This window comes from Calypte anna, chromosome 3 (genome assembly GCF_003957555.1).
Source record: "Calypte anna isolate BGI_N300 chromosome 3, bCalAnn1_v1.p, whole genome shotgun sequence".
Taxonomy (NCBI): domain Eukaryota; kingdom Metazoa; phylum Chordata; class Aves; order Apodiformes; family Trochilidae; genus Calypte; species Calypte anna.
In genome coordinates, this window is record NC_044246.1 from 68,003,957 (window position 1) to 68,065,788 (window position 61,832).

The 61,832-nt window shown below is 39.2% G+C and overlaps 1 protein-coding gene and 1 long non-coding RNA gene across 2 annotated transcripts; one reads left to right on the forward strand and one right to left on the reverse strand.

The window, feature by feature from the left end:
* Positions 1-3,655: 3,655 nt before the first annotated feature.
* On the reverse strand, positions 3,656-5,081 carry LOC115598051. Its single transcript, XR_003987358.1, has 2 exons — positions 4,928-5,081; positions 3,656-4,546 (listed from the first exon to the last, which is right to left on the reverse strand). It is a non-coding gene; the product is annotated as an uncharacterized LOC115598051 (long non-coding RNA).
* A 282-nt stretch (positions 5,082-5,363) lies between these two features.
* Positions 5,364-29,972, forward strand: HDAC2 (histone deacetylase 2). The gene is made up of 14 exons (XM_030447440.1): positions 5,364-5,618; positions 13,672-13,784; positions 14,232-14,349; positions 15,292-15,366; positions 15,635-15,773; positions 17,811-17,952; positions 21,849-21,941; positions 22,044-22,152; positions 23,554-23,694; positions 26,023-26,131; positions 27,436-27,566; positions 28,445-28,600; positions 29,334-29,391; positions 29,594-29,972. The coding sequence occupies exons 1-14, from the start codon at positions 5,567-5,569 to the stop codon at positions 29,622-29,624; spliced, it is 1,467 nt and encodes a 488-aa protein (XP_030303300.1). The 5' UTR covers positions 5,364-5,566; the 3' UTR covers positions 29,625-29,972.
* Positions 29,973-61,832: the final 31,860 nt, after the last annotated feature.

Below are 61,832 nucleotides of genomic sequence, written 5' to 3' on the forward strand. Positions count from 1 at the left end.
TCCAGTTGTATGAGAAGTTTGCCCGTTTACCTTAAATGGTTTTCTAATAGATACAAATGACTACATGGATGCTGCTTTATATCGGATTAGTCTTTGCAAATTACAATCAATTTAAATTGAAGATAACCTGCTGCCGTCAAATGGAAATAGTACACATACAGTGCCTCACTGCAGTTTAAATTGGGTTTAAATTTGATTTAAATTAAATTGGTGCATTTTCCTTGTGCAGATACAGTTTTATTTTAATATGACTTCATGTGGTACACTTGAGGTGCAAAAACTAGCACTGGCATGATGTTTGTATAGAAGGCCAGTGGCTCACTGGTTTTTGTTTGCCTGAGATATCAAGGGTTAATCAAAGAATCAGAAGTGAGAGTGAATCATACATTGACCTGAATGTCTTACCAGCTGTGACCTGGTCAGCCCCTGAGACAGAGGAGAAATAAGGAAGTGATTTATAGTTTATCGGAGTTCAGGACTCACTCTTCAGGAGTCGCTGGAGGACAGTGGTGCTCTGCAAACTGCTCTCCCATGGCCTGATAAGCTCCTCATCTAAGGACTTTCTACCAGATGATTGTTTCCCACTACAAGGGCAAAAGTTTCCCACTGTTTACTGAAAACAAGAAAATATTCGTTTGTTTATACCAATTTCTGTAAATTAGATTGTTGCTAAGAACAGGAACATTTTATGAGAGCAATCTGTAAGGCTTACAGAGCCACAAAAACATAATTTATTCACAAGTACTGTGCTTGATATGGAGGCCTGTGGCTCCGCAAAGTATACATAAAAAAGTAACCACCTATCAGAATATATTTTTTTAATGTCATCATTATCTGTCAGATTTTCTTTTAAAAAGATGTTGGTCTTTCTTCACACATCACCAGATACAGAGGATATAATCCAAAATCTCATCTCACTGAAAGCTAGCGTAATTTAAACTGATCTCTCTTCGCATAGAACATTGGAAGTCCACACATACTGGGCACTTTAGCAGTGACCAGAGAACAGTATTTTAACTGCAGAAGCAAGTGATAGCATTTAAGTTCTTATAGAGGTGAACAGATACTCTTTTCTTTAGGTCTGTCAAAGTTTTCAGTACAAATAGGAAAGATGAATTACATGACTCTCATTGTATTGTATGTAGTGTTGCAGATTTCTTCCGATTCATTCCTATTCCTAACAACTTTTTTAAACCAAAATATTAAAGATTATGTGCTTTAAAAACATATAGCCAGTTTTTAAAAGAGAAAGACAAGCATTAGAGCTATTGCACTTTATCATGCTGCTTTATGCAAACACTGCACCTGAGTTTATGTGCTGTAAAGACAGACTTCATGAACTACTGGACTGCCAGGCACACAACTGTATAGGGTAACATTTTCAGGCAATTTCAGAAGAGATTCAGTGTGTGAGTACAGCTGCCCTGGGCAGAATATACTACTGATATATTATGTTCACACACTTCACATATTGATTAAGAGACTACTCACAGAACTTCTAGACATGCAAGAGAATATAATGGCCTACCACTCAGACTGAAATCAGTGCCCTGTCTTACTGTTGGCATGAGCATTCAGGAGCAGGATAAGTTCCTTCAGCTACCAGACCTACATCAACAAGTATTGTATCCCACTAGTACAAAACCACCATGAGCCATAACACTCTACAGCAATTAAGGGAGAATATTGAGCAGTCTGCTCTCATGAAATTCAAAAGCAATTAGTAGATAGCAATACTGCCAGTGCACAGAAAAGCAAGGGAGCAAACATGAACCTCACAGTCAGTTTTCTATTTAGTTGTCTTTACCTGGTTGTTCTTTAATGACTGACATTCTGCATAAAGTGATTTCATTAGCAAGGTATCTGCAGAAGGAAACCTCTGTTTCCTTCTCAGGAAAGCAGCACCAAGACCCTATTTAGTCTTTGGCTTTCTAATACTCTTGTAAGGTCTATGAATATTGTGAGAAAACTATTTTTTCCATGTTAACTCTCTTCTGTGCTGTCAAGAGATCGTTTGCATTACTGGGCAATGGAACAAGTGAATAGAATTGTCTGTGATTTTTTCTTACATTTATGTACATGTGATTGTAAGTTTATGGCTGTGAATGCTGCTAATAGGTAGCACCTGAAAATACTTTATTTTCATGGACAAAAAAGGAGGGGTGTGTAGCAGACGACTAAGGCTGAAAAAGGATATAGAGGGTTGGACTGTACTGTATGGTATAAGTGGTAACTATGAGAAGGCAAATGAATTAAAAGGTTTTTTATATATATAGGGTTTTTTTTTTCTTCTGCGTGTGGTCTGAAATGAGGTAGTATAAAAGGCTCTCTGTAGGCCCTGATAATAAGCAGATTCATTACTTGTTAAGTGAAAAATTCATTTTGCTCTTTAAATGGTTTTTTTGTTTGGGTTTAGGTTTGGTGGTTTTGGTTAACTTGGAGTTGCTGAATTCTGCTACAGTGAATCAGTCGTGGTTGTATGTACCTGACTCTGCACAGGGCTGCACAGTTTGGGTAAGTAATGAGCTGGTCAATGTGAAGTTTTTTTAGCTGTATCTTTCTGCTTTGAGACTAAGCAAGGAGAGAGAAGGAAGGTGATCTGGTCATGATTTCTGTGGTATATGAGTAATGCCACTTACTGATAATATCTGCTAGCAGGAAAAATAGATCATTTAAGTCCTGTTTTACAGTAATTTAGTCTGCTTGGTTCTTACTAGCAGGTCTCGCTGGGTCTGAGAATGCTGTCTTGATCACTTTTTAATTAGAAAAATAAAGGTGTAAACTTTACATAAAGAGGTAAAAATGCTTAAGCATCCACTGACCTTTCAGCTTATGTGCTTTAGCAGCAATATGTAAGAAATGGTAACACTTTATTCTGCAATGCTGACTGCAAATGCTGAAAGTTATTCTTCTGTTTAAAAGCTCCTCTTTACTAATTTTTTCATGTCACCCACTAACCAAATACCATCTAATGTATTTACATGGCACAACACACTGTGTGAAAGAACAAACTAATACAAGTATAATGATCCAGAAAAAGGGAGAAAAAGGGTAAAAGTCAACCAGTTATATTAATGAGCAGTTAAGGAAGGTATAAAAATATTACCATTATGTTGTAAAATCATGTTTGTAGCTAGCTAAATATTAAAATGAAACTGTCACCTTTCCCACTAATGCTTTTCCAGCTCTGAACCTGCCTGGGCCTCACACAGCTGCTGTTCATATAAGGATCGAGTGTTCATATAAGGATCATATAAGTTGCTCTTCCATAAGGATCGAGTGCTCCAGTTTCTCCCATGTCACTATCTTTTGCGTAACATGGCTGCCATGTTGGTTCCTTAACAGGCTGGTTTGAATATATCTGCAAAACTTTCATTTCTAGAAGTGATGCTGGGTCAGGAAATCACCCCTGTAATTAATACCTTTGGAACTTGATACGTAAGCTTTACTTAAATCTAGTAACGTCTTTACTGTAATACTGGATTGTTGCAAATTTGATGAAAGAAATATGATCTCCTAATATAATTTTGTGGACTTGTTTGCATTTCCTTGATTCAGGTATAAGCTACTATTCTAGGAGCAAACCTAAATGAGAACTGCATTTCCAAATGGAACATGGCAAGTACTTAAATACGTTACACTTCACAAAGTAGTATCCTTTAGTTACATGAAGAGGGGAAAAAATCCAGAACTCATTTTTATTTCTGCATGTCCTAGGTTTATCTTTAGAGTGTCAGGTGCACGCATGATTGACAAACTTTCCAGTTGGTTCTAACACTATAAAGACTTTTTTTTTTTTAATCATCTACAAGAACCCAGCTTCCTCCTAGATATCTCTGGTACTGAAAATAGATCTTTGCTCCCAGAAGAAGGTTAACCTAAGTTTGGCCATGTACTGGTTTTGATGAGTGACATTGGTAACAAGTAGGCATTTATATCATCTAATATAAAAGGATGTGTGGCAACAATAAGTATTTCTATCAGACTTCCAGAGTCTCCAATAAATCAAGTAACTTTGGTCAAGACTTCTACAGTAAGTACAAGTCTCTAAATACTGGGATGTTCATATCAGCTGAAAAAAAAACTTTTGTAGCTGACAAACATCCCCAGACTCATATATCAGGCCTCAAGTTCTAACAAGTCCGAACCCTTACATAAATGCAAATACATGAAAGTTGTAGTTACTAGCTAAATATAAAATGTAGGTCAGTTTTATTTTTTTTTCTCCTTCAGCGCTTGTAGCTGAGCTGAGGCAGGCAGAGAAAACTGCTGGTAGATCTCAAACTAAAACTAGATTTGGTTGCCAAGCCCCATATATAAAACCGTAACTACTTTCATCCTGCAACAGCATGCCTTAATTTTGGGTGAAATAATTGCGATGTGAAGCATGCTTGTAACTTATAGAACAAAGATCCTGAGCAGCAAGTGTCCGTAAGCCCCACGGAAGCTCTTCAGGAGCTTCTCCGGCTCCGCAGCCGCTGGTGCCCGAGGAGGAGGCAGCCGATCAGCCGAGCTCTACTCAGGCTTCTCCGTAGACCTTCTGGACCTTATTAGTTAACAGGAGAGAAACAAAAATAAAATTAAAAAGCAAACTAAAGTTGTGCAAAACTCCAGTGAAAAAAAAAAATAATCTAACATCAAACAAAACCCAAAAGAACCCATTTGTGCTGCGGGAAAGACCCGACTAAGTGACTTGTGCCTCAGGGGAGGCCCACGACGACCCCCACAGCACAGGAGCATGCTCAGCATCTGCTTGCGCCCCGCACTCCGGTTCCGCGCAGACGGGCCGCAAGGACGGTACCGGCTCCCGTGAGGCGGGAAACCCTCCCCGCTCACAGGCGCCGGAGCGGCGCGGGCCCTGTCGGTGCCACAGGGGGCGGGGCTGAGGGGAGTCACCGCGACTGACTCCCGCGACGAGGGTACGAACCCGCCAGTTGTCGGATGCGGGGGTCGGCCGGTGCACTAGGGCTGCCTCTCGTTGCCGGCAGCACCATTACGGCCTCCCCCCTCCAGTCCCCAAGGCACCGTTCCCACCCCGCAGCCGCCATGGGGCCCCTCGCTCGATGCAAACCACGGAGTGGGGGGGGGCGGAGCGGGGAGCCGTCACTCAGCGCATGCGCCAGACGGCTCCGCTGAAGGGCGGGGACAGAGCACGACGCCCGCCGGAGGACCGTACCACTGCGCGGCGAGGAGGTGGGCAAATAAAAAAACTACATCAAAAAGTTTGCTTGTGAGGACTTCCCGCTGTTTATTTTTCTGAATGTGCGTGATACTCGGTGGTAAAGTAAAGGAAGGGCATTCAAGAGCCCTTACTCATTTGCACGCATGTTCTTTGCCTCCGTCTCCTCGTCGCCTCCCCCGGCGGCAGCAGATTGGGCGCGCCCCGCTTGCTCCCCCTACCCTCTGCCGGTGGTCGGGCCCGCTCGCGCTGCCCGTGGCCCGGCGTCGTGAGTTCCCGCTCTCCCGCGTCCGGCTCTTCCCGCCCCCCTTCCTTCCTCCTCCCGTGCCGGCTCAGCGCTCGCATCGGCCTCCTGCTCCCTCCCCCTGGCCCCGGTGCGGCGGCCCTATGGCGTACAGTCAGGGTGGCGGCAAGAAGAAAGTCTGCTACTATTATGACGGTGAGCGGGGCCGGCGCGGGAGCATGTGTATGAGTGGGGGGGAGCCCCCTTAAGGGCCGCCTGGGGCGGGCTGCCCTCGTTCCCTGCCATTATAGGTGCCCCCTCCCCTGCGGAGCGAGCCCCCATCCTTGCTCCGCGGAGACTTCGGCTGGGGATCCCCGCCGCCTCCACCCACGCCGCCGTACCCCGTTCCCGCCATCGGCCCTGCCCGCGTGGGTGCATCGGCTGAGCCCGTGGGCGCCGCGGGGCGAAGGGGAATGGGCGGCGAGCGTGGATGGTGGTGGTGGGGTGTTGGAGCCAGGCGAGGTGTGGGTCAGGGAGCTGCCTGGCCTGCTGCGGAGCGGCTGCAGGGCTCGGCGGTCAATGTTGTGTCTATTGTTTCTTTCCCCCTTCCCTCTTCTCTCCCCACCGCAACGCCCCGAAAAAAAAAAAAGAAAGAAAAAAAAAAACCCAGAAAAGTTGGGACACTCCCCTCCATCCGCTAAGTACGGAGGCGGTGGAGTCGCTGCTATGTCTGGCTCCTCCCCTTCCCCCCCCCCCAAAAAAAAAAAAAAAAAAAAAAAAAAAAAAGGTCCAGGCCGTGTGTAGCTTCTGTACCTGGTGATTCTTGCGCTGAGGCCTTCGCCTTCCTCCGGCTCAAACATCGAGATCTGGGGAGCGTCTGTCTTGTCAGTGTGTGTGTCCGTCTGTGTGTGTGTCTGTGTGTGGGGGGATGGCACACACTCTGCCCTCCCCATACGAGCATGCATGGGAGCGGAGGTCCGGCAGGCTGGCACCAGCCTCTCTTCCAGCAGCACAGGAAAGTTGCGTGCGTAGCTGTTTAATAATAGCGATATTGGAGTTGCTTGCAGGTCCTACAAGTTCGCACGCTTGTGGGGGGAGGAGGCGGCGGCGACTGCGGTCGCGGCGGAAAAGGACGCGACAGAGCTCAGTCGTGCTTAGTTAGGATCCCGAATGCTTTCTGCAACTTGCTCGTGGCTCTCTCTGGCCACAGGGAGAACTTTTCATTTTCTTCTTCCAGTTTGCATTTGTTTTTCCTCTTTTGTACTGGGAGTGTGGACTCGTTGGTCAGATTAGTCGAGAGATGGATTGATAAATTGAATTATTTATTTTAAATATGTTGTAACAATCGTTTAAGTTGGCGTCAGAGATTAGTCTTGGCAGTAGCCGAGCAACGGAGGTTGAGGCTGTGTTGCCCAAGTGCTCTGTTTTTACCATTTTGGAAATGAAAATGAATGGCTAAACCCACTAAGATACCAAAGGCGTCTGCTGCTCTTAACAAATCTGCCATTCTGTAGAAATGGCAGACCTTGAGAGGCCTGTCTTGGCTTTTTTTTTTTTTTTTTTTTTTTTTCCTTACCACACTAAGGAAGGCAGAGTTGTGGTTGCCGCCCCCTTCTCTTTGTTGCTAGGTCTGGTTCTTTGTTCAGCCTGGAGGGGGAAGGAGGCCCCTGTTAGGGTAATTTTGGTGAGGCTGGGATCTTTTCCTTGGGCAGAGTAATCACTTTTTGCCTTGGTAAAAGGAAAACTGCATTGGTAGTTAAAAAGCTGCAAATGTTGGAGTTGGGTTTTTTCATTGTTTTTTAATTGTTTGGTTTTTTAATCAATATGCTCTTTGGGTTTGTTTTTTTTTTGTGTGTTTTGTTTTGTTTGTTTTTTGTTTTGTTTGTTGTTTTTTTTTTGTTAAATAAAATCAAGCAGATACAGTTAGTAGTTCCTGGTGTATGTGATCTTTGTTTTTCTGTCATCCCTGGTTTTTGGTACTCATTCCTAGTGTCAGGTTCCCTCAACAGCCAAAAAGCTGTACTAGTAAACGGGGGCGAAATTGGAGGAGGGATAAGTCTCGAGGTGGCAGTATAATGGCGACTTAAGTATGTTTGTAGCATATATCTTGCCTGAATATATAGACCAGGGTGAATGCAGTTAACAAAATGCAGATAAAGGAGCATCTGTTGTAAAACTGATTTTAAAAAAATGCTTTCTCCATAACAGAAATGGAACGGCTTTGGAATGTTTTGATGTTAACTGCTGGTTTTGGCAACAAAAATTTTTAAACTTATTTTGGAAACTGTTAATAGAAGAAATCTTAGAGTTAATATACCTGTAATAAATATTTCTACTACTAATTGGTGGCATCTGGCAATTCTGAGTATTGTGTAACTTTTGTACCAGCAGAATCTTGAATTAAAATGAGGGGACTCTTCAAGGCCATAAAAAATTAAAAACCAAAAAATACAGGTACCACAAGCACACAACTGAAGTAGTGGGATATTGCCAAGGATGTCATAACTGAAGTAGATGACAATTTTTTGTCATAACTGTACCTCTATATCTACTTTCATTCTTTCTTTGATAGTATACACTAAAAAGTGTTGAAAAATACTAGAAGCATGTATGAGCTTATCTGTTGAAAAGGAGTAAATTCCTAAATGCTTTTTGTGAAACTCAATGTGATTGTTATCTAAAGCTGAAATTGTCACTCATAAAGTTTTCTTGGAGTGTATTACTGTTAACGTTTTTGGACAATAAACAGTTTTACTAGCTTTCACACTGCCTGAAACCAATAAACTTTGGGTAGAAGAACCCTGATTAATTTTTCTGAAGTTTGTAGTAGACTTGTCGGCTGTATCTAGTTTGCAAAATCTGTTTTGCTTGTGGTCATGGTCAGGTGAGGAATTTAAGTTTGAGCTAGTATACTGTGTGAAGAACTAGCATTGTTCAAATTAAGGTACTTTTAGTTGTCTTACCTAAAATGCTTTTAATAGATGCTTCCAAAATTAATTTATATATAACCATAGCTTAGCGAAGTGTGTTGGTCACACTTGACTGCTTGGGACCATACTAGATAAGGGAAGGAACTGTAGCTTTTATTTCAGCTTCTGACCATGAGGCTGTTGTCAGGGTCTTGCAGCGCATGGCTCAGGTAATTCAGTGGCCTCTTCCCAGAGAGGTACATGTTGTACAGCTGCCCAAAGCAATGAGGACAGGACCTGGATGGTCTTTCCAACTCTGTGCTCCTATGCAGCAAAGAAAAGTTCTAGAGAATCACATAGCAGCCAATTTAATGCTAGCATGGCTGCAGTTAATAAGTCTGTTTATTCCATGCCAGTGCATCAGCAGTATTGTTTAGATTGTTTGTGTGTAATCTAACGTGGGTGTTAAAAAGGCTCTACCTTCATGAAAAAAACTCAGAGATCTGCATCAGAATGTGGTTGGTTCCACCCAAAAAGACGAGACTAAACCTGTTTTAATAGACCAATGTGCTGCTATATTCAGAAGTTGTTTAGTTGCATTAGCACTTAAAAGTTCGTCTTGGTTGCAGATGAACACTTTAAATAAAGTGTGTTTCATGGGAATTCATCTATGCTTTGCACAGTGGGTTCCAAACACAGCAGTGGTATACAGTGTCTGGTCAGGGCTCAAACATTAGAACTTTGCTAGTCTTCTGCTCAATTCCTAATTAAAAAAAAAAAACAACAAACAATGAAAAAACCCCCAAGCCTCTAACCCTTCATATTTCTGTGCAGTAATTTTAGACCAGTTGGAATAGCTGTTTGTTTGACCTCTCGGGTGTTTAGGATCTCTTTCCAAATTCATTTTTACATGTGGTCACTTGTTAGTGTTATGGAAGTTAATCTAAATGTGTGTATCACTTTTAAGACCTTTTTTTTTCCCCGCCCATATGGTTTCCATTGTAGTGGTTAGGCTTTTGCACTTAGTGCTGTTCTGAAATACCTCATGGTTTCCTGGTAACCCTGCTTAAAATAAGCAGAGGTCCAGTCAGTGTACACGGCAGTTTATCTGTAGCAATGTAACTTACAGGTTATAACTTATGAAAAGAAATAAAATCCCTGTTTTGCCTCTTCAGGTAGTTAACACTGTTTTGTAATGGGTTAATTTGAAGGTATTAATCTTTCTATATATCTTAGTAACCATAGAGACTGACTTGCTTGTTGAGGGACATTGCTTTTGCTAGTCCCTGGTGCATTTTTCAGACATAACTGAAGTTCCTTGATATCTGTAGACCTTGGAAGTTTTGGGTAGAGAAGTGAGTGTCAAGTACTTACCTTTATTGAAAGAATCATGTGGATTTATTTTTATTTAGGAATTCAGGCAAGTAGCTTGTATAAACTGAAAATTTATCAGTTTTGCGTTTTTTTTTTTTAATACATTTGAACCCAGAACATGACTGTGTGTAGCAACCTAATTTGCAGGTAGGTCTTCTGGTCATTTATTGGTATTACAGTTCACAACACATGGTGAACAGTGCAGAATGGTAGTCTTGCTAGCATTAAATTGGCACTTAATTTGTCTCGTTATACTTAAGAACTGAAGTTTTCAGAGATTATGTTGTTATTTCTCAATGGTAGACATTTAGATGATATTTTCACTCGTATAAAGCAGTAAACTTCAGTTTTTGAAGCTTTGCTATGACAGATAAAGATTTGTCAACTATCTGCATATACTACTTTGCATTTTTCCCTCCATTTCCTCTTTCAGTTGCATTCTTTTCTTTTGCACTTACCATGTGCATCTGCACTGGTGAGTGATGTAAAATATGCTCATAACACTTCCTGTATGATTTTTACCTTTGAATAGACAAGTTTGGGACCAGGTACTCATGCTGCCTGCAGTATGGATCTTGTGCGGTTGGCCTTGCTGTACCTGTTTCTCATATGTACCCATAGGCTCTAGTTAGAGTTAGTCTGGCACTAAGTGCAAAGCTTTTTGGCTCCATCAGTGGGGAGGTGTCCCATCCCTGCACACACTAGCTCTTGATACACCTTGCTTTTCTCCTTATAGCACTCCAGTCAGGCTGTGGTATATGAAGGAAATAAATCTAAGGGCTTCATGGTCAGTGGATGAAGTGTTTGTACTAGGAGGGGTACCTTTTCCTTCATTGGGTGAAGGAGGAGAAGGTTCAGATAACCACAGAATGATGTACCCAAGATAGGTCCCCTTTGTGATGTCATGTTATATTGGCTGGAAGTCAAGGTGGTAATGAAAAAAGAGGAACCTCTTCCAGGCCTTTCCCTTCCCCACCCCTACTAACATTGCAACAGTCCCTTGAAATGTATGTCAGCTTTTTGTCCCCATGTTTGAATGTTGTTGGGTTTTTTAAGAGGTTTTGTTCCAAAACCCTTTTTTGTTAGTGATGCTAACACCTGAAACATGTAAACGGTATTGCCTGTTGCTGAAGTGTATTGTATTGATACCTATTGTTAGTCATTACTACAGTTACTCCAATACAGAAAGAATGACATATTTCTTCCAGACATGCACCCGTACATTTTTTATTGGGTTAAATAAGCTACCATTAAATTTACCAACTTACCATTTCTTTCTAGTAAAAATAAAATGAAGGTTAAATCATAGAATGATTTGGAAGGGACCTTAAAGATCATGTAGTTCCAAACCCCCTGCCATGGGCAGGGATACCTCTCACTAGGCCAGGTTGCTCCCCATCCAGCCTGGCCTTGAACACTTTCAGGGAGGGGGCAGCCACAGCCTCCCTGGCCAATCTGTGCCGGTGTCTAACCACCCTCACAGTAAAGAATTTTTTCTAATACCCAGTCTAAATCTACCCTCCTCCAGGCTTAAAACCATTACCCCTTGCAACATTAGTACATGCAAAAAATCCCTCCACAGCTTTTCTGCAGTCCCTCTCAGGTATAGGTAGGTTGCTGTAGGGTCTTCCCAGGGCCTTCTGTTCTCCAGATTGAACTGTGCCAACTCACTCAACCTGCCTTCACTGGGGAGGTGCTCCAGCCCTCTGATCATCTTCATGGCCCTCCTCTGGACTTGCTTCAACAGTTCCATACCCTTCTTGTGTTGTCTGTGTCAGAACTGGACACACTACTCCTAGTGGGGTGTCAGAAGACTGGAATAGAGGGGGAGAATCACCTCTCTCAACCTGCTTGCCACACTGTTTGCATACTTTATATATTTAGTTAGTTTTAAGGATGCATACACTGCAATGTATGCTATGTAGAATATGCTTAATTTTTAATCTGATTAGTTGATAGTTGCAACATATAAAAAGTTACGTTGAAAGTATATTTGGGAAGCTTTTTAATTTTTTTCCTCCTTTTACATAAGGGAAAAATAACAGATCTTGCATTTTACATGACAGAAAATAATTCTTAATTGTCTGCTACCTTGTCCATCAGCATTCTGAGCAGAACGTCAGTGATAGTGGCTATACCAGCTGAAGTAGTTAAAATTGAAATAACCTTTTTTTTAAAAAAAAGGAATCCCTACACATTCTTTTAAGCCTCAAATGCATTTGAAATTGTTTCCTCAAAAGCAGCATGTTACTTAAAGTTACTGTTGGTTTGTTTCAGAATTTTAAGCTCTTACTACCTTGAAGATTCATAAATCTGGGATTTGGCAGTATCTTCATAAAACAGGATAGGGCTAGTAAATGGTCAATTGCCATCATCCAGTCATTAGTTTCAGGGAGCCATGATACATCTTTTTAAGGCAATATTTTGTAAAATGCTTTTGCTTTTTGCTGGCAGGAAGGAACGTGGGTATACTCTTTTAATACCTTTTGCTCTTGACATGCCTATGACCAAAAATGAAGGCTTAAAATAAGCATCTACAAGACTCCAGATCTTAGTAACTGAAAAGAAGTGCTGATCTTCTGCTTACATACTCAAGTTAGGAGTAGGTCCAGGTTCTTCAAAGTTCTTAACTGAGTGCTGAAACTTGATATTTCCATTGTTGTGGGATGGCCAAGAGCTAGGTGTTGAACAATTATTTTTCTAGATAACTTCATCATATATTGTGTGAAGATATATCTCTTTTCCTAAGTGTTCTTTCTCTCCTTATTATTTTAAAAGCTGAAAGCTGGGTTTTAGAATGTTTTGAGACTTACAATCTTGTTGTAATTGATTTTCTTGGTAGTTGGTGATACTACTGCAAGCTGACATTTTCCTTTCCTCCTGTGCTGAAGCTTATGCTGAAGAGGTGAAACTGCAGCTGCTTTGTAATGGTGCTTTTCCTTGCCTCTGACCAAAATTTGTAGAATAGTGTGACATTGTGAAAATAGTAGAAAATAGTATTTACTGTGTTCCCTGGGGACAAGGCAAAGCACATTAGAGAATGTGAAAGACAAGTGAAAAATTCATGAACATGAAGTTAATGAATCCTACCAGGAAACTTGGTCAAAGAGAAAAGAGGTGCTACTGCAAAGAGTAGTTAGGGTAGTCTCCAGCTGAGAGCCATTGACAACTGGACATGCCTTGTAGACTTGTGTTTCCAGAAATGCATGGACCACTAGTTCTATCTAGAATGGTTTGTGTCTTGGTTTGTGTCAGTGTTCAAAGTGGAGATGTGTTTTCTAACCACCCAAGCTGGGGAGAAAACTTAACTATCCCATGGTAGCACCCATTCTTTTCTTGGGAGTGTCAAATTTCTTACCTTAATTGTGGGTCTAGTTCTCCAGTTTGACAGATCCAGGATAATCTGGATTACAAAATTCTGTTAAACTCTGTGGAACCGTACCAGCAGGTGTCTGGGAAAGGTTTGTGTAGGTGGGTGCAGCAATGGATCTGAAACTAACTCTTGGAGTATAGCCCTTAAGGTTAGTAGTTAAGGGCAGGCTGAGGATGGTATCTTGAAATCAGCTCCTGCAAAAAGGCATGTTTTCCTGTAGCCTCTGTTATTGTATAATGTGGTAATATCATCAGTAGTTTCTGCTCCCCTCTTAGTTGGCATTTGGCTTCGTATTACTTTACTCTTCAGTTCCTGCCCATTTTTTTCCTCACTCTTGATTTGTTTCCTTACTACTGTCTGCTGAGTGAAGGTGTTAGATTTGTCCTCTTTTTTTCCCCCCTGCTTCTAACATACAACCTTTTATTGATGATTAGTTTTCATCATGGCCTTCTAAAAAATACAGTTGTCCCTTCGTAGGTGTGTGTGGGGGGTCAGTTGTTTGTTTTGGTTGTTTAATCATTGTACCTGCTTTCTTCTGGGAATCATTCTTTTAAACAGCAATGAAAAGTTGCTTTGTAATATAAATGTTTATTCATTTGTGTGATACTGACAGGTGATATCGGAAACTATTACTATGGACAGGGGCATCCGATGAAACCTCACAGGATCCGAATGACCCACAACTTGCTGCTAAATTATGGCTTGTACAGAAAAATGGAAATTTATGTGAGTATAAGCAGTAGGATTTACACTGAAGCATTTTAAGTTATTTTTAAATGAGTTCATGTTTTCTATCAAAACTAAATGGAGAGAACTGAAAATTGAAAATACTTAGTGTATTCTAAGAACTCTCTTAGAAAAAAAGCAGTGTTTTTTAACTGCAGTGAGGACTGCTGTTTGTTGTCCATATCTGGAAAAAGTGATGTAGAACATCAGTAGAGACTTTTCACTAGTATTTTTATGATTAGAAGAGTAAGGTGCTGGGGAGGGCACTGATAACTGCATGAAGAATTAAGTTGTATACTAACAACAGTAGTCTGTAAAACTGCACTACTATCAGTTTCACTGTTCTCCCTTGAAAGTAGATGAGTTGTTTTTTTTTTAGTGATCTGTTTATTTAATTGTTAGCTGATCTTGCAGAGATTATTTCTCTTACCTTTATCTTTTTATCAGCGACCTCACAAAGCTACTGCTGAGGAGATGACCAAGTACCATAGTGATGAATACATCAAATTTCTCCGGTCAATAAGGCCTGACAATATGTCTGAGTACAGCAAGCAAATGCAGAGATGTAAGTGCCAGCATTAGGCTCACTCTGTGTGTACATACTTCGATAGGTTAGCATTAAGGCTGTGTTCACCAGTACAGTGTTATGAACATGGCTTTTGGTGTGGGTGGGTTAGAGAAATGGTGTAGCAAAAGTAACATGCTTGCCTTTAGCTACTTTGGGGACTTTTCTATTAAAAGCAACCATTTTGGCAAAAATGTTCTTTAAGTTTGTGGAAGGATTTTTGCCTTCCCTTTCACAGGGTATATATTTTTACACTAGATGTAAAAGAATGTCTTATGTAGGCTTAATGCACAGATTAAAATTAAGTTCTGAGCTGCTCACAAAAGTGTCTTAAAGTTTGTTCTAATGCGAAACTTTCTGAAAATTAATAGCTTTTAGAAGAGAAGTAAAAACCAGTGTGAAAATGTATTTCAGTCAATTAAATGAGTTACTCATTCCAGTTGGAGGGAGATAGTAAAAATTGTATATTAACCACTGCTCACCCTCTCTGTAAATTTGTTTCTTGAATTCTAGGAATAGGCTTAAAGTACTGCTAGGAATGCAGTTTTAACATCAATTATATCAATTTAAAAGATAGTATTGTAACCCCTTTATGACTCCTTATTTTTAGCAAATTATTTTTTCCGAGTTGTGCATTTCTTAGTGTGACCTATGTTAATCATGAGTTCTTAAAAAAATCTCAAAACTGCCTAAATTCTTACTAAGAAGACAAAGCTGAGACAAAACTTCTGTAAAAACTTATAAACCCCCTATGATTTGGAGTCATCCTGGGTTATAAAGACTTTGTCATTTGGAGTCTTAAAAAATTAGCCTGATGGAATGAGGTGGGAGGGAAATAGAATGCTGCATGAACTATGCATTACAGCTGTGTTTTATGCCTGCATATAGTAATACAATACAGTTGGAATGATGTTTTTGAAAAGTAATAAATTTCTTATACAGTTAATGTTGGAGAAGACTGTCCTGTATTTGATGGCCTGTTTGAGTTTTGTCAGTTGTCAACTGGAGGCTCTGTTGGTAAGTGCCACCTATTTTGTAGCTTTAAGTTTGTTAGCAGGTTAAAACTTTGATAAAACGAAGATGAGTTTTGTTTAAATAAATAACAATTTTATATTAGTTACTTGATAAATCTCTTATTTGACAGTATGTATCTCGGTATTGTTAAGAGATCAGATCTAGAATCAGCTTATTTTAAAAATTAAAATACTGTTTCATCTAACAGATTTGAAAGCCTTCACAAGTTTCTTACTGCATTTCTCTTGTTTTTTTGTATGTGTTTTTACAGCTGGGGCAGTAAAATTGAACAGACAGCAGACAGACATGGCTGTTAATTGGGCTGGAGGACTCCACCATGCCAAGAAATCAGAGGCATCTGGTTTCTGTTACGTCAATGATATCGTGCTTGCTATCCTTGAGTTACTGAAGTAAGTTTATAATGGAAACAAGATAAAATTATTGGCAGTGTCAAATTAAAGTATTTAAATGTTTAAAGGTACAAATTGTAATAATTATTTCAGTGAGTTTTCATAGCCCGTGTTGACCTTTCACGGTTTCAATGAAGAAAACTTCAACTTCTGCCAGGTTTAGCTTCAGCAAGAAGTTTAAACTAAAATATAGGCAAGCTGAAATTACAACTAATAGGAGATAGGTTGAAAACAGGTATTCAGAAGTACTTCTTTATGCAGAGGATAGCAAACTTCTGGAATGTGCTGCTACAGGTGGCTGAAGGAAGCAGACAGCAACAGCAGATTTAAAAAAGAAATGAGACATTACAGTGGCCAGGAGGTCAGTAAGTAGATTTTAAAAGATCCAAGCAATGATGTACCCTGTAAAATGCCATGTGCTGTAATTCTAGCTGGTGAGGAAGTACTAGGGTAGCAGACAACAGAAAATGGACACGTTTATATACTTCCAGTAAAAGTTAAGTTTCCTGTTGCTACTCATGGGGACAGAACAGTGGGCTTAGAAGTACCAGTGCCATGAGCCCTTGCAGTAGTCATTATGCTCACAGTCAAATGCTCAGTTGGTTTCTCATCATATCTGCTTGTTTCCTATCCTCTGAGTTGTTAATAAACCAAACTGGAATATTTAGGGAAGGTTATGCTCTTAGCTTCCTTGGATTGCTACATGAGTTAATGTGGCTGTTATTAACAAATAATGGACCAACAGTTGTGTTGCTGTGACTATGAGGAAAAAAAAACAACAAACAAATGAGAAGTAATGAAAAGGTGATCATATAAATTACCTACAAACAGTAATGCTTCACTAAAATTTCAGATCTTGAGTGTTACTTGTACTGCTTCTGGGGGACTGTATCCTTTCTAATAAAACACTAAAATTTTTTACAAAAAATATTTTTGGTATTTGACTCTTGTGAATGGAGCACCTTGAGCCTGCTAGTGAGGAATAGGGGAAAGCGGCTGTAAATTGGAGGTATTTTTTAAGATGGAAAAAGTCTCTAAGTAAACAAATACTTGATTGTTAACATATTAAGACATTCATTTTAATGTAGAGCATGTATTCAGGATTTGTTTCTGCAACCTGAGAAAATGGATACAATTTTCTGTGGTCTAGCATCTGAAGGAAGGAAACTTTCAAATAGCTATGGATTATGTGAACATAAGAAGCTATCCTGTTTGGTATCTTGTTAAGCAAAAAAATCTTAGCCTCCCTGAGATTATGGTTTCTCAAACTTGCATTCTATAGCACTACATAAAAGACAGTGAAAGTGCATCCTCTGCTGTTAATAGACTTTGTTCCTTATTGAACAAAAAATAACATTCAGGGGATACTTAGTGATGCTTACAGTGCTCTTTGGCTTCAAACAACTGGTTTCTTTATTCATCTCAAGCAAACTAATCTGCAGCTTGCATTTAAGGAAATGCTAAGCAGCATCATAATAATTTTATGTTGACAGCAAGTGTGATACATTTGGAAGTGAGAATATGTGTCTTGACAAGTTGCAGAGGTGAAGAAGAAAAGTTGATGGAAAATACATATTTAAATTTATTTCTTGTTGGCCTATGGAACATGGGTTATTCCTGCTTCTGCCACTATGCTGTGTGAAGCATGCACTAAGAAACGGTTCAGTGTAGACCGTGTTGGTAATTATGGAGAAGGCAGAATGAAATCTGTGAAAGGGGTGAATTCATCAGATGTCAGTGATAGAAAGGAGTGTGAACAGAACCATGACATATAGCTTCTACAGAGTGAAACATCTTGGGGTAAATACCAATACATCACCCATTTAAATGACTTATTTTAAATTACTTCTTTTGAAGATGAACTTATTTTTATTATGGTTCAAACTGTGCTGAGAATTCTGAGCATACTTCAATCAGAATTATACAAATTTTACTGTTTGGTTGAGTTTGGTTTTTTTTTGTTAGGTTTTTCCTTGTTTTAATCATTATATAATGTAATGGATAATGATGATTTCTGATACATTATTTTCTTCCTAGGTATCACCAAAGAGTGTTGTATATTGATATTGATATCCATCATGGTGATGGTGTTGAAGAAGCATTTTATACCACAGATCGTGTTATGACAGTATCATTCCATAAGTATGGTGAATATTTTCCTGGCACAGGGGACCTTAGGGTAAGGTTGAACATGAAGTATCATGAAGCGATAGACTCCCTCTTACTTTCTTCGTTACAGATACTCTTGTAGTACTAGCTTGTAATAACTATGTCCAGTAATAATATATAGCAGTAAGTTTTCAGAAAATATGTTAATCTAGGTTGATAAATTTGTTGAAGAACCTTAGAGGAAAAAAATATGGGGTGGTGGGGAAGTAAATTATTCTACATGAGAACACTTTGAGTTCTGGGTAGATTGCCTGGAATTTAATTCAAATATATAATTAGTTCTCTCAGATAGTGAAAGTCTCTAGGAAGACATTGTGGTATATTTGTAATGATTATATTACAATTCTACACATGCAGTGAAAAATAACTGGAGATCACATGGCTTCAAACTTATCTGGAATCTTAGAATAACTTTACACAGGAGCTCTAGTAGTCACAAAACTTCAGATGAAACTTAAATCTACTGTGTTCTATTTACCTAGTAGTACAGTTTGCTTATTTTCGGATCATTTCTTATGTCATAAAGTGTGTTTCAAGTTCTCATGGTGTTCACTGCTGGAGAACTTTACATGCCCCACAGGCGATGGTGTACGAAATTTTACCATAGAATCATGGAATCTGCAGAATTGGAAGGGACCCATCAGGATCATCAAGTCCAACTCCTGTCCCTGTGTTGGGCACCCCAAGAATCACACTGTGTACCTGAGAGTGTCATCCAAACGCTTCTTGAGCTCAGGCAGGCTTAGTGCAATAACTACAGCTCTGGGAGCCTGTTCCACTGCTCAGCCACCCTCTGGGTGAAAACATTTTCCTTATATCTAACCTAAACTTCCCCCAGTACATCTTCCTACTATTCCCTTCAGTCCTGTCATTGATCACCAGGGAGAAGAGGTCAGCGCCTGCTCGTCCGCCTTCCCTAGTGAGGAAGCAGTAGGCTGTGATGGGGTCTTCCTTCAGGCTGAACAGACATAGTATCTTTAGCTGCTCCTCCTAAGGCTTTCCCTCTAAAACTTTCACCAACCTCATAGCCCTCCTCTGGACACTGTAGAAGCTCTATGTCCTTTTTTTACTGTGGCACCCAAAACTGCACACAGTACGCATAATGGGACTGCAGCAGTGCAGAGTAAAAGTGCTAGCATGAGGGAGAGAGCATTGAGCTGTGAAGAATTATCATGTAAGTTGTTGTAGAATCTCTGGCAAAGCTGAGAATAGAACCCATTTTCCTGGCTCTTCATATTTATTTTAAGTTAGTTGTTCCTCATGTTAGACTCTTGTCCATTAGAAAAAGAAATTGTTCCACTTCACAACTTGAAAGAGTATTTCAAGTATTAGCTCTGATACTAATTAGGTCTAGCTTCAAGTTCTTGCATTAAACCTCCTTTTATCAGAGGTACTCCCAGGATAAGTCACTCCTGTTATTAGCAACTTTGTTACATTAGTTTGTACATACAGTTAGTAATTTTTTTTTTATTATAAACGTTGTTAAAATGTTGACCTACAAAAATGCGGTGCTGTTAAAGAATTCCGCTCTTTTCCTACTATCTTCAAATTGATTCAAGAGATGCAGGTATTTGTGTTTCTGCTAGAGTTCTCAGAGTATCTGCTCCCCATTGTGCTGCAGATGATAAATGATGGTAAATGGAGGTTGAGCTTTAGATCAGTGGGGTGCTAAGCATTCATTTCAGTGTGATTGTTGGAGCTGAATGTTACTGCAGTTAGATTTTGTTAAAGTGAGTTCTAAGTTGATTTAGGTAGAAATCAGATCAGGCATTGCTTTCATGGATGTGTTTTAACTTGATTGGCCACAAGGTGGTAGTGGTGCTTCAAACAAAATGCAGCTTAGACCATGATGTTTATAAAGACAAGCTGTTGCAGAATTTGGCTAGAATTTTTTTTTAAGGGTTAGATATCTTGGCTTTTTAGAAACACCACTTCCCGTTGACAGAGAAGTTTATGGATTCTTCACCTCACCACGCCCAGGACAAAGAATTTAAAGATACACAGTTGAAATAAATAGAAGAATACTGATTTTCACAGCTTGCAAAGCTGATTGAACTAAAGGAAGAACTAATTCTCTGAGAAGTCAGTGTTCCTTTTGGAGACCAGTGTTGTGCTGCTTGCTGCTGCTCAACTTTATCTGCCATTGCTGATTATTTACATCAACTTTATTAACAAAGTCTTATCTTTGTTTATGTCAGTGGGCTCCATTCTAGCTTCTTTCTTTTCTTTAGTTAGTTGGTCTAGTTTGCTGATGAGGGTATGCTTTTTGACCCAGGAATAAAACATGCTAAAGCAGATGGTTTTGTGATTGCAATTCCATCAATGTAGCCGAATCTTAACAAAGTTTTATCCACAAAGTTGTATTACCATACCTGCATCTATGCATTTTTTTTTACTGAAGGTACTGTGCAGTCTGACCTTCCAGTTATTTGACTTTCTACACATTTGAGATGCTAGCACTTGTCTTGTGCATAGGTAGGTCAGCTGCAACTAGTACTGCACAGATACCTAGCTTCTGTGAGGGGAATTTGATCTGTTGATGAATGGCCAATTAGCAGGATGCTGTATTGTTCCTTTAGTGTTTATAACTAGTGGAAGTATCAGTTACAAAAAACATCTGTTGAGTAGCTCAGGCTGGAAAGCAATTACCCTGCTTAGTAGAAAATTGAGTGAAAGTTTGGGTTTGCTTTTTTAGGATGAGGTTAATGTAATGGCTTTTTTTTTTCTTGTTAAGTCTGGAAAGCAAAACACTATCAACTCAGAAAAATGGGCATCTGAAAGTCTAGGTTATTCATTTTAGGAGATTGTCACGTTCCAAATAATCCAGACTTCTATTTAGTAGGGATCTTAAGTGTCACTAATCTTGTACTATGAAATGTTAATAATGTGCTGCAAGGAAAAAAAAAATATCAAGAAGTCAGCTGTTAACATTGTGCCTATGTTGCATGGGCTGTTTATCCCTGTGTCCATCTTCCCCACTCTCCTCAATAAAAGGTAGTTCCTGGAAATGACACATTCCTGTGTATTTGTTGCTAAGAAGGCTTTGTTCAGGAAGAAGAAAAATCACATGACTATCTCAGTAGATGGCATGGAGAGGTTAAGTATTTACATTACTTGGCTGTCCTTCTGGCAACCCAGAGTTTTTCAAGGAGGTTGAACCTGAAGTGTGCTCTTTTTGCAGAGCTGCTGTTTGATAGTAGTTTACAGCCAAACTGAACAGGTTAAATCTTACTGTCTTGCACACTGTACCTTTACTAAAAGCAGAGAACTGTTTTCTCAATTGGATTAGTTTGTCTGTCTTGGTGATGAGGTAAAGGGAAGAAATGGGAATGTCTGGCAAGCAGGGAACTTCAGGTTTTGAGCTCATCATCAAAACAGAAGTGAATAGATTTGAAGGTCATTCACTCATTTTTTATTTTTTTGGCAAAGCATTTTTTCTTTATATATATATGTGTGTGTGTGTATATATACATATACACACACACACATATATATAGATTAGGAAAGGTGGTAACATAGATTACTGCAGTTCCTGCCTTGTCACCTTGTGGAACTGAGAATAAACTGCAAGTTCATTTATTTTGTCTTAAAAGTTTTGTTTTCTTGGACACCGATTAAGTGGCTTAACTATTTTTACCAGGCAAAATTGATCAGTTAGGTTTTGTGGTTTTGCTCTAAATCTTTGAGTGTACTTGCTGAAAATATAGTGTACATGTAATACTCCAGAATTATTCTATGGGAGAATGGGAATCAAGTAAGGTACTTCACCTCTTTGTCCATTGCAGTTTCCCTTGCAAGTATCAATAATGGCAGAAAATATCACATCAAACTTATATAGAGCTCTTTCCATGATACTGTCACATGCTTCTATGTTTGTAATGCAGCATTTGTCATCTTCACTTATAGGACATTGGTGCTGGAAAAGGCAAATACTATGCTGTCAACTTTCCAATGAGGGATGGTATAGATGATGAATCATATGGACAGATATTCAAACCAGTGAGTACTTTTATTCTTGAAGCTCTCTGGAAAGATACCTATTTCATTTTGTGGATATATTTTCATCCTGTGCATTAATTTGCTCTTTTATATTGATTATAGATTATATCCAAAGTAATGGAGATGTACCAGCCCAGTGCTGTGGTGTTACAGTGTGGAGCAGATTCACTGTCTGGTGACAGACTTGGATGCTTTAATCTTACTGTTAAAGGTAAGCAGAAGAGTGTGTGTTTGCTGCCTGTAGTATTTTTATTTAATAGAAACCTTCATCCTGGTTTTCAAGACACAAAGTGTATGATGACTGAAATCGCAAAGATTTTGCCCAGTACTATGGTTAATCACATTTTTTGCTGTGCAAGGATGGCCAAAAGAAACCCAGAAGTTGCCTCTTTTTGCCCATCTAAAAAAAATAAGAAATTTATTTTTCCATGTTCTTTCTAGCCACTCTAGTGTCCTTTCTTCAATGCATAGGCTTTCTGTAGCTGCAGAGCAATATCCTGGAATGGCAGGATGAAAACAGTCATCCTACTGCAATACATACCACAATGGCAATTAACAAAACTGGTGGTTAACGTAGTAGGACAGTAGATATTAAATGTCATGTACATTGTTGGGCTTAAAATAGGTATTACTGAAATGAGAATATTCACTGCAATGTTGAATTTATAGTGGTGTTTTTTATGATGTCTTATGTTAGCATACATTTTTATAGAATTAATTTATTTTCATATTACATTTCTACCCAAAAGCATGATTATCAAAATTAGACTGAGATGGGAATTTAGCAGATGTTATTATGATTATTACTATTCTTATTATATTTTATTGTTATTTAAGTGACAAGGTGTTAAACATGCTGAACTTTCACTAGGCCTTGAATCCAACCAATTTGAGTCATTAATTTTCTGGATTTTATTTGTTTAAAGTTTTCTTAATGAGGCAATTAGAGTTTTGTAGGCAACATAATGCAGTATAGTATCTGTTGGGTCTGTGGTGTTTCAGGGCTCTTTTCTTGATTTGCACCAGGTGGCAAAGCTACTTCGGTTGCCCATACAGCTCAGATTTTTTTACATCTTACATATCTTGGAAACCAAGAGAGCTGCTGCCTCCTACAGATGCCTTTCAGCATGCTGTATCTCCCTGGACTGTGTACTATCTTGGCACCAGTTCACTCTGTAAGCAAGACTTAGCAACCTCTAATACAGGTTCAAATTTAAAAGTAGAACAGGCCAAGTACTGATTAGCTGTTTTCCTTCCTCTCCCTTTTCATTTGACTGAGAAATTGTCCCTAGATTTTTTGGTATGTCTCAACATCAGTTACGAAACGACAAAATGCATTCTAAGAGCATTTCAGAACAGCAGCAATAGACCGTCATGCACAGTTTATGACAACTGGGGTGGACGAAGTTTATATTTTGTGCATTTGTGCATTTTTTTTTTATCTGTACATCTTAACTTCTTGTGAGGTTGTGCTTGGCTTGAGGGGGGAGACAGTTCTGTTTTGCTTGAATCTATTTAGTTCTTTCTTGATAAGTGTGACTGCGTATGTCTGATGAAATAGTTCATTATGTATTTTTCTGCTTCATATGTTACCTCTCTTTGTGTTTGACAGGTCATGCTAAATGTGTGGAAGTTGTAAAGACATTTAACTTGCCATTGCTGATGTTAGGAGGAGGAGGATATACCATTCGTAATGTTGCTCGGTGCTGGACATATGAAACTGCTGTTGCCTTAGATTGTGAAATACCTAATGGTAAATATTGTTTCTTAATAAACTATTAATTTGAGTATTAATCATAGGAAAGTTTAAGTGAATACATAGTGAATATTTCCATAGTTAAGTAATGCATCAGTTTAGAATGATGTATAGAAAGCTATTGTTAAGTTTTAGCCAATAATTTTTTATTAGCTTATGCACTAAATTAACATAAACACTTGGGGCTTTTCTTAAGTGTTAGCAAAAGCTTTAAATTATTGGATCATTTTAATGAAAATTCAAAACACTTAATACTTGCGGAACCTTACCTGTAACTATTTTTAATGTTTTTAATGTCATCAGCATGGTAGCATACATTCTGTGTTTTGAATGTAACAGGGTAGACCTGCATAAGTTGGACACCCCAGGCACAGTATTCACAAGAAATTAATAAGTGCAAGTGTCCATTTTACATAGTAAAACATACTGTTTCTTCATTGTATCTGTGACTTGAAAGTAACTGCTAAAGTATATTCACAGAATTATCAGAGTTGGAAGGGAACTCTAGAGATCATCTAGTGCATCTCTCTCACTAAAGCAGGATCACCTTGACCACATTACACAGGACTGCATCCAGGCAGGTTTTGAGTATCTTCAGAGAAGGGGACTCCACAACCTCACTGGGCAGCCTGTTCAGTGCCCTGTCACACTCATAGTAAAGAAGCTTTTTCTTCTCTTAAAATGAAACTTGCTGTGCTCCAGCTTGTGCCTGTTACCCCTCATCCTGTCACTGGGAACTACTGAGAAGAGTCTGGCTCCATCTGCCTTGCACCCACCCTTTAGGTCCTTGTAAACATTACCAAGATCTCCACTAAGCCTTCTCATCTCCAGACTAGAGAGTCATAGGTCTTTCAGCCTTTTATTGAAGTATATTTTATACTTCTTATTGAAGTATATTGACTTCCATTCTTCCATTTTACTCGGTTTAACTATACAAGCTCTCTTAAAAAAACTGAAAATGAAAAAAATAATAGCAATAGTAGACAACTTTTCAGAAGTTGAATAGTGAAGTAATTTTCTGAGGAAGATCCCCAAAGAGCCTGCATTCCTTTTACTCCTAGCCAAATACAGTTCTGGACATGTTTTTTAATGCTTTTTATAAAATTGGTATTTGGACTGATTCGTTGCACATCAGTCATGGCAGTTCTCATTTTGAACTGCAACTTTTGCTGATAACCTTTTGCTATTTGTGTATCTCTTGCTGGATGCATAGTGTTTCCCTCTGACTTCAGTAGCATACTGCTGTCAGTGACAGAAGAATATTAGGACTGTACCTTTCAAGATGTAGATTTTTTTATCTTGCATATCAATATAGTCTTTGCCAGACAAAGCTTTTGATAAGATACTAGTATTTCCTAAGTTTGGGACATTTTTTCCATTAGCATATCCCACTCAGTGCATGTATTTGAAGTTTTTTTTAATTTTATTAACATTCTTGTTATCTTTGCAGAATCCCTGTCATCTTTAATCTGTTCTGAGAAAGAACAGGGCATTTTGAAATGTTTCAATAGCAAGTTATGCTTCCTGTCTCCTTTCTATTCATCTAATAAGATCACTTACCCTGTAATAATCCTAAATGAAGAAACAAGACAAAGAGTTCAATTAGAAGTCGATTTCAGTGTCTTTTCTTGAAGGGCTCTGGGGTTTTTTAGGTATCTTTTACTTTATCTGAAGATACATCTGAAGGTAGCTTCTGAAGATGGTCATATTGAAATCAAACAGTATTGTTTTCCTGGATATGAAGTCTTCACTGACTTCATTTTTGGGATTACATATTCCACTCAGGAGACCATTGTCTGTGAAAAAAAATATAAAAAGCAATGGGGATGAGGGGAATGGACAGACAAGGGCATCACTGAACTAATGCACAGTGCTTATGGATATTCAGCTATCCGTGATCTTCAGCCTATTAATATAATGTACTTCATAGTTTACTGAAGGAATAGTTTGAGGGGCTCTGTTTAAATCTTTCAAACTTCATTAACTTTGGAATCAGTTGTAAGAAATTATCAATTGATCTATCTTTTGCAGAAGTAACATTTTTAATTCTTTTACTGAATTTGTTATGTGTATTGTTGCAGTGTATGTTTTAACATGATAACACTAGAACTTTCTCTTGCTCTTTGCATTTTGCCAACAAATGTAAATTCAAGTATTGAATAAATTAGAGGAAAAACACTCAAGAGTTCAGGCAGTACTTTAGATGTTATTGCTTACCTAAATACTTAAGGTTTTATGGTTCCTTGACTAAAATCCTGTTAAAAATACTGTTGTATTTAAAATGTTTAAAGTCTTTGGATCACAAAGATGTGTTTTGGTTTGCAGAGTTGCCATATAATGACTACTTTGAGTATTTTGGACCAGACTTCAAGCTTCATATTAGTCCTTCAAATATGACTAATCAGAACACACCAGAGTATATGGAAAAGATCAAGTAAGTGATTACCTTATCTGCCAAGTAGGTCACGTAGATTACATTGCTCCAAAGGTTTGTTAGGCAGTTCTGAAAACTGTATGCCTTTCTTTGTTACACATTAAAAATAATTGCTGAATAGATTTGACATACTTTTCAGTTCTGTCTGTAGAGGTGCTCCTTAAAAGTCTGTTCCTTGCAACAGCATATAGGTGTATGAAGTCTTATGATTATAATAAGAAATTTAAGACACAGCTTGGATTTTTACTTTTTCCAGCAACTAAAGAGATTACTGGTTTACTTGGCTTCCCATTCTAATTTTGTAGAGTTTATCCCATCAGGAAAGAAACTGGTGTGCTGTCATGATTGGGATTTCTAATTCTCAGCTCCGTGTCTAAACATGAGCTGACACTGTCATTCTTTGTAGTTGGCAGCTATGAAAATAAAAAGTCATGTGAGCTTGGCCATCCAAAACTGCAGAAAGATAATGGTATGTGTGCTGGCAATTGAGTGAGTGTGGTTTGGCAAATCCACAGAGTGTGAGAAGTGCTCATTTTCAAGCTATATTGAGTGTGTTTTTTTAGTCTGTGCCTCCTCTGGTATTTAGTTTATTCCTCCTCACATCCTGAAGGTTTGATTGTAAACAAATATTTTACTTTGGGGATGTAGCAATGCATACATTCTGTCAATTCTGTACTGCACTGTTGGGAGATAAGTGGTTAGTCTCAAGAACTTGTTGCTTACAAGGCTTGTCCCCACTCTGTGTTTAAAAGATTAAATCTCTACCTAGAATATAACAGGATGTTAACAGTACATAGGAATTCTTAGTTGCTAAAAATATTTGAATAAAGAGGTGAAGATAGGTGCCTAAGTCTGCCAGTGCTACTATAATTTGTAAAACTGACAAATTGCAAAATTCTCCTAAGCAGTGAAAACACCAATTTTTAAAGTGATTAGTGTATAGACTTTGCTCATAGCACAGGTTATATAAATCACAGTCAAATAAAAGGGTTTTAGTTAGTAATAATGGGCCAAGAGAAAGACACCTATTTTTCATTGATGCAATTGTACAAAGTTTATCTGTAGTAATACTACAGCTGGTGATCTGCCAAGCTGATTGCTGTGTATTTCGTATTGTTGAACTTCCGTGGTGCAATTAGGCTACAAAACTTACCTGTTTTTATTTTAATTATTATTATTTTTTAAATGAAACAATGACTCCGAAGCAAAGCAGTTTAACTTCAAATGCAGGGTTTTCAGAATTAAATACAGAATCCAAGAAAATTCTATTTCTGTGTAACAATAACTGCCCCTGTCTGTCACAGGCAGCGCTTATTTGAAAACCTGCGCATGTTACCTCACGCACCTGGAGTACAGATGCAGGCCATTCCTGAGGATGCTGTTCATGAAGATAGTGGAGATGAGGATGGAGAAGATCCAGACAAACGCATTTCAAGTAACAAATATGTTTCCGTGATAGAGCTTGTCCAAGTAGAGTCGCCTTAGAAATAATTCTTCAGAACCTTGTTCCTGGTAGTGTTGCATGATTGGCAGTTTTATTTCCTGATTAAAAAAAAATGTTGCCATTGGTCTGCCAGTTTTGCTGTACTTAGTGTGGGTGGCATCTGTGCCCAAATCTGAACCCGTTAAAGGGTTCTAAAGAGGTGCTGAAAAAAACATGGCGTTTTTGCATCTTACAAAACAGCCTGGTTATTTCAAATTTAAAATAGATTTTCCAGAAGTCTCAGTTGAATTGTATAACCAAAGATATACAGGACCTACCTTCTACCTTCTGCTATTCACAAAAAGAGTAATGTTCCCTATTGATGTAAAGTGAGATACTGTGTATTAAGAAAAATATTCTATTTGGCTTTTTTGTTGTGAGAGAGATTTTTCCGGACCTGCAACATTACCCTTCACTTTATTACTGTTGGCCTTGGTGCAGGTAATGAGCTGTTCTTCAGCTCTAGCTACGAGCTTCCTGCTCCGTTTTTTCTGATGATTGAAGAAACTCTATAACCTCTTTCCAGTGCACTGTCTGTTTTCTGAATTATTGAAACAACAACGTTTTCTCCTGTGATTTGGTTTTCAGGATTTGAAATTCATTTTATACATGTTAAATTACACCCCCCTCTTCCTATGTCTCTGTTAAGCTATTTTTCAAAAGTCATTATGACAGTCCTAGAATATCTTGAAAGATAGTACTTTTATCAATAATTTAGTTCATTGGCATCAAGTTATTATATTATTACTTATTCTTAATTTGATGGTTCTTTAATATATTAAGCCTATTGTAGTTGCATGCTTAACTGTTTTCATCACTCTGAATCCCAGTTCGAGCATCTGATAAGCGCATAGCCTGTGATGAAGAATTCTCAGATTCTGAAGATGAAGGGGAAGGTGGACGGCGAAATGTTGCAGATCATAAGAAAGGAGCAAAGAAAGCCAGGATAGAGGAAGACAAAAAAGAAACTGAGGACAAAAAACCAGGTAGGACTCTGTGATTTCATCCTGTGTTTTAGAACTGCAAATGTCATTTCTTCCAGGGGAAAGATACACTTTCTGTTAACAGTTAATTAGCTGTTGGGGTGATGATTTTTTTTCCATGATAATCAAACTATTTATTTTAAATTTAAAATCCATTTCAAGATACAGCTGTTCACACTGGAATAATGTTGTCAGCCAAGGGTTATTTTTGCTTCTGCACAAGCTTGAAATCTTAGAGCCAGGGATTTGTATAGTTTAATGAAAACAGGGAGAAAGAGGACTCTTGCTTTAAATGTGTTGGACAAAGGGTTTGTTCCTGTTTGCATAAGTGGGGTGAGCCAACTGTTCTTCTCTGAAACAGAAGCTAGGTAGGGTTCTGAGTACAGTGTAATTCCAAGGGCTCTTGACTCTTCTAAGAAGAGACAGCATCTTAGGGCTGCAAAACTACCATATTACACTCAGGGGAAATCCAGATCTCATTCCTGCATATCATCAATGTGGCCAGTCAAGAGACAGTTGCCCTGAAGTACTTTGAATCACTTGGCATCATGCTCAGGTCACTTCTTCAATATGGATGTGTTTAACACTATGTCTATATGTAACCAGTACCTTTCTTTAAAAACTAGTTGCCCCTGGCTAGCAGTATGCACACAAAATATAAAGCAAGCTTTTTTCTTCTGTAGTCCTACAGTTTTATTGCATCTTTTAGTGTATTTTTAATCTTGTTATATTTCAGATGTTAAGGAGGAGGATAAATCCAAGGACAGCAGTGGTGAAAAGACAGATGCCAAAGGGTAAGCCCTAATTAATTAATGTCACCTTTTTGAAGGATGTTTATTATTCTAAAATACTATAAAGTATCAATTTTTGTAGAGATCACTTTCAGTTCCTTGTAATAGTTAATATTTAGGACTCATGAGAATAATAATTCAAAACAGCATTTCTAAAAGGTAATTGAAAAAATGAAACAACTCAACAGTTTTTTTCCTTTTACAGAGCAAAATCAGAACAGCTCAGCAATCCTTGAACAAAAGATAGCCTCCCATCAGTTGCAGAACATAATACTAGAGTTGGAGAATACCTAAAAGAAGAAAAGTTTTCTTATTGAGAGAGACTGCTGATTTCTTTTTGTACTATTTGGCATGGACCGTATTTATTTTCAAACGGCTTTGTTCTGGTTTTTGGCAAGTTGTATTGTGAGTTTTCTAATTATGAGGCAGAAATTCCTTTCTTCACCATGCTTTATGTAATAGTATTTAAAAATGGATGTGAGTTATTATGTTAAATGTCTAAACTGATCTATTAAAGTAATTTGCCTTTCCTGAGCTGATTTTACCTTTTTTGTAATTTTATCTTTATTAAAAAAAAAATTGTACTTGGTTGTCCTTTGTCTGTCATTGAACTACAAAGAGGAAAAGCTCCATAGAAAGTAGGCACACTTGTACTTATCTACAAGTAGCTAATGGATTTAAATGGGCAGTGGGCTAACACACAAGCTGAACTGTGTGTTCACTGACTTCACACATTTTGGTACATTCTGCATGGGCTGCAAACAAATGCATTGGAATATGAGGATGTGAGATTTGAACAGGCTAATGGGGTGAATGTGTTGGATTAAGGTGGTTGTATGAACTTGTTTCAGTGTTAAAGGTTTAAAGCTCTGCAGTCACATGCCTTGTGCTGTTGAATCTTTCCTAGCATCAGTATCTACCCAAAAGACTGATCATTTGCCATTCATAGAATTTGTATATGATCATGTTTCAGACCTTGTGAGATAGGAAGCAAAAGTTTGGATTTAACTTGCATCCTATTCTGAGGTTTTTTTTCTCCGCAACCATGAGCAACATAAAACTTCGTCCCCTTTAGAAAGGGAAGATTTTTATTGCTTCCCTTCTTCTTTGCTTCATTAGTTCTTGTGCCCAAATTGAAATTGACACCTGAGTGCATGCATTCCTTTTTTTCCTCTGTCTACTTGACTGAAAGTCAAAATTTAATAAAATGCACAAAATGAGGTGTCGAAGACTTATGAGCAGAGAGCACAGCAGCTTGCAGGACTGCATTGATACTCAGTCTTTCCTTTTTTTAAATGAAGTCTTAATCCTTTTTCTAAATTACGCTCAGTAAAATTAAAGGATTTTTATGGCCTACTCTCTTCCACGTGGACTCTTCGTTAGATTCATAAGAGAAATTCCTAGATGTGCAGGGAGAGATATGGGATGTTTCAACACCTGTGTATTAGTACTGTGTTCTTTCAGGAAAGCAGCCATAAGATTTCTGTGCAGGACTGTGTTGAAAAATCTGATTTCGTTTTTTTGCTGCAGTTCTATCAAGCTGATCTGTGCGTCCTTAACAGGTACTTGCATAACAGTCTGTTTTAATAGTAAATTTGCCAGGTGTTGGCTGACATATATGGCTACAGAAAAGCATTACAGTTCAGTTTTACAAAGAGTAGTGTGAAGTATTAATTGCCTACTTCTAGTCCTTGATACCTTTTTGACTGAAGTTTAACAAGAAGATAGTAATTCTCTATTTTTTAGATGCTATTACTTTTAAGTAGTTTATAGGTTAACTGCTGGTTTTCTTTGGGAATTAAGACCAAGTATGTGAGTAGAATTAGTGGACTAACCTTCACTATTTAAGGGAATAAAGTAGATCTGGGTTTTTTTTAATATATATGAATTAGACTTGCCATGAGTAGACTCTTCTTTTTACTATACTGAGGAACTTCACACCAGGATTGCCCATGGGTGAAACTTTTTTCTTTTTCCTTTTTTTTTTTTCCCTTATATAATGCAAGTGAGGATAATTAAATACTCTAGGATCTGGTCAAGTTATCTGTTTGCTTTCTCTAGTCTCCTTAACCTCCCTGCACTGGGTTGACTTAAATTGTTTCTAAAAAAGAAAATCCAATAGGAAAGGTATTTTGTTTACTATTTCTTACAGCAGTGAGCCCACCTGCAGCCTTTGTGTTCTGTGAAGGTTTTGGTCTGCAGCTGCCTTCTGTAAGGATGGGGGAAGAGTGGGCAGGGGGCTTGGTGTGAAAATTAACTTACTTGAGCTTTCAGTAGATGTCTCTGGGCATCTCTTAAAGCATCTGAAACTTCAGAGATACTTTTTGTAACCTGAAGAGACTTGTGGAGGACTTGCCTATTTTTTCTGTTCTTGATTGGGACTTGGGTTTGGAGACGTCTAGGAGCAAGAGTGCAGTCTCCCATGTAAATCAAATACCTGGCAGATTTCTAGGGCAAAGAGTAGAAGGGCTGCAGGACTGTACCAAGAGGGTGGGAGGACTTCAGTGACACCATAAGTATCCCCTGGTACTTGTAAGGACTTTGATACTCCACGTTTTGTTAGATGTTTTGACTTAATAGAACAGAAAGTAACATAAAAGTCTATATTTGCATTGAAAATGCATCCCAGTATTAAGTTATATATGTTCTTCGTGTCTACTACAGGGTTCTTGTTCAAGTAACTTGTATACTCTGCCATTATAACAAGTAGATCAAGAACTCTTTGTTAGCTGGATTTCCTAGATACAGGTATTGAAAAGATCCCAGGATGTGACTGGCTCAGTTAAGCACCAAAAGTAAAGCAGCAAAATGGGAAGTCCTCAATATAGGAATGAAGTCCAGGAATATCTGTAAGTGATGTTAACCTTCAACTCACTCAAGCAAAAAGTTTATTTTTTCTCTTCATTCTCAATCATTATTGAAAATTACAATGCTACTCATATCCTACTGAGCATTGATAAATATCTCTTCTATTATTAAAGGGTGATGTAATTATTAAAACATGTAACTTTGTATATAGCCTCACTACTTGGGGTATTTTCCTTAAATTAACATAGAATTTGATTCCCTGCCCTTTGTCCTCAAGAGAAGCTGCTGCTCACACTTGCATAGCTTGTGCAGGCTTACTCTGACCTGCCCATCCCTAGGACCTTGCGTTAAGTTACTGTATGCTTGGTGTTGATGACTCGAGGGCAAAAATTTCTTTCCCTAATCCTTTGAGAGCTAGTCCGTATTTCAAGCAAAAAACACTTAGCTTTTGCTTGTCCAAGGAAAGATTTGCTTATTCCAAAACTGGCCATCTCCAATTTAGAAAAACTTGAAAACTAAGAATAACAATAGTTTCGGGCTTTTTTTTATTTATTTATTTATTTTATGTTCATGCTGGCTGTCAGTGCTGAAGGATGTTTTATTTTTTTCTTTTCATTTATTACTATCATCTCAGTTCTTTTGTACATGATCTTGTAAGACATTTGATGTTGCTGTCATTTTATACAGTTTGTGAATGACTTGGGAAGAGCTCTGGATACTCGAGTGTTCAGATATTTTGCAGGCTGTTCTTTGGCTATTTTCCTCTCAGGTAGAAATACCAGATGTTCCTGTTTCTGGAGCTGAAATGCCTGTACTCAGACATTCTGCAAAACACATTTTTGTAGTTTTACATACAGAAACAGATTTTTTGTGTTGTTAATTTCTCTTTGTTCAACAGGAATATAAATATGAATGAATAACAACACATTTCTTGGGCGGGGGACAGAGAAGGGTTGGGATTTTTTATTTCTTTTAACTTGGATTCCTTCTTTGGTTTTCTTTCCTAAGTGACTGCAATCTTTGGCTCATCTTTCAAGGAGCACAGAAGTAACTACAGAGGAGTCCTTTTCTTTTAGCAGAAAAGCTACTTCAAAATGGACTTGAAGTTGTCGCCAAAACCTTGAGTTTATGACAGTTTTCAATTCTGCATTTCCAAGCTCCACTGAAAATATATTTCATGTACTTGGTAGCTTCCAATTCTTTCAGTATATAGGATTTTGGAAACATGAGTTTATGTGTGGAGAGGAAAAAAAAAACTGAAAGGGATTTCAGTCTAGAATTTCTTTTGCCCAGAGCCTAGAATTGCCTTCTTCTCTTCACACATGTACTACTTGTTAGAGGGTTGATGTGGCTTTTTTAGTCAAACTCTGAGTGGGGTTTAGAAATCTGTAAATTGAACCATATTAGAAAGGGTTATTATATATGGTTAATAGATGATGCAAACACAGTCTGCAAGATACTGTTCACAACATGACAGCAGAAATAGTACCTGTTATCAGTTTGGAAACATGGGGTGTTTCTTTAAAAATTTTGTAATAATTAGTTGCTTGTGAGGTGAAGATGTCAGAAATGGAGACTAATGTATGATCATGCTTTGTTAGAGTAATTCACTCCAAATGTTTGAGAGTTGACTTTAATAAATATAATTGTAAATGCAAATGTAAACATCTGTTCTTGGGCATGGTTGAAGCACTAGCACGAATGATGTATTAACAGAAGGAGAGGATCAGGTAAGCTACAGCTGTCACCCTTGTTCCTTCTCCTGCTCTCCAGCACCACCAAATAAATTATTTTCTCCTCATCCTTGGCAAGAGAGCAGCTGCAACCTCTTTACCCGCCATGGCTCTATCTTGATTTAACCAGCTCTTTTATAGTTGTTGGGGTATTTTTAGGTGAGTTTCACACCTGAAAATGGCCCTTTAGCTCACTAAAACTGTGAATGGACACAGCCATTTGAAAACAGTCTTGTGCTACTTTTTTTTTTCTAGTAAAAAATCCTTCTGTATCTTTACCTGCTTTTTCTGGCTCACTTGCCATTGTGTTTAGTCATATCACCTCTGCAAGAGTACATGAAAATGGAACAGGGAGTTGTATGAGCTCATTTAAAGAGGTTATATGTAGTGTAACAAGGCAACCAGGTGCCAGGGAGTGGGCATGAGCTTGTGTTAAGCCCACCTGTGCCTAGTTAGGGTGGGCCCCCACTGCACATGAGCAGGACCAGGGGGCCAATAAAAGGTGAGTCCTGAAGCACAGGCTCAGCTCAGTCCTGAGCAAGCCAGCAGAGAGACCAGTTGCTCTTGGAGTAGCAGCACTGATCTGGCCTAGTCAACTTTGAGAGCCGTAGGCTTGGAGCATTGCTCTTGAGTCTCTGCTGGAACACCTGGTTGGACCTTGAAGTGCCGTTCCCTAAAAGAGGATCTTGAGGGGCAAGAGGGTCTTGCTACAGTTATACACTATAGTCAGCAGTAAATTTAGTGAAGTATTTAATCGTTTTCAACTTACCTAGCTTCAGAGAATACCACATCCTTTTGAAATGGTATTCACTGTAAATAGATGACCTGGTAAAACTAGCTATTGAAGCTGGGTAGCAACAGGCAGAAATAAAAGATAACTTCCTAGCTTATAAACTTATATTAATAGTAGCCTAGGCCTAATGTTTTCCATGATCATGCTGCCAGAAGTAGGGGAGAGGGACAGGGAGCAAGAAAAAAAATTGTGGGCAAGCTTCAAGTAATTCCATGTTGCAGTTGCCAAACCAGCTTCACATGGATAATGCATATGCTGACTTGCTCTTTGCTTTTAAAATCTATTTTAAAAACTCTCTTTATGTGATGCTGCTTTTAACAATATTTGATTACATAAAATGCCCCAGAGACTTAACTGGTGAAAGAAAAAATTCTGTGTTGCAGATTGTATTGTGCATTTTTCTCCTCTTTTTCTTTTCTAGGGAGCAATTGAATACAGACAAATCAGCATTGAGGCTTGAAGTAAAGGGAACATCAGAGTAAACAAGAGGGGCTATGAGTCAGAAAACAACTCAGGTGTGGGGTTTACTGATGCCTCATTTGATTGTTTGGGTTTTTTTCAAATACTAGAGCAACATTCTTTTAAAGTTTCTATTTGGTACCTTTCTGTGGAGACTGAAATGATGAGGGAGACAGGTCAGATGGGAAGAAAAAGACTTAAAAATACCATGGATTTTAAATTGAAATATTTTCTGTGCTAACAGTCTTCACATTAATTTTTTCATTATGTGAATGAACAGGGTATTTTTCCCTACTTGCATCACTGTAGAGGTTTTGGGTTGTTTTTCTTCCCTCCCTTTTTATTTATTTTCTCTGTTCTTGGAAGTATTTTTTCATTCCATGGTCAGTGACTGGTAACACTGGTAACTTAAGAAATCTGTGAATGGATAGTACTGCTGTAACTGCAGATACATGTATCAGTCTGAAAAATGGCACTAAACACCTGGACATCAAAAACCTAGATAGACTTTTTTCTTTTTAAAACAAAAAAAACTAGAAAAAAAAAAACAAAACATAGGAAAAAAACCCTACATATTTCTAGAGTTGCCCTGGAAAATACGTATTTCTTCCATCTGAAGGGGAACATTAAAACCAATAAAAGTGGCACATTCTCACCTGAATGGGGGTTGCTCTAAACTATTGGCAGCACAGGAATGAAATGTAAATTCCTGTTCCCTCTGCCCTCAACCAGCAGGAGCCTGTGGCTTAGTGTGCAAACAGAACACGAGAAAAACGGTGCCTTGGTCACTGCTGCTGAGGTCACAGCTTTGTGTTTTGCAGAAGGTAAGAACTTGTGCCCTAAGTGTTTGATCTGTGGGATGAGGAAGAAGCACCACTACCAGGCTGTGGTGCTCTGCAATCCCTAGTGAAGGTTTCTGGTGTAGGGTTGGTACCTTTAAAGGAGCTTTCTCAGCTTTCAGCAGCAATCTAAGAAGCAAAATACAGGGTTCTGTTTAGCCTAATTTAAACTTTCTCTTGTTTACCCCTCACAGGCTGCTGTTTCTTAGCCTGAACTACATGTAGGAGACAGCTTTCAGGCTCCAATAAGCTCCTAAACCAATTTTGTTTTGAAACCTATTTCATTCTTCATGCCTATGCCTAAAGCTATATATGATGTGTCAGAGGGAAACAGGCTTGGAGGAAGAAAAAAATGCCTATTATCTGTAAGGTTGGACAAAAAATATTTATTATTCTCTTTACCTGACTAAATGTTTCCTATTCCAGATGAATGATGACTTAAGTCTTAAAATGATGAGTTAAATTTAACATATGGGATTTTTTTGGCTGCCTAATCTGAAAGAGCTGTTTTAGATTTGTTGTTGAGAGGCAGATAAACTCCAGTTTTGCAAATCAGCATCTCCAAACAAAAGTTGCTTTGGAGACCTTGAGTTTTGTTTCTAAATTGGTGAATTGAAATTTTGGAACATGAGTTTAAGCCTTCATGTGACAGCAACAATGAGTGGTTACTGCATGCATGCCTCTTCTGGTTTCTCTGCACTGCGTGAAGACATGAGAAGTTTCTTTTCAAATTTCTATTTATAATATTAAAAAATATTTCCAGTGCTTTCATAAATATGCTTAGATATAGATTTATTTTTGCATGTATGTGTGTTCTCACATCGCTAAGTCGTCCTCTGAAAGCAGGCTGGGAAAATTTTAGGGCAAGTCTTGGCATGTCCCTATCATATTCATTGCTAGTACATGGTTAGCATGCCTAGGCACGCTGCAAAGGAGCAACAGTGCATGATGCCACCACTGCTTTGGCTCTTTGAAGCCCAGAGTGATGCAAACCTTGACAAACAGTTGGGGTAGCTCCTGAAGGGACAGGTGCTGAGACAGACCACAGCTAAAGGCATCTCATAAGATGCTGCCTTGAAATGACCTTGCGTGACTTTCAGTAGCAGTCTTGTCAGGGCAGAGTTGAGCTCACGTTGATTTAAAATTAGGTCTCGGGTAGGCAGAGTTTGTGTACAACTGAAACAATGCTTTTGAGGTGCTGGCTGAACGTATCCCAGCAGTGGGGAGTAGAGATTTAAGGCTGAAACTAAGATACGTGACAGCAGGGAAAGAGATAGAAGGGAAATTTACTGTTGCTAGCCACATCACAGGACTGTCACTGTTAGTCCTGGAGACCTTGCTTCATCAGAGCTGTCTTCTCCCCCCACAATGGTCTCATCTGTGCTGGTTTGAAAACAAACAGGTCCTGCCTGTGCAGTCCCAACCATGGAATTTCCTACTTGAGCTCTCCAACAAGAAGATATGGGAGTTACCAGGAGTACTGAACCCTGTGAGAAGGGCCTTTGGGTAAAGTATTTACAGAGGTTCAAGTGTTGCAGGGTTGACTAGGGTGCATTCCTCTGCTCCCTTTCTTTCAGTGGATCACCTCTGTTTGTGGGCCAGCATGCAGTTTAGTTCTGCATGCACTCTCTATGCTGTACGAGCTGGTAGGCATGACCCACTTTCCATGCTTAACCAGAACCTGGAGTCATTTTTGGGAAGCATGAATCTATGGCTCCGAGGGAGTGGGAGCCAACAAAAGAGGAACCGGGGGCTCCACCTCTTCCCTTCTCCCCATGCAGGAAGTTATGTGGGAGTTTGTAAGGCTGGTACCCTGATGGGGACAGTACCTTCAGGACAAACAGAGGAGATATGACCTCACTCAGCTCTGCTCCTTAGCAATGAAATGCTGTAAACAAGGGCTGCCTGCTTGTGATAGTTCTCGTTAATCTAAACACAGTTAATACAAAAAAAGATGTGCACGGCCCTCAACAAACTGTTCAGCAAAATGTCAGAGATGAAAGCCTCATTAGCTACAACTTAACTGACATGCTTCTGACTTCTTTGAAGAGGAGCTCAGAAAATACCACAAACTCCTGCAGCTGTTTTCCCATGAACTTCTGAATAGTCATTAAAACCACTGATGCACTGTTTAAGTCATTTGAAGTGTGTTTCTTAAGGCTACAATGTGTTCAGAGGATCCACATCTGACCCTGGTAGACTGAGACCAGCCTGAGAGACTGAGAACACTGGATGAGCTCTGCTCTTCATAGTGTCACCTCAAGTGTTGCTTTCTTCTCCTTTCTCTTGCCCTCGTATGTTCTCAGTCTCTGCCAGTAACCCAGTCAAACACAATGTAATGGGCTGTGTTAGGGCATTGACCTGGGACTTAGAATAACCCAGCAAAAGGTTCTGCACCCTTATTCACTCATAGGCTGTCACTGCTGTGAGACTCTTGCAGTGGTGAGAGGAAACAGAGGTTGCTTAATGTGGTACCAGTACCAAGAGAAAATCTTACCAGTTTTTCTTTGATGTTCTTTCTCCTTCTCACAGGGTTCATTTTTCAGGGTACAAATTACACCAATTTAGAAGTAGTAGTATTGAAATATTCCACACTGAAGGTGCCCAGTTGGCTTAACATTAGTGTTCAAGTATTGAGTGAACAAGTCCTTGCTTAATAAGACAACATGAAAATATCTGACTTTTAAAAGGAAAACAGTTCCCCATTTAAAGCAGCCTTGAACATTTGATGTTTAACTCCCATTGTGTTGATAGGCTGCTGCTCTAGCAAGGGTGTCTTGTTAAGTCAGTGATAAAAATTTGAGTAATTTTTCAGGGTGAAATACTACATGCTATATTGTAAAAACAAAGTGAAACATCTGCAAAATAATTTCTCTTGTTTTGTATTATCACTATTTCAGCTCTTTTCCTTTCTGTCCCTATTCTTCAATCCCAAGTGATGAGGCCACTGCAGTGCTGCTGCGTGTTACCTATGAAGCCTCGAAGAGCTGTTACAAATTGCTTTTGTGGTTCTGCTACCATGTGTAATGCTATTATTTCCCCTCTGCCTGAAGTTTTATTATAGATGGGTTTGTTTGTAAATTCTTATGTGTTTCTCAGCTCGATGAGGTCTGGAGGGGGGTGTATTATTTCTCTGCCAAAGGTACTTGAACACATCCTTAAAACATTCTATCGTCTTAGGCTTCTTGCAGCTTTATGATTTTTTTTTTTTTTTTAATATGTCTACTTTCACTGCTGAGTTATCAGTCATAGAGACTGTCCAGAATTATTTACTTATCAATGTAAAGTTCCTTCTTAAACAAGTTGTTGCCTTATAAAACATGGTGGGAAGACCTGGCACTTCATGTACTTCTAAGGGAGCCCTTGCAAGTTTGGTGAATTATATTGCTTCCTTCTATTGGAAGGAACAGATAGGCTACACTAACAAGTCCTAACACAGTGCAAATTAAAGAGAGTCTTTTATTGATTTATTTTATTGATTTCTTTTGCTTTTCTTCCCCTCCCCTTCCATCTCTTTAAGCTTTCATACCATCGGTGAATCTCTTTTTTTATCTGAAGCAGGCAATAGAGATGCTTGTAAAAGTAGCTGCAGACATGACAAACATCAGATATTGAAAAAGCATGTGTAATACAGGCTAAAATACAATCAAGTCATACATTTATTTTGGTTTTTGTCCTTTAATTACCAGATTCTTGTGCTTCTTGAAAGCAGCATAAAGAGAAATAAATCACTTCCTATTAAGCCCACCCTCGCAAAACAAATAAGACACTTGCAGCTCATTGTCCTGAAATGAAAGGAAAAGCTGTTATACACATGGCTGGGAATGAATTTTGGAAATTTTAAAAGGCCTGATTTAGGCAGTCTGAACCTCTCTCTCTAGGCCCCTAAGATCACTAGTCTTCCAGAAAAGCCCTACTTAAATAGCAGACTAAATAACCTAAAGGGGAGTGGCATTCTATTTGTGTGGTTTTGCATCCATCATTTGTAATGTTCTAGTGTAATTCACTTAGAAATGTATGGATGGTATAAAAAAAAGGATTGGAAAGATTTTGCTCTTTTAATTATGTAGACTTTTATAAAGTAAACTGTTCTGCTCAACAGCCAAGAAATTGTTCTGCATAGGGCAGCTGAGGGCTAAATGGGTAAATTCAATCTAAGCATTTTGAGTTTTAGCATCACTGTTCCTAAATTTTGATTGTCTGTAATAATACAGATTCTTTAGTGTTGTTTCTAACTTTTCTATAACATAAGTGAGACAATTACACTGGAGGCCTCCTGAACAGAGAGCTTTTTAAAATAGGTCTTGATAGAAGTTGATATGTATATTGTCCTTGTCAGACATGCTCCATTTGCCTACAGTTTCTCTGCTCTGGACCTCCTGAATGTAGGTACCCGAGTCTAGAATTTATAAAAAGCAAAACTTTACTTTTCTTCCTGATTTGCAAATCCCAGCTGGTCAAAGGCTAATACTGCTTTTTTTCACAAGTCATTTTGGCTTTGGAGCCATGATTAAGTTGGGGCTAGCTCTGCTACTAATCAGAAACTGTGTGAGGTTGAATTCTCTCAGGAAGGAAATTGAGAGCTGAAGCTTCTTGCATCCCAGATGAGTTTCCCAACTGCTGATCCATAAAAGGAGTAATACTGTGTAGGTGCCCTCATGATACAGAAGGCTCAAGGTTCTTGTATAAGAGATGCAGAGAAATGCTGGGCAGACTCGGGTGTTCACCTTCCCTGAATGTGATCCACAGATCCAAATTCTGAAACATGGTATGCTTCTGCATTGCCATGTTTTCAGGACTAGAGAATATGTTAGCATTGTCTTGGGATATCATAGGATGATTAAATTCCTGCATCAGTATGATTCTCATTCTCCAGTGTGTAGGATAGCAAGAGGGTATATGACAAAACACTTTATTCCATATATTTGTGCCTGTATTATTGTCTCTATCTCCCTCCCTAGCCCACTACGTTCTATCTCATCACAGGACTTCTTAGAAGAAGCTTCTGTGGATTTGGTGTATTGACAATGCAGGGCATGCATAGGTACTCGTGGTGTTCTCCAGCATCTTCAGGCATTGTGTATAAACTACACATGAAAGCTGTATTTCGGAAAATATTTCTGTCTATAATTTGAGAAGGGATAGGACTGGAAATACAAAACTTTTTGAAGGGTTTCAAGTTCAAGGAAAAAGCTTAAGGTATGTCAGCAGTTCATCTTGAAGTGAGGATGAAGGCATTCCTGAGCTGTATTTAGAACTAGATGCAGCATAACCACACTGGATGGCATTCCACTGAATTAAGTTCTGATGAAGAATGGGTTATTCATCTTCTGTTCAGTGTAGAACTGTATGGACATGGTTTATCTGTATTCAGCTGAAAAAGATACTGTCTCCATGCAATGCTGTAGCTGCGCATCTCTGTTGGCACTTCATTTCACAGCTGAAATTTCATAACCATTCAGTTCATGTTTTAGACCAGATAGATAGGTCTTAACATGCTTCACACACATGCTTAACATGCCTAAACAGTTGCTTTTAAAAAATCACTGTAGTTGTTCTGTTAATGAAGCAAATAATCCCCTTTTCTCATCCCAGGAATAGCCAAGCTGAAAAAAAACACTTTTTTTTTTTTTTTTAAAGATTCTAAACGTCATGCAGGTTCATGTCAGAGTAACTGGTTAATTAAATTATCTTCACCAATCTGACACTCAGGTTAAATCCACCCAAAGGGCACAGGTATTATTTTAGCAGGATTCTTATCCTTAAGAAAGGACAAATAAATCAAAATTAATTAGCCGGGTAATACAGAAACTACAGCAAAACATCTTTTAAAAGGTCAACAACAGATGATGAGAAAGAGCTTCATTCAGGAAGCAGTGGTAAAAGCACATTGAACAAAAGACATTGGAGAAAAATCTCAGCTTAAATGTATAAAACCAGCTGTACCTGACATCAGGCCTGTTGAATCCTTGCTGTCACTATACAGCACTTACCAAACAAGAAAGCATGTTCATGCATTTGCTCACTAATTATTTACTGTCTTTACACAGACAGGCCTTTGCCACTTTGATAGCAGAGTTTGGATGCATGGTTTCCTATAGAAGACAGCGAAGCTGCATTGTCCAATACTGTTGATAGGCAGAGAACACTTGGCCATGTATGTGTTCCAAAGTTGGATTGCATGGTTGGTTTCTTTTTTCTCAGATGCACCAATTCTGCTCCATTAGTCAGCAGATGCATTTCATTCTAGTTATTCTTCATGGTCTCCATGTATAAACCCAGGATTACTTTTTTAAGATTTTTAATTCCATGTGAAATATGTGTGGGTGACTCAGCTCTTGAATTCAGTGTGAATGTTTGTGGTCATTGATTTCTGAAAGACTATTGCATGTCAGGGTTTTAAAAGCCTACATAAAAGCTTTAATTATCTTATCAATCCATCCACCAATGGTTTGGTTTAGCAGAATGTAAAATAAGATGCATTGCTTTCTGGCATGATTGAGACATCTTTTTTTTATTCCTTTGTAAGCCTATAGTGGACCATTAATTTTCTGGGGTTAAAAAAAGGTTTTTTTCTTAACACTAGACTGCATTTAGATGCAAATACCTCTTGAGATGCTCTCAGATGTGTTAACTCTCATGGGACTGACTTGTTTCCCAAGAAACACTCAGTACCTATAATTACTTTCATGTACAGGGAGCATTTTCCTGTTGTACCAAATTATAGTCTATGAGGGTGTATATGTGTGTGTTGGTCATGAAGAGTACTTCACAGTTATCTTCAGTTGAGCTAGGTAGGTCCTGAAGAAATATTCATCGGCCTATAGAACAAACATACCCTCTGTTTTAAGGAAGAATGTTCTATGTATTATTTTAGGCTAATAATTAACATGGAAATCACTGAATCTATGGACTGTACCATTCTTTCCATCACTGATGATTCTGGTGGGTTCCCTTCTCACTCTAAAAGTCCCTGCAAATAATTGAGGGCTTTGAAAGTGCTGAAATTCTACTTCCAGCCTCCCCCACCATTTGCAAAATGTGTTTCTCCTGGCTTCAAACGCAATTTAGTTTACTAAATCTTAGGTCCTGGCACAATCCTGAATTACATCACTTTCCATCTCCATTTTTTTCTCCTTTGGCTGAAAGTTGTAATTCTTTAAATCTGGCATTCAGTGCTTTGCCAGTCTGTCTGAGGCTCTCTGTTGTTCTCTGCCAAACAAAACACAATATCCATCTTTATAGCCTGGTGACTTAGCACGTGCTGTATATTGCCCTCTGCAGCCTGGCATGGGAAAATGAGAATATGTATTTTTATGTTTTTGGAAGACCCACATTTTTCTGTAACTTTGTAGGTATATATCAGTCCCAATAATCAAGCTGTACCATTACTGAAACAACACACCCTCAATCAAGTTTATTGATTGAGCTTGAAATTAAAGAGGTTTTGTAGAAATTACACAATTCTCTATTCTACTTTTAATTCTCTAATTATTCTGCATTTAACAGGATGAAGTTTCATTCTATCAAAATCTCATGTCACGGACTTACAGTTTGAGTTTTGCTTTTTGGGGCAACTAAACATCTTCACAACCTTGTTCCTTCCTGTTGTTATAGCATTTGTTCTTGAGAGGAAATCCATTAGTGCTGTGAAACTGTTTGGCATATTAAAACAAATGACCCATGTGTGTTCTCTACATGGTGAGTTTTGCTTGATACTTGATGTATTTGCAGAGCATATCACATGCTGCAATCGCAGCCTTCCAAAATCTGTGTTTATAATGTCCGCTTAAGCAGCAGAGCCCAGATATCTTTGTTACAAAAAGTTTTCTCTTCCCTTTCATTTTTCTTTGTAAAATCAAACGGTTTTCAGACTTTTCCTGCTTTGGAGCCAATTCTTTTCAGTTTTTCCACAGTCTCAGCAAACTTTCTGCTTGCTATTTCAAGTGGACTGGTTAGACATGCAACAAGTTACAGATTTCAGACCTCTGTACACAGCAAAGCTGTGCCATTTTTCTTATTGTAGATAACATGACCTGCTAGACTTATCATGTCTCCCAGTCCTCAGTTAAGCTCTTAGACTTGTCAATTGTTTCCAGATTTTAAATTTTTTTTTTTAAATCCTGGTTCTAGCTGTAAAGTAGGTCATTCAGAGTTAGAATATGATTAAGTTTTTCAGATCTTATTCCAAAAATATGTCACTTAGAATTGGCTGGAAACATTTTGAGCACTTCCAAAAGCTAAAACTATGCTGAATAGTCAAATATTTAATTTTTAAAAATTTTCTTTTACTTCAAAAAACCAAAAAAAATCCTTCAAGTAAATCTTAACTCTAGAAGAAAACCTGAATTAGTGGTGCACTTTTTCCTTATGATTTCATATTATCTTGAGAAAGCAGATTTTTTTTTTTTATTAGTTGCCAAAAAAAAGCACAAAACCCAAGATGTGAGTAAACAGTGAATAGATGGGAATATCCATGCATCTGCACGTGGCTTCCAGCTTGCTGTCTTTATTAACTGTATACAAAATACAAATCCTCCAGATTTGAGCTGACCTTCCTCTCATGTGGAAGGCGAAGACGTGAATAAATATTACATGATTGCTATATACTGTGTAATCCATTGATTGGACAGCTGAAAATCTGTGCCAATATTTGTAATAGGATCTTTTCTTGAAAAAGGAATGTGATTTATGGGTAGGTTTTACAGTTACTTTTGTAATTAGCCACACTGAAGAAAAAGATGCAAGTCTCAGGAGAAAAGCAAAATGCATTTGAAATTAGCTCCATGGGAGAATCCTGAATAGTCTTCTGAGATCTGCTTAAAGTGTGCTCATTTATCCTAATGAAAATTTATTGGATGGATTTAATATTTCCTAGTGTAGTGGGACTTTGGGTTTCATAATGCTGAAATAGATCATATTGCTTTTCTAACAAAAGAAAGGAGAAGTGGCTGAATGTAAATTTCATCCTCCTCTTGAACCTTAAAAAACATGTCTAGAGAACAGTGAATACATAAGAAATACTTTGTTCATTATTATGCTTTTCAAACTAGTGTAATAGAGATGTACCTCTGGAAGTATGCTGACTTTTTGGGATGGTAGGGTAAAAGATACTGGGAGTAAGAGATGTTGTAGCATGTCCAGAGAGGAGCAACCAAACTGGTGAAGGACCTAGAGAACAAGTCCTTTGAGGAGAGACTGAGGGAACTGGGATTCTTCAGTCTGGAGAAGATTAGGCTGAGGGGGAACCTTATTGCTCTCTACAACCACCTGAAAGGAGGTTGTAGTGAGGTGAGTATTGGTTTCTTCTCCCAAGTTAATAACAATAGGACGAGAGGAAATATCCTGAAGTTGCACCAGGACAGGTTTAGACTAGAGATTAAGTAGAATTTCTTTACTGAAATAGTCACGCACTGAAATGGGTTGCCCAGGGAAGTGGTGGAGTCACCATACCTGGAGGTATTACAAAAACATGTAGACGTGGCACTTGAGGACTTGGTCTGGTGGGCATGGTGGTTTGATGGTTGGACTCAGTCATCTTAAAGGTCTTTTCCAACTGCCACAATTCTGTGATTCAGTAGTACAAGTGTCCAAAATAGTATGGATCACCCATTCTTTTACTTCTACGAAGATAGCAAGAAAGACGGATTGGAGGAAATGGCAGATGTGTAAATAACTACTATGATTGCAATGGGCTGCTTGCATAATTGAGGCCATGTGAAAAACGTGCTTTACCAATCTGTTCTGAAAATTCAACCCACGAACACATATAGTGGTGCAGCCCTGTCATTTCGGGGAGTTGTGGTGGTCACGGAGTTGTGGTGGTGACAGTCACCTCCACAGCACCTACTGTGAAGGTCAGGTGTAGTGAAATGAGGCAACCAGGTGCAACTAATTGCCAGGTAGTGGGCGTGAGGTTGTGTTAAGCCCACCTGTGCCTACCTTTTATTGGCCCCCTGGTCCTGCTCATGCGCAGTGGGGGCCCGCCCTAATCAGGCACAGGTGGGCTTAACACAAGCTCACGCCCACTACCTGGCTATTAGTGGCACCTGGTTGCCTCATTTCACTACAGTCAGGGTTCTGGAGATAACCTTCATCACCAAACCACGCATCTCTCCGGAGAGTCACAAAATGTTTCATACTGCTGCAGCAGGTCAAGAGGTAGGTATGAGGCTTGATTTTACTGCACTATGATTGCAGCCAGCATCATGGTGCTGGCTGCCACCTGCTTTTTTGAGATCAGATGTGAAAAAAGTAGTTCTGGATTTTCCAGTTTCAAGCTGACTCATGTAGATGCAAGTAAGTGCAGTTCTATCTCACACACTGATGTGAGAAAACATATGGGAAAATCCCAGGGATGTGTTTCTCATTAGTTAAAAAATGCAACAAACTCCAGAAAGCAATATACTAATAAAAATCAAATAACAGTGTGATAGTCCTACACAAATAAATTATGTGGGTAAAATCTAAGGAGTAAAATTGAATTCCTTACAAAAAAATAATTGTTTTGAACCTGACCTATTTGTGGGAAAGGACACTTATACTAACCATGTGCAGAATTTTGGTAAAATCCTGAATTATTTTATTTCCTTTGTTTCTTTCACTGGATCAAATCTGCTGTGCAAGATCATCACTTGGCTCAGGTCTTTTGAGACAAGCACTCTCAAGCTCCAGTATGAATCTGATCTACAGTACTAGAGTGCACAAGGAGTGATTTAATCCAATCTTACTGATTAGCAAGTTTCTAACCCATTTCTGATCATTTAAATCAGATTTACATTCCATACTCCTTTTTTTCTGAAGTAGCAATTAGCAGAAAAGTGGCAGCAACAAAGTACAGATTGAGAACAGGAGTTATGGCTCCCCAGTTAGTGATAGAGAGTTCTCTCTGGGAATTTCTTGTTCTCTCATGCAATAGAGCAAATATATCACATGGAAAAATGTCCTTACCTTTTCACGTTCTTTGCAGCTGAGGTGATCAGGAAAGTAAACTTCAGTGTTGGATGTGTCTGAACTTTCTGAAAAGTTGGGCTTAACTCAGTATTTCCAGCAGGTTTAACTGGAATGGTGCTTCCAGTGCTAGGAGTCTTGCCCTGTTCAAGATGTTCCCTTGGCATTTGTTCTGTCGAGATCACTGGAGGTTGAAATTTCAGGAACAAATTGTGAATATGACTTACAGTTTGGACTGAAATTCCATAAAGGCTCTGGACCTGGAATAAGTGGCCACGGTCACTACATGTTCACAACCTGGCTGAGCTGATCCAGTTGCTGTGGTTGGCAGCAGCCATGCACATCTTGCTCCTCTGCTGCCCTGCTGGGAGGTGCATCCTGCTCCCTGCTCTGCACCAGCTCTGCTGTACAGCTACAGTGAGTGCACACTTTAGGGACTGAAGCAGAGAGCAACCTCTTTGCTCTGCCCTATATGCCAGCTACCTGTAAATATAGGTTTTGAACCTGAGTCACTGTAGAGTACCATGAGTGATGCCAAAGCCTATGAGAGTCTTTCAGAAAGACCTCTGGGCTCAACTGGGAGACATCACAAAGTAGATAGATGTTTTTTTTGGCTGTCTCTTCTGGTGGTCAATGGTCCTACCTGAAGAATTGTGTTATATTTCCAGTTTCCTCTATCCAGCCTACCTCATGGCCATCACTTTGCACTGCAATGTGGATTAGAGAGGATGTGAGAGAAGCAAGATTTTGTGTCAGGATTCCAAAAAAGATCCCCATGAAAAAATACTAAAATTGTGGCATTGTGGCCCTTTCTATATTCCTCCCGTAATATTTTGTCTCATTCCCTAGGACATTGTCTGGTGTGGTGGCTCTGAATGCCTGACAGTTCTGCAGGAATACAGCTCACTACTTAGACACAAGTAGCTTCATTTTTGAAGCTGAGCGGGGAACACTGCTGGGTCCACATGTATTAATTCTACAGCATGTAGTTCTGCAAGACAGAAAGCTCAGGTGATCATTTGCAAAAATGATCATTTAAACAGGTGGTTTAAGTTTCTTAATTACAAAATTTCTTCCAGAAAAAAATTCTATCTACCTCATTTCTACTTGAGGCAAATTTGCCGAGCATTCAGTAGTGCTGCATAGCTTAAATTCAACCAGAACCCTGTACCTTATGTAAGGCATTACTCTATCTGGCTTCCAGTTTCTAGGGATGCTCAGAGTAAAGCAATTCCCACACAAAGGAGTGAAAATTGAGCAGCATCTTACATTTATCCTGTCAGTATTCAGCTCTTTCAAACTTTTAAATTGAGCAAGGTGGATACTGAAGTCAGCTCTGCTATTAGAGCTGAAGTATATTCATTCTCTCCTTTTGATAGTAGTCTACTTAACTACTAGTACCAGAGTACTAGTTTTTGGAATAAGTCTTCAATCTAAGTTCTAATCACCAAACTCTCTCTAAGCTACTGAAGTTCATGTAGGCAGCTGGCCACATGGATTGAGACTGTCTCATCTGCTAAACAGGGGCTGCAGTGGTTAGACATGTGTGATGATGAAGGTGGTCATTTCATAGCCTACATGTGTTGAATTTAAAAGAAGACTTTCACACTTCATAATTCCTAAGGCAGCGATCAAATCTGCAGAGATCTTTAAGCATAAAGCAAGAACATTTGTATGACACTGAGGAGTTGCAGATAAATCTGTATTAAATTGGACAACTTGATTCCTTCCTTATACTGATCAAAATCTAGGAAAACAACTTTGAAATCAAGTGACTATTATTTGACATTATAATGTGCCAGGGCATATAAATGCAAGGAAACTGAGTCATTACCATTGACTGACTGGCAAACTGTCCCAAAGGTGCAATGGAATTGGTTCATTATTTCATTTTCAGAAGCATAAAATATAATAGATTATCACAATTCCCTCCCCATTGGGCATCAGAATGCCATTCTCAGTCTTTTTGGAAGACTCCACTGAACTTGGAGAAAAGCTTACAACTTAAATAGTTCTTGACAGCATCCCAAGAGTGAAAAATATTTGTATTTAAAGAGCTTGTGGCAATTCTCCTTTTAATTGTGTAAACAGAAACAAACATTTAAACTCAAGGCACAAACTATTGTAGGCAAACTCTATCAGAGAATTTATTTTTGTTGCTTCTTTATTTTCTTTTTTCCCCACACACAGATTGTCTACACATAGGTGACAGGAGATGCTCCCTACTGTTACAAAGACATAAGAGGATTTCAAAGATTTTAGTAATTATGAAGTTTTGCTTACTTTAGCCCTTCAAACTGTGTGTGCCCCTGATTCAGCTGAAAACGCTGAAGTTTGAGGCAGGCTACAGTTTCTTTCATTAGAGAGCCCTCATTCTATTTTTCATGTGGAAATAAAAAAAGGTCATGTTACCCTAAAAAATGCTGTTCTGGATCAAAGCCTCATTGCTTATGAGCTCCAGGAACTTTGTATGGCAGTTGACCTGCCTCCAGCATCTCAAGGCTCTTTTCTTTAATACCCACACCACAGCCAAAGCCTGCCCTTATAAACTGAAGATACTCCCATGTTCGAGTCACTACTGGCACAAGAGGCTTGGAAAACACCTGCTTGCTGTGAAAACTGGTTGTTCCGTGTGTTGCAGCCCAGTTTTGCATCTTCCTGCTTTTAATTTCATAAGAGAGTGGATTTTAGGTGTGGCAAAAACATCTTCAGAAGGTCCCAGGGCCCCACTTGTCCCCTGTGTGTTCCCAGTGAGCCCCTGCAGGGCAGCAACCCCTTCTGCAAAGAAACACTTTTGCGGAGTGAGATTTCTCCCCAGCAGAATGCCAGGAGCAAAAAAGGGGAACTCAGGTCTACTAAATCGGTGTCAGCTTTCTAAAGTGCTCTCTTTATTGAAACAAAAAACCTGAACAAGTGTGTTTGCATCTCACCCCAGGAGCTCTGCTGTGGGTACACCTGGCCTAGGGCACAGTCAGAGCCATCCCCCCAAGCCGGGCAGCCCAGCCAAAGGTGTTTTCCAGGCTAACAAGAAGGCAGTGGGTGGTCAGGAAGCCTGAGGGTACACTGGGTTAAGTTAATGAAAATTTCTCTTATAGTCATTAGAATAAATGACAGTTTCTATGCTGTGTAGTCACAAGGCCTTGAGCTAACAAACATTGAGCCAGTGAAATATAATTTTGCTCCATTCGGTTTTGTTATAGGAGCATTTTGTGACCTGATGGACTTTTAAAACCTAGAAATGTTCTCTCAGTCTGGGGTAATGCAGTTGCTTTGCAAAACATAAATTGAAAGCCCCCTAGTGACAGACACCTAACTTATGAGGATCAAGAAATGCTCCAGAGAACCACAAATTAACATATGTACAAACATAAAAGAAAATGAACGCTCAGTCACAAGAGCTTGGATTTCAAGTTAAAAGAATCTGTCAGTGCTGGAGAAGGGCTGAAAACCCTAACAGCTGAGGTAGACAGAGATAGAAGAAATTAATTTAGCCCAACCTAGTTATGTTGGAGGGCAAAGTACTTCCCTCTGATGAAGTTCATCTTCCTGAGAAAACTACTCCAAACTTCCAGAGCTTTGAATTCCTTCTACCCTGAAAGAAAATGTTAAGTGTTTCACTGCTAAGGACTAACCACATATGTAGGCAAGGGTAGAGAGGCCGAAGGAAAACACCACATTGCTATACTTTATTTAATGATCCAGAGGAAAGTTGAATGTTTTTACTATTCCCATCACAGCAATAGAAAAATTACAGTATTATGGATGAGATTTTAGACATACATACACACGGGTGTGCACATTTGCATCAAATGCTTCTCTCCCTGCACAATCAAATTGGAAATGGTTATTTCAACCAGGACTGCATTATTTTAAGAAAGCCTCTTAGGTGGGCATGTTTACAGCTTACTGTTCTATAAGGCCAGTAAAAGAACTGAAAGTATAAAAAAGAAAAAAGAATGCTGAAATGGAGCACACCTGTCAATCTGTCTCTTTTCAGCAGCACCCAAACTGACAAGAAAATCACTTAACTGATTGTCAGTTTAACAGCTTTGAACCTTCCCAGCATTGTCAGCACTGGCATTTTATCCAGGTATATAAAAATAATCATAATAGTGAAGCTGGAACTCAGGGAATATAATATTTCCTGCAAATGGTGTAAAACTATTTATTCATGGTGTGAGGGTTTTAATCTGTGCCATTAGGATTGATATTTGTGCCTGCATTTACCCATTTAACTAAACATGTTTTTTTCTGCTTATGGAAAGACAGATTCAGTTCTCCACCTAGAGCACTAGGAGGCATTTGAAAGAAAACAAAAGAAATTAATCCATATTGTGCAATCAGTATACCTGTATTTTGCTTTGAACGGACTGCTCTTTACCAGCTACTTTGAGATGCTACAATACAGCTCATTTCATTATGAAATATGAAATTATTATAATAAAATGATGAAATTTCTTTCAGACAGGCTCCTACTCCTCTTCATGGGTTTGCATGTAAGCAACATGCCCTTAGGCATGCTGAAAACACGATCACCCCCCCATCACATGCCTGTACAGAGATCACAGTTGAAAATAAAATCTTACAGTCCCCTGGCCCGGTGAGCTGCCAATCTGTGTTGAGAGAGGAAGTAAAAAGGAGCATGTATTTCTTAGATAGATGTATTTCCCTTGGGAGTTAGGGTGAGCATATCCCACATATTTCACACAAGCTACTAAAGAGCCCTCACTTAGTGAAGAGCACTGAGTGATTTGCTGGAGGTGTATGATCAAACTAGCCTGAGTGTCAGAAGGCATCATATCCCATTCCTAATCTTCCCTGATCATCCAGACATGCCCTTTTCAACATGTGTAAAGCAGTATGCTAAACTTGATTCAGTTTAGAGGGTAACGTGTAAAGGGTAAAGTATAAAGACAGAAGTATATTTGTCAGAAGACAAAGGGAGAAAATAGGGACTTTCCTAAACCTCTCATACAACAACCCAAAGAACCTTCTCCAGGCCAACCAACAGCAGCCTTCAACAAAAACACAAACCCGGAACTAAACAATGGTCACAATTTTGTTTTGTGCTTCAAAAAACAGTTCGATAAGTGACACTTTTAAGAAAGTAAACTTCTATAAATGCTTGATACACACCTAATCACTATCTGAAATATGGCAGCTTGCAGCTGGAAAAAGAGAATGCCACACCATTTATGTGTAATCATTAAGAATTATGTTAAACAGTTTGATGGGGAGAAAGTGCAGCTTTCCTGAAGAAAAATTTGTAAAGAAAAAACTGAGAAGTTTTGGAAACAAGATCCAGTGTACCAGATGTCTCTGAGATCAAGTAATTTCAAATGTTTCTTACTATTTTTATGACTTGTTCAGTGAAATGGGTTTCAGCAAAACCTGCCAGTTTGCAGAGGGTGACTTCCATGCAGCCATTAGTATCTCCATTACAAGTTTGATCAAAAAAACACTGAAATCAAGAAGACCTCTCCTCATTTTCCAATGGGACTGAATTGTATGGGACATTTTATGCAACTCAAAGCCATGGACAAGAATGAAGCAAAGGACTACTAAGGATTCCTTAGGAACAAATGTCAAGGTACCATACAAGACTGAATCATCATCATCAAGAAGAGTCAGCATTTTTTAGAAATCCAGTATGCATTTTTTTTCAACCTGTTGTAACCATAACTACTCCAAGACTTTGTATCCATCTGATGTTATAACCCAGCCCAGTCCTTGGAGTGATACACATTCTCTTGGCTTCATTTCCCTTCCAAAAGACAGAGGAAAGAGGTCAGAGATAGCAAGAGAAAGTAAATAATATAAGCAGATGGCATTAGTAAATATATTTTTTTCCTGTCAATCTCAAGACAAACTGGAGAGAGGAAATAAGAAGAAACACTGCTTCTGTCTCCAGCTGGGGCTCTTGCTCCCATCTGAGGCATACAAAGGAAAAGAACAGATGTCTTCATGGGTACTGCAGAGACAGTACAACTGATAGTTGCTTCTTATCATACACTTCACTGTAAAGAGAAGTTACTTTCTTTTACATTGCCCTAAATTTTTTTTTCTGACATAGGAGCTTCCTTCTCATCCATGAAGTTTGTGCTACTCCACTCTTTCCAGCTTGGTAGCTACAGCCAAAGACACTAGTCAGCTGAGGTTTAAGGCAGACTGACTTTCAGATCCCAGAGGATCCTGTAAGGAACCAGAGAAAACTTCCTTTGACCAAGCCCTTGTTTGCTGACTGAGTGAACAGTGTTCATTCCCTCCCTGAAAAGCTGACACATTTCACTCTGGAAAAAACAGAAGACAGACAGACATTCGGACAGATGTATCTTTCCCTGTGCCTTCAAGATGATTGAATTTAGTCCTTGAATTATTCAGCCAAAGCTCTCCTTTGAAAAAAAGAAAAAAAAGAAAAGTAGGGGAAAAAACTTCCTTGAATAATAAGAGGTCTTATTCTGTGTTTAGTACAGAGCAGGCTGTGACATGCAGAACATCAGTTATTAAAACAGTCAAATAAAGTGTAATCTGGTCAAGGCAAAAATGAAACGGGTTATGCTCATATTCCAAATACACAGTCATAGTATGTGTCATATCCTTTCAAAGGAAAAGTCTGTCAAACTATGATGGAGAGTTCATCTGCATCAGATGTTCTGTTACCAAAATGTAGTAGTGAAATGGTTAATAAGCCTGGCTTTTACATTGTCATAAGCAGACTTCATTGCTAGCATCCCACTGAGATGAATGAAGGAAGCTTATGTCTGGTGTTATTGTTTCCATGTGTTTGGCTCCAGACTCAAGCCAGCATTCCCCTCAGTTTATACTTGAAAGGTTATCTTCAAAACCAGAAGAGGCAGAAACTTTCTTTCAGATATATGTATGTGTAAAGAGAGGGGCAAATACAGGTTAACTTCACTTACTCAGTTCTAGCTTTCCTGAATTAATGTTTTAATAGTTATAGTGAAAAGAATTTTGTTTGGAGAAGCTTTTGATTATCGAAGTGGCTGAGATGTCCCTTACAGCACATTTGCTCTGCTTTAAATATACAGGGCAATCTGATCAATACTAACATAATGTTATCTCATGGTTGATAAATTTTAGTTTGTCAGGCCAGGCGATGAAGTAACAACTAACAAGGAATTGCAAATGTGTGTGTGAATGTGATTTGGAAAAGGAAAGGCAAACAATCTGCATTTGGGTAAAGGAAAATATATCACTAGTAACAATAGTGTTTCAAAAGTAAAATGTTTATAAAGAGTGGAAGTATTTTAGTTAGCTTGAATTTTGTGATTCTCTAAAGCCTGGGTTTGTTTCCTTTTCTCCATCAGTAATCTACCACTGAAGTTTCTGTAGGGAAAAGTACACATTATTGTGCATTACCTGTGTTTCCCTGGAAGCAAGAAGGATTCAGAAACTGCTTATATGGATTGTTCTTTTTACTCTACCTTGAAAATGATCTTTCTTCTCTGAATGACAGGATTCACATAAAGGATAATTATTGAAGCATTTCTCTTAGGGAACAATAAAAATGCTAAATACATTGTCCCCAGAAATATGTATTTTTGGGTTTTTTTGCTGAATCCAGAATTCTTCCAAAACAGAGTCTCATAAATATTCCCAAGTTATAACACTGTGTGGCTCCTATTTTCTGTAATACTAGTTAATGTCTTCAGATCTTTCCTCTTTAGAACATGAGATTTTAATTTTATTTTAAAACAGATTTATAAGGATACCATCCCACAGACTGATTTATTAGACATCTGGCAAGAAGTGAGATAATACATGGACAAAGGTGATGTAGGAATGTCATTGCAGTGCCTATCTTCTAGGCATTCTCTTCTTTTAAGGCAGTAATAACTTCATGCACAGAGCCATCAGAGTTGTATTTTTATTGGCCTCCATCCCAGTCTTGTCCTGATCCCACAGTTTCTTGCCAGAAAGAGGCCTCTGAGAGCTTAGCACTGCCATGAGGAAAGATAGACCTAGGTGGAATGTCAGAATTATGTTGAAATATGGTACCTGTGAGCCCAAAGAATCAGACCCCCAAAAGCCACTCTGCAGACTGGTATTCAGACCTGTAAGACAATTGCAAATGGGAAAAGAGGGGAAACCTCGGTTCTTTTCAGGAACAGATCCAGAACAAGATTTTAACACTTTGGTTCTGTTGGAGGTCCTTCTTTAGGCACCATAGTCCAAAGCTGAGGTCTGGATATCATTATTCATGTAACCAGCAGCAAAAAACATTACCTCCCTGAGGGGCTGTTTTGCACAAAGGGCCAGGTAGAAAATTTGAGACTTACAACTCTTGCTCTAGGCACCAACTGTTCACAAAGGAGATACTACACATATAAAATACATTAAAATATAAAGCAAAAACTATTGATTATGATGGTTTTTTGCTGTAACATCATAATTTTCATGGATTGTTAGTTGCTGTGACTGATTTTTCCAAACAGCCAAACAACAGTTTTTAAATGTACGGATGTTCTAATAAGCTTTTGCTAAAGGAACCCTTTGGCCACCTCAGAACTGAAAACAGCAGGCCCATTTCTCATCCAGCCTAAAGTGACACAAGTCTTACACTGATTTAAGCAGGAAAGCAAGAATGTGTCATACAAATATTTGTTCTTCAATTCAGCTTAATCTCATTGAATATTACTAGCACTGACCAACATATCTACTCAAGTCCATTAGCAATGTCAGTCCCCTGGTGTTAGCAAGGTGGGCTTCAGCAATAGCTGTTCAGTGAAACTCAAATCTGTGCATAATCCATAGCCAAAATGTCAGCAGTTCATCATTACAGCCAGTGAAAAATTGACATTTCCTGAGAGTCATCACACAAAGTATGAAAGGTCTTGCAGAAATCCTATGAGGTCTGAGCCGTGGATGCAGATGAAGTACTCCAGAGAAGACAAACAAAACTTAGTGGGGACAGGGTGATCAGGAAAGGCCTGTCCTTTCAATTGTTGTTATGGTGGCATATTACTCAAGCAAACTTAATTTCCTCTTAGTGGAGGTTTATTTTGATGGAGGAATCAGGAGTGAACACGATTGGGTTTTTTTCAGATATCCTGAAAGAACAGGCTACAATCAAATTCATTAGTTAGTCACAACAGAACAGAAATAACTAAGTCAAAGCTGCAGCAGACAAAAATTACCCTCGTGGATAACTTTTCATCTGTAGACTTATACAGAGACGGCTTTTGTCATTCCAAGTTGTGTAAACCCTTTCATCAAAAATACAGAGGCTTAGATGGGATACCTTTCTGATGAAGAGTGTTCTCAGGATCGTGGGTTTGAGATGTGGGATGGACCAAATGCCTTCCCTATTTCAGGTAGGTCTCAAGCCATTCTTCTTTACGTACATCATCCTCCTGTCCTCAAATGACTCAAGAAATACTACAAAAATTCTTTGGCCTGTTTTATGACCCAGCTTTTACTCTTTTGTTTCCATGACCATCCCTTCTCAATCCTCTGAGATCACAAGCCCTTTCTCCCTTGGCTGCAGGAATTTAATAAGAACCAAATTTTGATCTTGGTTGCATCTATTCAGCCCCAGTATAATAAACACCATTATGTGAGTGAAATGTTAATTAGCAAACACAGCTAAGGTTAAGTGTGAGGGGGATCTTTCAGTCTCTCTCACGCTCTTAGGGCTGAGGTTCTCCTTTATAGTTACATACCAAACTATTGTATTTCCAACAAGAAGGCAGTAATCTTGTCTGGGATTCAGGGTAGGAGCTCTCTTGGCTGATGGGTGTGGAATGCAGTGGCTTGGCAGCACAGAGCCAGCACAACAAGAGTTTCAGCCTGAATCATCCTCCTGGGTTCCGCAAATATCAGCAAATTTAGCCCATCAGTTTCCAAATTTGAAAAGATCTATTTCAGCAGAAGCAAAATCACACCAGAAGTACATACAGGAATGAAAAACAAACAAACAAACAAAACAGAAGAGTAGGGATTATGAACTGGTAACATTGTCTGAATATATCAGGGTCTCTATTACGCTTTTGCTTGTATTTGCATTTCTTGTTAGCATTTAATACCATGATTATACTGAGCCTGCTCAGGGCTCATGTGAGGTAAGCCACTGAAATCAAGTAATTGATATGCTCCTTAGCACTGCCTCCTGAGTGACATCCATGTCTACAAAGTGAGCAAAAGGCAGAAAATCAGGTCATGTAGCCTCAGTAGAGGGAGAAAGGCTGGATGGCCCATAGAGTTTTATACAGAAATGGACTTTTCTTGTGTGCAGTGCAGCCACAAAGACAGGTTCTGTTCTGCCTTGACGTGTTGCTTAGGCAGTGGAAACCAATAAGAACATTTCCATCATGCCAGCACTGTGCAGCAAACACTGTAGAAGAGCTCTTGTTTCTTCAGAGTTGTATCAAAGCCATCAGTCTGACAGGGCAGGGGTACATGTGAAAGACAACCTTGATCTGTGACTCTGGGTGCTCACACAGATGCTTTCCTCAGCTAATGTGCTGCACTCACAAAGCTACCAGCAGAAAACCAGCCCAGCAGACGTTCCACCATGGGGAAAGTAGCTGCCAAAGCTGTGGAGAAGCTGTCTCACATGTGATGGTAAACCCTGCAAAAATGCCCCAAAGCTAGTTTCACATTCCCTTGGGCCTGGAAAATTACAATATGAAAGTTATATCTGTGTTTTCTTCTCTAGCTAAATAAGTTGTAGGGTGTCACTCCTGGTCTTCAAAAGCTCTCTGTCATTCCACCATCTGTAAAGGCTTTCACAGAGACAACAGGCACTTCGTACTATGGACCTACTAATTCTTCCACTACAGATTAACACTTTATTTTTCATGTCTTATTATCTCTTATGAAGAGATAATCATCCTGCAGTTGTCAAAGAAGTCTGGTCCTTTTCCTTCTGTAAAAACAGATTTTACTTATGGCTGTTTTCCTTCAGTTTGGAGCACACAGAGAGAATCCTGTCAGCAGCTGGAAAGAAGTACTTAAAAATTTAATTTCCTTCCCTGTCTTTGACCAAATGTCTACCTGGTAAATAGCTGCAATGGATGCAGTCTTGTGATAGTACATTGCTTCAAGGAATGTTTAGGGTCAATGTTAGTAGAAAACTACTATCAAGATGGGAAATCAGAAAATAGGACTAAATGGTCCTTTCTCTGATTTTCCTTGGTTTGGAATCATTCATGGAACTGATACTTCCAGAAAAACCTGGAAAGTTTGTTTAGGTAAAATTTAAGATGTCTTGTTTACTATTTGGAACTTATGGATATTCCTGTCTGTTTTTCCTGGACAAACTACCATTATGAATAGCAGTGTTTCTGACATACATATCCAGGCAGGCAATGTGTGCGAGGTGTCTCTGTGGACTGAAGTCCCTGTGCTTGTGCTGTGAAGAGAAACTAAATGTGGGTTTGTATGCAAAATTCTCACTAAAAATACAGGGGTGCCTATTAGACTATGTGGCCGGACTTCTCTAATTCTCTTTTCTGTTTGTCAACAGCCAGGGCAGATGGCCATGCTGTTGGCATCCTTTCTTACTTCACATGCTCTGAGGAAGGAATAGGAGGGAACCGAGCAACTGAGCCTTTTCTTCATCCATCCTCCCCCTTCAAGTCCTTGATAGTCCTGATGAGAAGGGCAGGCAGGGAAGATCAGGGACAGAAAAAGAGCTTGATCCCATAGGACTTGGAGGAGGGAAAAAAGCAGTTAGGACTTTGTATGTGATGCATATGGTGAGGCAGGAAGAACTTCCCTACAGGCATGTTTTCTCATGCTCCTCCTCCTCATTCTCTCCCCTTGTCTCTGTTTTCACAGCCTATAACAACATCATCATTTTCTCAGGAAAACAAAGATTATAGAGCTCTTGTATGATCATTAAGAGAAGCTCAAGCTGAAAGCCTGTCATGTCAGTAGTGTAACAGGTAGGCTAAACATTGAAAGGAAAGAATTTTGTGAGGAAGGAAAGGAGCCTGTGTGTCCCTCAAGTTGTGTATGTACACAACTAAAATGATACTGGTTTGAATCAAAATTTTTCCAGTTGTTAACACTTCTACCCCCATTTTTAAAAGCCATTTGCCCTTACAAGGAAAATATCCTAAGAGATAATTTTGTGACTGCTTGATGAATTTCCTACACTCCTTCAGAAAAAAAATAAATCTGCAGTTCCATTATTTGTATGGAGAAAACCTTTGAGCACTAACAAATGTCAGAGTCTTCTGTTGCAAATCATTGAGGCTTTTTTTCCCTGTAGGCTGAACTGGAAGAGATCCACTAATGTGACTTGTACAAAAAGGAGCAGTTAAGAGAGGTGAAATGGATGTCTTTAGGCTCTCCCTTGTTTTGGACCACTTGAGCTAAGTTCTGAGTGATGCTGGTTGTCGAGATAATGCTTTGAAGTGTCTGGCTACAGCTCCCACCCTCCTTCACCATGCTGCCTGCATCAGGGTGTGGTGTAGAAGAAGCAAGAAGAACCCTCCCTGCCTCGAGGATGGAGCTTTAGATGGCCAAGACAACTTGATGCTGGGCAGTGACAGAAATCTTCTGTAAAGCACCCTAACATCTGGCTCGTGTACTCTTTTTCTGGTTCAGCTATTGCCTTTTATCATGTGAAAATACTAAAAACAGATCCAAAACATCCATGTAAAGTTGAGGCTGTAGCTGTTGGGTTTTCTTTTTTTAATATTATTTGAGAAAACCTTTATAGCTCCCTTTAGATTTTGCTGCTCATGAATAATAATTCTGCTCTTCAAAGCAGAGGAATGCAGTTTCTGATGCTGGAAGCTGTCACATTTCCTGTAGGAAGGGAGACAGTTTGACTGCTCCGGGCTGTATAATTGCAACAGCCTTTTCTTTCTAGGGCACACAACATAAAGAGACAGACAAGTTGTCTTTACACTGTCCCTCAAAAATTGATTCCCACACTGTCCTTTCTAGATGATCCCATTTCTCCATTGAATGCTCATAGAGCAACAGCAGGAGCAGCACACACCTGGCTTTGTTTGCTGTCTTTCCTACAGAGCATTTCTCATGTTCCCTCCAGAATGTCCAAAAACTCTTTAGATGTTATATGGGTCTACAGCCACTTTCTCCAGGCCACTTGGAATCATAAGCTAAGTGGCGAGGTCTATAGTAGTCTACAGGGAGCAGGGAGGGGACAAAAAGGGACAGAGCACCACATCCTTGCTGTGAGGAGGGGTCATCTCACCATATCCTCCCAGAGCATCCCCTCTGTAGCTGGTAGGCAGGGGCAGTGGTGGGACTGTCTGTAGCCCCACAGGCACTTGTGGCAGATGTTGTGGTTTCCTGAATGGTGGCAGCGTGCAGACCTAGCCAGCAGCAGATGAACCAGTAGCTGCAGGGAGCAAAGGAACTCATGGATATGGAGGTCAAAAGAAGAGTGTAATAGGACTGCTGAGGGATGTAATATCTTCCTGGGCTTTTTGGTTTTGGCTGCTTTCATCTCTAGGGGCAGGATGCCCTGTCTATGTTTTCACAGCCTATAACAACAGATGCTTTTTAATGAATGCATGGACAGACAGCCTATTGTCTGGGTTTGTGCCTCAGAACTGCATGGTGAGAAGGGCTATTGGCATTTGCTTTTGTTTGCTCTGTTTCTAAGGATGTGTGGTCCTTAGAAGGATGGGGGTCTTTCTGTCTTTCAGGTGGTTTTGTGGGCAAGACCTGAAAACAGCCTGAAAAAAACCTGAAAATGTTATGTTTCTTTTTTTTCTCAGACTAACCCAACTCATGCCCCTTCCTGAGAAGCACCTCTACATGCCTTTAGTCTAGACAGATTCTGAGGATATCCAAAGGGCCCAAATAAACAAGGGTGGAAATATTTTCTGGTTGTGAAGGTTGCAATGTAGGCTGAGTCTAGTTAGAAAGCCTGGCCTGTGTGTACATATTTTCTCTTCTTTTAGTGTCCCAGTGGGACAGAGAGTCCCTGGAAGGCTATTAAGCATGGACTGGCTTTCAGAGCTTACTCCTTGCCAGCAGCCTCTCTGTGTGAGGCAAATAAAATTTGTTTGCACTTGACAACAATAGAGTATTTCTGTTCTTCACAGTGTGTCTCCTTGGGACTAACTGCTCTTTGGGAAAGCCCTTAGGTCTATCCCTCCCCTTTATCCCATGCAGGATGGAGACACCACCCTTTCTTGCCATGTCTCTAGAAGATGGTGACTACTGTAGACACTGGGGTGGGCTTACAAGATCGGCTGTAGAGAAGCTGCTTCCAATCACCCAAGGAGGAGTCAACAGAGGGATAAAAGCTGGGGAAGTGGAACTTGGATTTGAATTCAAAGAACTCATGGTTGAATGGTGTTCTTTGAAGAGGCTTTGCACTGTGTAGGAGCGTGGGTAGCTAGCTCTTCTTCTGGTGGAGTTAGGGTCAGACCATCTGATGTAATCCTCTCTTGTCTACCCCTTTCCCCACTCAGCCTCTTCCACCCAGGCGAAGGGGCCAAAGGAAGAAGTCTGATCACTTCTGAGCAAGGAAGAGCACAGAACTTTGAAGGGAATTTGAAGGACAGCTCAGTGTACAGCTACAATTTCCCATGTATCCTGCAAAATGATGCTTGAGAACCTGTTTTTTTTGTGTTGTGGGATGGGCAGATGACATGTCCCCAAGAAGCATGAGTCTCTCTTCTACCCCCCTCCCTGCTGGAGATTTTAAATTAAAAGGTGAGCTGAGAGCAAGGTGTTTTTTGATTAGCCAGTGTCTCTCCTTGAAACACACTGATGTGGGACATAAGCATATGACAAGTGTGCATCACAGCATGGTGATAGCCTGTGGTGACCAGGGACACACTCAAGCATGCCATGCAGCCTTGTTGAGTCAGAAAGGAGTGATCTGTTCCTCAGGGCTGTAGCTCACTT

Coding starts and splice junctions, on each gene's coding strand:
- HDAC2 (XM_030447440.1), top strand. CDS start 5,567: ATGGCGTACAGTCAGGGTGGCGGCAAGAAGAAAGTCTGCTACTATTAT. Junction 21,942..22,043: donor ATGGACAGATATTCAAACCA/GTGAGTACTTTT, acceptor TATTGATTATAG/ATTATATCCAAAGTAATGGA. Junction 26,132..27,435: donor GAGTATATGGAAAAGATCAA/GTAAGTGATTAC, acceptor TGTCTGTCACAG/GCAGCGCTTATTTGAAAACC.